The 72,089-nt window shown below is 36.3% G+C and overlaps 1 long non-coding RNA gene and 1 pseudogene across 1 annotated transcript; both read right to left on the bottom strand.

The window, feature by feature from the left end:
• Nucleotides 1-24,409: 24,409 nt before the first annotated feature.
• Nucleotides 24,410-56,912, bottom strand: LOC138166664 (uncharacterized). The gene is made up of 2 exons (XR_011169688.1): nt 55,795-56,912; nt 24,410-26,335 (listed from the first exon to the last, which is right to left on the bottom strand). It is a non-coding gene; the product is annotated as an uncharacterized lncRNA (long non-coding RNA).
• LOC138166605 (ATPase inhibitor, mitochondrial pseudogene) lies at nt 40,182-40,701 on the bottom strand (annotated as a pseudogene).
• Nucleotides 56,913-72,089: the final 15,177 nt, after the last annotated feature.

Raw genomic sequence — 72,089 nt, 5'->3', positions numbered from 1 at the left:
AGTAATAGTATGATTCTTAGGCAACATTTGAACTCATATCTTCCTGATTCCAATTCGAACATTCTCCTGATTACACACCTAGAGTAGCTATCATCTATATAGCAAATCAATGTTTGTAAATTTTTATACATTTCTTCTCATTTGATTCATTTCTAAAAACTTTCCTCCTTCCATCCTCACCCAGTGAGCCAGAACTTGTAACTAAAAGTGTTTTGGTGAATGTTTAACAATTCGCTTTCTGGGGGCGGCCAGGTAGCACAGTGAGTAAGAGCATGGGCCCCAGAGTTGGGATAACCTGGGATCGAATCCGAGCCCAGACACTTAGCACCCACCCAGAAACACCTGGCCATGTAAACCTTGAGCAAGTTACTTAACTCCAATTGCTTAAAAACAAACAATAACAAAAAAAAAAACAATTGGCTCTCTGAAAAAAAAATGTACACATGAAAACATTTTAAGTGTACTCTACATTACTAATGTATTATTATTACATTTCTTAAATCTACATAATTAGCAAAACAATAAATTAAGCCCTGATTTATAGCATGTGATTTCTGTGGAGTGAATGCTCACACTGGAAATTTAACAATATACTCATCCAAGACAATACGAACTGGTTTCATGATACTCCTGCTTATAACACAAGTACACACACACATATACATATACACATGTACAGAACATTCATGCATACATTCACACACATACACACATGGGGGAATTGGGTCAGTAAAATTAACCTCACATCAACTGAATCTAAAAATATATTCATGATTCCATACCCAGAGACCCCAACCTCTGCAATATGAAGACATATTTTTCATATCTTCTTTTGAAATAAGTTTTCAATAATAAATGCATATTATATCTCAGAAGGAACAGGGATTATGCTGAAATGAGTTTGAGTTTGAGACTTGACTCTGATACTGGCTTTTCTGTTTTTCTCTGAGTGAGGTACAAGGGCATTAGAGTTGACTACCTTTTAAGGAATATTTTTAGGGAGAAGATCTGGAAGTTACTGTTGTGTGTCTATGTCCTTTTATATGTTAGGTTCTATCAACAGTAGTCAATAAAGCAGGAGTTCTTTATCCCAGGGTGCCATTGATACATTTTAGAGGGCTCACAACTTGAATGCAAAAACAAAATATATCTTTATTCTTGTTAGTCTCTAACTGAAATTTTATCACTTCCTTCACTTATTTAAAAATGTTATTCTGAGAAGGGCTTCACTAAATGCCAGTGGGATCCGTGATGCTTAAAAGGTTAAGACACTCTGTTTTATAGAGAAGAAAGTATGTTGATAACTGGGCCTTAGAATTCCAGAATGTTGTTCCTGAACAGAATCTTGGAAATTACCTATTTGAGCCACACACCCCCTCCCCATGCCAAGAAGTCAAGTCACGTGTCTGAGATCACATGACAGTGGAAGAGCACAACTTGAACTCAGGTTCCTTAACTTCTAGGCTAATCCTTTTTCTCAGACACTATAAAACTGAAGTGCATATGGAGTAACATCCATTCTGAGCAAAGAAAAGATGATCTCTTAGAAGTGATCTGTTTTTGTCTCATCATTTCCACTCTGCCATGGTCAACAAAGGTCGAGTTAGTCCAGTAAGTGAAACGTATCATTCACTTTTCATCAGCACAGTGTTATTTTTCTGAACCATTGCTCTAAATTAGCATGTTCAGGCTACCTTACATACCACGTTATAATGTATGGGGATTTTAGAGTGGTTTCCACCAATTAACATTTTGACAATACAATTGACTTGGACTAGAAATGTCTCCACTGACTTAATGATATGTGGCTGACTGCTTAAATTTCTAAATTATCTATACTTTAGGGTATATAGATATGTATGTAGATCAGTATTTAAAATCTAATTTATTCACCTAATTATTTCTCTTTAAAAGGAATACCCTATTGGGCAACTATGTAGCACGTGCATTATATCTCTATTATCTTATCTATAGCATCTCTCACTAATGGGCATGTTGAGCCTGAGACTTTTAACTCTAGCATTATAACGTCATATAATAAAGCCCAATTGTCTTCCTTGTAGTGAAGAAGTATGTGTGTGTGTGTGTGTGTGTGTGTGTGTGTGTGTGTGTGTGTAGGAGGGGGGTAATAGCTGTAAAATGTGGAGATCCTTCATAGACTTGATAAAATGAATGAAAAGCATTTTTCCATAACATAGCATAATTTTAAAATATGACTACATATGGAACTACAAAATCGATTATGTACAACTTGCTATTCCTTTTAACAATAGTATTATTTTAATGACTGTTCTCAAAGCAAAATGGTCCCATTTGGGAGAGGAAGAGGAAGAGGGAGAAGTAGATGTTTGCTGGAAGACTGAATGATGAGGCCAGGTGGAAGGTCATATCAGTAACATGAGATTTTAAGGATATTCTGGGCCTACCTAAATAATGTGGACCATGTGAGTTTGTGCTAGCTGATCACCAACCAGGACAATTTGTTGGTGGCTCCTAAGGTGAGTGAATTGAAGCAGTTGGGCATAATTTTAGGTATACTGTTGAAGTATATAAGAGAAGAAAATAATTAATAAGGACTAGAGGAAAAAAAACAAAGGGGGAAACACTCTCAATGCAGATTAGTGCTATGGCTCTATACTAGTTGTCAGTGATACTTTTTACAATTTATCAGAGGGCATGGTTGAGCTTTACTATATTGGGAGTGAATCCAAAGGTAAAGACATACTCTGCTGCTTATTAATAGTTTCTTTGTAACCTTCTTGAGATGGTATGACCAAATATCTCAACTGCTGCTTGAGGTGCTGCCCACAATTGACCAAGGTGATGGTGAGGTTAAAACAGATGGGTAGAATGTAGTCCCCTTGAGGGTTATTTTCTTGCTATTTTCTATTCTGGAGTCTAGCAATAATGCCTTATGTGGAGTAAGAACTTAATGTTTGTTACATTAAATCGAATTGAATTACTCATGTGGTAAGAGTAACAAGAAAGAATCTGCATTGCCAAAATTTTCCTCCCTTGTAGTGACAACATAAAAACTGTTAAAATAGAAGTATTTCACTTATTAAAGAGCATGTTAAACCACTTTCAGTCACTCATTACTTAAATAACTATTATCAGATCCTTTGACTTATGTAATATAAAGAGCACTAGAACTGTGTCTAAGTCTTGATTCTTATTTATTTACTTATTTATGTTACCTTGAGCAAAACATTTTTCTCATAGCTTTACTTTACGAGTTTGAAGAAAGAGGGGCAGTCTGTAAGTCTGATTTGGGAAAGACTGGTACATTTTACTGGGTTTTGGACAAGAGCAAAACTTCTGAGGTCAATATCCTGAGGTTTTTAGTGGTTTGTGATCTTGATTTGAGTCAATGTTGTGACTTAGCAACCAAAAAGAAGGAAATGTTATTCTACACTCAGTTAAGGGAGCCCAGAGGGAAGGGGGATTCTCTATATTTTGCCCTGCTTAGACATCTGTGCTCTATGTTGAATTAAATTTAATTCTGAGCACAACATCTTAGGGAAGACTTAGATAAGCTGTTTTATATCCTGAATACTAAGGTGATAAAATTGACTGAATAAACATGGTGATTCGTTGATGGAAATGGCAATGTTTAGCTTATAGAAGAGAAAACTTGCGGGCAGGGATTTAGAGTAGGGACCAGCAGTGTGTGACAGCTATATTAAAATATTTTAAAGAATTCACATGGAAAAGGAATTTACCCTTCACTGTTTTCTCAGGGAAGAACCAGGAAGAGTGAGTAGAAGCTGGAGGGAAATTGATTTAAACATATATTAATGAAAACCTTTCTAATAATAGGCATTATCTAAAAGTAGAATGAATTGCTTTTGGAAATAGTGGATTCTCTTCTTGGAAGGTCTTTCAGTGGATAATAAATGGTTGGCATAATGGAGATAAAATTCCTCCCACAGATTCCACTATGATCTATATGGAGGTACCTTTCCAGACTACAAGACAGCTGTCATCTCTGCTGACCTCCACTTCCACACTTCAAATTGTCTGGTTTATATCTTCACCTGGATATCTAATAAGCATTTCAGTAGCACTATATTTCTTCCAAAACCAGTCCCTCCTTCTAAGTTCCCTATTTATTTTTTGAAAACCACCATTTTTTAAATTACTCATGTTCTTAACTTAACAGTCATCATTGGCTTTTCACTCACTTTCCTTAATATCTCTCTTATATATTCTTTTCTATTTAATCTTAACACAAAGAGCCTAATTTAGACCTCACATCTTCTTGACAAGATTGTTGAAATAACCTCAGAATTTATCTCACTAAATGTAGCCTTTCCCCTCTTCAATTCATCTCCCACATACCTTCCAAAATGATATCCTTAAAGGTCAGGACAAACTAAGTTACTACTCCATTCTAAGAATTTTCAGTAACACCCAAGTAATCCTTAGATTAAAATATAACTCCACTTTCCAGTTTTTCAAATTCTTTTCAATGTGACTCCAGCTTATCTTTCCAGGCTAATTAAATATCGTCCCCCTCATGACACATTTAACACTCTAGTCAAACCAGTCTGCTTGCTGGTCCTTGTACACAAAATTTCATTTCCCATTCATATGCTTTTGCACACATTGTCTTTCTTCTGCCTCTTGGAACCCCTAGGTCCCTTCGAGGTTTAGCTCCTTGTGTCATTTTCTACAAAAAAATAATTCAGAATTTCTTGATTTGATATTAAGTTGATATTGATTTGAGTTGATATTTTCTACTCCCATCAGTGTGTGTTTTTGTATTTTTCTGGTATTTATTTATATACACATTTATATGGCTATATCCATATGTGTCTATGTATACAAATTTAGTCTTCTCTTCGTAGAATGTAAGCTCCTTTAGGGCAGTGCTTCTTTCATTCTTGTCACTGTACTCCCAGTGCCTTGAATAGTGCCAGGTAGATATTATGCACTTCTTAAGGTTCAAGTGATGAATTCTTGTTCAGACATACCTTGAAAATTGATGGTTTCTGTGATCCTTTCCAATTTTTAGATTTGTGAATCTCTGATTCCATTGTATGTATGCAGGACTGGTGCGACTTCCTTGATGTAGCATCAATGCAATATTCACAGCACCAACAGTCACAATAAATATACCTGTTTAGTGCAAAATGTAACATGTTCTCCATGTAGAAGATAGAAGTAAAACATTTATTCAGACACCAGAAAACTGAATCCCCAAACCAGTAAGCTGATTTTATCATAGTAGCAAAGAAGTTAATAAGCCACAACAACAGAGAGAGCCACAGCATCCTTTAGCCTTCCCACAAACCAGCACAAGACCAATATTTACTCTGTCTCCCTCAGAAGCATGCTCTCCTCCCAATGGTCCAGCTTGCTCTGACTCCCACCTTCCTCTGGGCTTTGCTCCACCCTTCAGCAAACTCCTCCCACCCCAGGCTTCATGTGATTACAATCAGCCTATTAGGGGGTAGGGTTTATTTTCAAAGGAGGGAAGGTCTTCAAATTCCCTTAGGCTTATTAGGGAGCAGGGAAGATCTTCAAATTACCATTCCCATTACACTTTGACATTTTCAGCAGTGAGGAAAATAGTTTGAAGTCCCTTGATGCTTAGAGATAGTAGAAGTCTGAAAGAGCAAAAGGTAAATTTTAAAAAATGAAGTCAAATGTCATCTATTTCAAAATTTTGTCTTGAGCCAACCCTGCTTGCAGTTGGCTCACTCCCTGTCCTGACAAGAAAATCAGACCCAGTATAATTTAGTGTTTTTGTTTACCTTCCCTATTTCACTGTTAAATAGTTACTAGTCTTCTAGATAATTTGCAGGGTATGTTTGAAAACCATGTTGTAAGTTTTGAAAAAAAACTTGGTAAATGATAAACAAGAAAAGAAAATCTGTCTTTCCTTGTTTTGTTCTGTATTTGTATATTGATATTAGAGCAAATTATTTTGGCAAAAACAGTACAGCAGGGATAATCCAATACTGATTGATTTGTATTAACTCATAGAAATTTCACTAAAATTGAGAAGGATGTAGGTATTCTGTCTCCTAGATCAGATCTCCTTTCTTTCTGCTCTACCAAATTGTGCCAGCTGAAAAATTAAGAGGTGAAACACCCGACTCCCCCACCCCCAATAAACAAAACAAACACCTGATTTTTGAGCTATAATCAGATTCCTCCCTGAAGAAAGTATGGAAAGGCAAAGAAACAACATGTTGTAGAATAGTAGAAATGGAAGCTTTAGGTTCAAATCAAGTTCTTTTTTTACCTATTATTGCTATGACTTAAGACAAGTCCCTTTACCTATGACAGCATCAGTTTCTACATCTATAGAAAATGGTACTGGGGTGACCAGGAGGTCTACTAAAAATCTGAATTTCTTAATATATTCATCAAATATGGACCTGATTGCAGGTAAGAGACAACATTTTTTTTTAATTTGATAAAGGCAATGAGATATAGTGGCAAGAGTTCTGGAGTGGGAATCCAAAGAAAGGGATTTAAATACTGTTGTTATTACTGGTTTCTTTTAGGTCTAATATTCTTTGATAAAAGAATGAGCTGTAGATTTGGTTTTGCTTTGTTTTTCCTTTGGTTTTCATAGCTCCACAATTGTTACTGAGGCCATGAATATAACAGTCTTCCTTGGTATTTCTAGCTATTCCTGTTATTTTGCTTGTTGAAGTGAACAGAATGGATTTGAAAGTGTTGACATCCCTGGTACTATAAGCTATGAGTTATCTGATGTAGGTCACGCCTGACTCTATAAATCCCTAGTATACCCTATACAATGTTGGGTGTTTGAGGATGTGGGCAAAGGTGAAAATCAGTATGATCTAGGGCATGCTTTACTGGGATGGCCCTATAAATAAATTGTCAGTACATCTAAATGATAGCAAAATAAGTAACAGGAAAATCAATCATTAAAATTATAGGCAATGTATCTGTGATCTATTATCAGAAGCAGGTATGTGGTTCCCTTGGAGGGTTCCAGGATAACCTGTTCTTCCTCTTGAGGCACTTGAGATGAATCAGTTTTCTGATAAATTCAAGTAGGAAAATATGAGGGTCCTGAGAAGGTACCACTATTTCTAAGGAAAAGATCATTAAAGTGCTGCTTAGCATATCAGTATAATGAAAGAACCAGGATACTAGGAACAGAGAAACTCCACCTACCTGAGTGCTATTTACCATCTTTGAACCTCACTACTTGGTCATTACAGCTGCTAAATAAATTCTGCCAATTTTGTCATCACAAAGAAACCACAAATAAAGGCAGTCTTATTTGAAACCCCTTGGGGAGAAGTTAGAAGCTATATTTAAGTTTCATAAGATATCATAAAAAAATCATTAACAGTATGGGAGTCCTAGAAACTCTAAAAAATACTTTGAGTAATGAGTCTCAAGAATGTTGGTAGCCATTGATGGAGATGTTAAGCTATACTTGGGTTCACAAATTCCAAATCAAGATGAATTGTGGGGGGGAAATATTTATTAAACTTATCCAAGAAAAATAAATAGAGGGAGTTTGGTAGTTGAGTGAAAAAATAATAAATCTTGTTAAAATTGGCTATTCTCAACGTACCCTTTGTAAGTATGTCTCTTAATTTGTAGGTACCCCAATATTTGAATAATCTAATTTGTGCTTCATATTGAATTGAAACCTTCCTTTTATGAAGACTCTAAAGTTAATTCTTTTTTTTTTTTCAGAAGAAGATTAGCATTTAAAGTAAAAAATGCTAAATTGGGAGATTATCAGCTGTGCACAAAAGCAAAAGAGACAAGCCAACAATCAATGAATTAGTTAATGAGTCAATGAGCTTGTTCTGTGCCAGGAATTATACTAGGTTCTGGGGATATGGAAATATATGCAGAAACAATTTTTAAGATGTCTATAATCTGTCTAGGAGGGTGATATGCACATATTATATGACTATAGCCTAGAGCGGTTAGAAACAAACTGGATGACAGTGCACATGCACAATAAAATCTCAGAGAAACATAAAATCCATCTCTTTGTCTCTCTGTCTCTCTCTGTCTCTCTCTCTCTGTCTCTCTGTCTCTATCTCTCTCTGTCTCTCTCTCTCTGTCTCTGTCTCTGTCTCTGTCTCTCTCTCTGTCTCTGTCTCTGTCTGTCTGTCTGTCTGTCTCTCTCTCTCTCTCTCTCTCTCTCTCTCTCTCTCTCTCTCTCTCTCTCTTTGTCTCTCTGTCTCTCTGTCTGTCTCTCTCTCCCTCTGTCTCTCTGTCTCTCCACACAAAGACATATACTTTTCTAAGGTGGAACATGGCTTAGTTCAGAGAGATCTACATCAGTGCACAGAATTCTCAACCTTGGAGCTTCTGACATAAATAAAATCAGAGGTTCAGAAAAAAATAAGTAATATCTAGATGTATGTATGTATATACATACATAGATATATTAAGTATACATTACATATATGTGTGTATGCACATATGTACCAACAATAAAGATTAACTTATTATTTGCAAGCTGCTTTACCAGAGGGGGAAATAAGTATAGTTAAGCAATCCATAATGAATTCACTATCTTTGTGTAACACTGATAGTAGCTGAAATTTAATGTATATCAATTAAACCATAACTGGCAATAGCAAATAATGTTTACTATCTACCATGATACCAATTAGATCCTTAAATTGCAAACTATCAGTATATGAACTATCTATATATTCTTATCAAGGACAGATCAGGACTCATATATGTAGCATTTGCTGAATTCCTTTGGAACACTAGAATTGAAATTTTAGGAATTAGCTAGAACAGTATACATATGTATGTGTGATTGTATCAGATGTTTTATGTGAAATATAACAAAAGTGTAATTTAACATGAACAATTAGATTGGCCATTCATTATTAGATGGAACTTATAAATTAAATATAGCATAATACATTATAATACAATATCATATAAAATGTTATATAAAGTGATATGATATAATATGATAGCATAACCACACAGATGTGTGTGTGCATACCTATGCATATCTACTCAAACTCTCAAAAGGATATGTGAACAAATAATTTAAGAGCTCTCTTCAGTGATGCAGATTATAATAATCCATACTCCAAGTCCGATATAATTTGTCTTTTTTCTTCTACAATTTTCCATATGAGATTTACCCAACTTATTAAAGGCCTTCCTTGTTATTTTTTCTGACTCATGAGGAACACTCTATCTCCCTAGTATCCCTTACACTTATCTCTAACCACCCCCATCTACTTTTCCTGTCCTATAATTCCTTGAAGGAACACTTTAATCCTTTTCTGTCTAAAAGTCCTTCATTGTCATATGTGACAGCTGGTTCACACCCAACATGCACTACTCCATTGCCTTCCAAGTGATAATCATCTTCAGTGATTTGAAGGCATTGACTTTCTCATTTTCCTGAAATGTTAGCATTGATAAGATGGGGTTTGTTTCCATGGGTAGCTTAGGATAAGCACAGCTAGCTGGCACAGTGAATATAGTGCTGGGGCTTGAAGTCAGGAAGACTCACCTTCCTGAGTTCAAATATGGCCTCAGTCACTTATTAGGTGTGTGACCCTTTGCAAGTCAACCCTATTTGACTTGGTTTCCTCATCCATAAAAATGAGTTGGAGAAGGAACTGACAATCTACCCCAACATCTTTGTCAACAAAAACCAAATTAGGATTACCAAAAATCAGATATAACTAAGAAATGATTCAACAACAACAACCTCAAGACAACAATACTACATTCTACATCAAAGTATGCATTGAAATTTGGTCAATAGTCTTCATTCCCTTGGTCTTTCTTGTGTGGAGGGACAGGCTAAATTACTTTGAGCAACTATGAGTTCCTTCTAGAAGTCTCTTCAATGTCCTTGGGCATGGCTATATTGACTCAGTGTCAACCAGGATCATTAAACAATGTTATATATGTTGTTAGATCATCCAACACATACTCATCAATGCAGTAACAATGTTCTCCTGGCTGTTACTCAAACATGATACTAACCTCTAGACTTTGGGCATATTCTTTGGTGTCTCCTATTCCTGAAATACTCTTCATTTTCTCCTCTGCCTATTACCTTCCCTTGCTTTCTTTAAATCTCTCCTAAATTCCCACATTTTACAGGAAATCTTTTTTTAATCACTCAACTCTACTTTCCTCTTCCTCTTAATTAGTTCCTACATATCCCATATATAGCTTATTTTAATACATTTTTGTTATTTCGTTGATTAGCTAGTAAGCTTCTTGAGCACAGGGTCTGTCTTTTGCCTTTTTGTAGCCCTACCACTTAGAAGAGTACCTTACCCATAGTATTTGTTTAACAAATATTTATTGATTGAGCCATATTTCCTTTAAATTTCTCCATCTGCAACTATTTTCTCAATTGTATTTTAGTCATAAAATATCACCATATACAGTGATTTGACTGGGAGAACTGTATGAAGCTCTTTGTAGAAGTTCTTGATCACTTCATCTTCAATGACCTATATTGATGTATAATCTGCAAGTATTCTCATCTTGGCATGCAAATGTTCATTATTAGCACTATCATTCTTGATGACCAAACATCTCCCTTAATATAGTTTTGTTTGTGTATATGTATATATACATATATATGTGTACACACATGCATCATATCTTATGTTAAATTGTATGATATTGCATCATATTATAATGTTTTATATATATATATATATATTACAGGGTACTGTTTCATGTCATGTTACATATATTTTGTATATTTGTGTGATGATATAATAAAATATAATTTATCCTTTGATTGGGATTTATAATGTCATTAATTTAGTCAGTGAGAAAGGAGCTTATACAAAGTCAAATCAACATCTTTATTGCAATTTAATATTTAGAGAGTTAAAATGGGCCACTGACAGGGAAAAGGGCTTTCCCAGGATCACACAGCCAGCACATCTCAGACTCACATCTTGAACCCAATTGGCCCTCACTTCATCATCAGCCTTCTCTCTGTAATGTCATACAGCCCTTTAACATGATCTGATATGATGATACATATTCTGACATGACAAAAATATACAGTATACACACATATGTGTGTATTAAGGAATATGTAAAGTATACAGTGTGAATATATGCATAGATATAATGTATAGTTTATGTAAGAAAATGTGTAGTATTTTATGACAATGTGTTATATAAGATATAATAAAATAGTGCAATGTAATACAATGTAAAGTAGTTAGGTGGTAGAGTGTGGGGAGTGCTGTTTTTGGAGTTCAGAAAACCTGAGTTCAAATCTTGCCTCCAATATGCTAGTTGTTTTATCAAAGTCAAAGAAACTCTTTGATACAGTTTCTACATCTGTAAAATGGGGGTGCCAATAATGGCTCCTTATTTCACATGTTTGTTATATGACTAAAATGAAAGAACATAAATTATGTATTTTATCAAGATTAAGGTGGTATATAAATGTTAGCTATTTTAATATAGTATAAACCTGAAGTTTAAACCTGACTTTGATCAAAGTATTGTGTAAGAATGTTTTTACTCAGATGGAGAGCAGACTCTTATCAACATTTTTGTAAATTAGGATAGTATCAATAAAGTGTTAAACCTTCAATCATATTCATATTAATATAAAATATTTAAATTGTTATAAACTATGTTCCCTTGGATCAAGCTTTTTCCATATCTAATACCTAATACTATCTGATTAAGGATCTGTGTTTTTATAGTGCCTAAGGCAAGAGAAAGCCTCACTTTAAGTAAAGATGACCAATAAAATAGTATGTAATAATTAATATATGTATATCCACATATAATGATACAAAACAAAATAATATCACACATTATGATATGATATAAATCTAATGTAATATAAAGATTCACACCAATTAACTTTCTCTTCCTGTTAATCACCCAGCATGATAGGTGATTAGGCATTAGTCTGATTCCTCCTGTTAAAGTATATTGCTGTTCTGTCTCTCAGCAACTGGCTAATTCAATCAGAACACATAGATTTTTCATCAGCTTTTAATTTGCTTAATTTTTGTGAGCTAATGACTTAGAAAATTCTCCATCTTTCAACCCAGAGTCGATCAGGATAGTGCCATTTGCCATTTTTCCTCAGTGTCATTTCCATTTCAATATAGATTTTATAGCTCATTACCTGTCAATCAGGTTTAAATGATGCAGTATTCACTTTATCATGTTCTATAAAACATGTTTATGCTTCCTTCCATGTCTTACATTCATTTTAATATGAGTCATATTTATTTCGACAAGCACTGCAGCCCTCTGTAGTTACACACATTTTTAAACATGTATTTATTTTAGCAAATGCAATATTTTGTTTTATATGATATATTCATTTGGGGTGCCTCGCCAAACAAATGAAGGCTGAGGAAAAAGCACTCTAGAGATTCCTTATTTGTTGTGACAAACTTTACAGACTCTTTTTGATTTATCTTAACCTTTTAGAGAGACATTTTTAAACAATACACTTTATGATCTTGTCAAGGTAGCATCAGGTCCACAGTCTCTCTGATCCTTAAAATGGAATGCTGAGATTGGAAAGCCAACCACTGTCATTTAATAGTCATGTGGCCCTGGATAAATCATAGAATCTCCCTGAACTTCTGTTATTTCATTTATAATGGATATTTGAATTAAATACTTCCCAGAATTACTATGAATGTAAGTAATATGAGCAAAACTTTCTATACATAAAATGCTATAAACACATTTTAGTGAGAACTAATCAGCCCCATCTACAGTGGAAATAGTGATGTGTTTGGTGGCAGAAGCCTGAGATCCAAACCTACCAGGCACTGACAACCTGTGTGATTTGGAAGTCACTTAAACACTCTTGTCTTCAGTTTCCACTTCTATAAAATAAACATGTTTGATTATATAGCCTCTAAGATTGCTTCCAGGTTTTAGCCTATAATTCCATGATCCTACTTATGTATCTACTCTTACACTAGGAGAAAAAAAAAATAAATTTTAGGAAAGAATATTTCCCTTCCACTAAAATGATAAATATAAATTTATTTAATTATAAATTTTATTTTATTTTTATGTTTACTTCTCATTTGATTTTTAAGTTAAATGCAAATGAATATTGTGGTATGCAAAGAAGAAAAGGAAAAATTATCTGCAAAACTGAATATTTTATATAGCTTGCCTTTTAAAAATTTGTTATTAAATGCATTAAGATTAACAGTAATAATAGCTAGCATTTTTTTTTTTTGGAGAGGGGAAGGCAGGGCAATTAGGGTTAAGTGACTTGCCAAAGGTCACACAGCTAATAAGTATTAAGTGTCTGAGGTCGGATTTGAACTCAGGTCCTTCTGACTCCAGGGGCAGTGCTCTATCCACTGCACCAATTAGTCGCCCCTATAGCTAGCATTTTATAGAGCTTTAAGGAATGCAAAGTACATTATGCTTCTTAGTTCCTTTGAAACTTAAGACAACATTGGAGTAGGTGCTATTATTATCCCCATTTTTACAGACAAGGAAACTGATGTTCAGAAAAGGTAAGTGACTTGCCCAGGGTCATTATAGCAAGGATGTGTCTAAGGTAGGATTATGACTAATGTCTTCCTCACTCCAGTTCTGGACTCTGTCTTTTGTACCACCAGGCTATCCCAACACTGCCTTCCTTGTCTGTATCCCCCTGCTCTTCCTGCTCTTTTCCACATATTTTCTAATGTTTCATTAATATTTTTCTCTTTACCATCCATGTACTCTAAGCTCAGAACTCTTCCTCAACCAAAATATAAAAATAACCTCATTTAAATAGGTATTGCCAAGCAAACAACACAAATTCATACCCTAATGACATCTGAAAACATGCCTGAATTGTCATCACAATATGAATAGTATGCTTTAACATCAGTTATGGGAACTCTGCTTGGTTGTTGCATTGGTCAGAAGTCTTTAAAATATGCTTTTTGGGGCAGCACATTGGTATGGCGGAGAGAACAACAGCCCTGGAATCAGGAGGACCTGAGTTCAAATCTCACCCCAGACATTTGCTAGCTGTGTGACCCTCAGCAAGTCACTTTAACTCTGATTGCCATACACACACATGTATATGTGCATGTGTATATGTGTGTACACATATATTGTGTGAGCACATATATCCATACACACATGCATATGTGTACATTTACATGTGTATGTGCACACACATATATAAATATATATTTTATCTTCACATTATTGTATAAATTGTTCTCCAGGTTCTCATTTCACTCTATATCAGTTCATAAAATTCTTCCTAGATTTCTCTATATCCATCCCTTTTATCTCTTCTTAAGGCACAATTTTATGTTTATAAGACACAATTTGTTCAGCCTTCCCCCAATTGAAGGTCACACATTTTGTGTTCTGTCCTTTGGTACAATAGAAAGTGCTGTTATATGTTTTTGTGCACATGGGTCCTTTTCCTTTGTTTTATTCTCTTTCATGGGAGTCAAAAATGGTGTCTATTGGTCGAAGGTAAGGCATGGTTAATGTGTTTGGGGACATCACTCCAAATTATTTTTGAGAATGACTGAAGCACAACTACATTAGAGTGCCTTTTGTCTCACTATCCCTCCAACAATTGCCATTTTTCTTTTCTTCTTAATTGTGTTTATCAGTCTGAGGGATGTAAGGTAAACCTTAGAGTTGCTTTGTCATTTCTCTCATTAAAAGGGGTTTAGAAGATTTTATATGATTTACATTTTCTTTTTAATATTGTGTGATCATGTCATTAGCTCTTGTTGATCAGCAACATTTAATTCTAATAAAGGAATATTATTTTGTATTTTTGAATAGTTCAGGAAATTTCTTAGTTACTTATAAATAAAAACATATAATTCCCTTTTTGGATTAATATATCCCATAAATTTTCTCTGATATTTCCATTTGATGAGAAAAAGTATTTTCTTTCATTTTTTTCAAATGAATTAATAGTGACCTTGTTTTTGCCATGGGAGGATAGGGACTGGTGAATATTACAATGCAAAATTACACTAAAGGAAAGTCAAAGGAATTTCTCTCAGGCATTAATTAAGAAAAGTTAAAGAGTTTCAGAGGTAACCATAAACTCCTTGGTTGTGTGACCTACTTACATATTGCATAAGAAATCATTTAACCAGAAGAAATTCATTCATTTTACCCCCTCTGTTGAGAGGAGGCATCTGAACTATTCCAGGCAGAAAACTTTAGGCATTTAGTTTGGAAATATCTAGGAAGGTGCTTATATAGATCATAATTTCAGAGGTCTAGGGGATGTTAGAGGCCATTTACTCCAAATTCTTTATTTTATCGATGAGGAAACTGAGAGCCAAAGGGGTTAAGTGACATCCCTGTGGTATCTCCAGTAAAATGTAACCTTCTTGAGGGCAGGTATTTTTGTTGTTGTTTGTTTTCTTGAGGAGGTCTACAGGTTAGATAACCCTAATTTGTGATAAAGTCTCCCCCATAAAACTCACTTCACCTACCCTTAAACCTACAAAACATAACATCTACCTCTCAGATTTGTTGAATCAAATATAGTCTTATTTATTAAGTGCTTAGCACAGTGCCTGATGCATATTAACAAATTATTGGTCCTTCCTTCCTTCCTTCCTTCCTTCCTTCCTTCCTTCCTTCCTTCCTTCCTTCCTTCTTTCCTTCTTTCCTTCCTTCCTTCCTTCCTTCCTTCCTTCCTTCCTTCCTTCCTTCCTTCCTTCCTTCCTTCCTTCCTTCCTTCCTTTCTTCCTTCTTTCCTTCCTCTTTCCCTCCCTCCCACATTTACTTGCTATGTGACCCTGGGCAAGTCACTTAACTTTTCTATGCCATAACTGGAAGAAGGGGAGGGCAGGACCTTTATCTACTTGAGTAGTTCCCTAAGATTATCAGAAATTTATACCCACTCTACCCTCTCCCAAGCCTGCAATTAACAGCAGAAACTGACTCAGCTAAGTCAGAGAATTAGTGAACAGAAAGAACTGGGGTGATGACTAGTAGGTGGGGCTGCATCAGACCTGAAGGAAAACGATATGGTATTCAGCCAGGATCCATCATGTCAGACCTGAAGTTACTCCAGGCAGGGATGGAAGCAGATGAAAAGTGAAATGCTCAACATGGGAAGTGACTGAAGGAGGTTTGAGGTCCTTCGTAATGGGCAAACCCATTATGGTGATAATTGAATTTTATAATGCCCTTTCGGGTTTTCAAAATGCTGTCTATAAATTACTTCACTTATTCTCTTGCACACATACTGTGTTGTCCCCCACTTCAGAAGAAGTCTCCTCCCATATGAAATGTTCTTTCTGTACTGACTCGTTAAATCAAAACAAAGCAAAACAGCTTTCCTTTCAATCTATATTCAAGATGGAACACTTTGATCAAACCTTGTACTCCATCACTTCAGTAAGGACTCAAGATTCTCCACCCTTCTGCCCATAGAGGTCTATAGTTCCATGAAGTTGTATTTGGACTTTCAAATTCATGTTTCTATCTGTCTACGGCTGTGGATATAATTATACATTTCTATATTTTAGTCATGGGTTTAATAGCCATATCTCAACGTCTGACCATTCTATCTAATGAAATGAATGTACTTTCATTACATAGACCTAATCTGCCCTTGTGGACAGAGATTTTTCATTTTTGTACTTTACATACTATATATAAATATAGAAATAGATAAATATATAGATATAGATATATGATATATTTATAAAGATATAGATATAGATGTTCATGTTGAAACTATTTTCACATTAGTCACATTATAATATCTTTGTACTTTTAACAAGTGTCTGGCACGCCCTAGGTAAATATAGGATAAATGCCTTCCGAAACAAATACATTTCACTCTTGTACTTATCTTCACTCGTAATGTAACAAAACACAGTTTCCCCCCTTCTTTTGAATACCCCTTTTCATCAACAATATTAATAATCCTGTCTTCTAAAAAATCAAATTATTGAACAATGTTACATATTTAATATTTTTCCCAATTAAAGTTCAAATCCAATGCTTCATCAAAGTGTGCAAGAAAACCTGGAACCTCAAAGGCTACAGGGCTCACTGCAGAATTGCCATGTTTGGGGTTTTTTTTTTTTTCTTTTGAGTTCAGAGGAATCACACAGAGAAGGAGAAGCAGTAGCTGTCTGTTTGTACCCAGCAGAAATCTGCTGGGAGGAAACAGCTAGAGATTTAGGAGAGGCAGAAACAGTATTTTGATGCCTTTCTCTCTCTGATAAGGTGGACGAGGTAATTAAAGGCAATTAACCTAGCATCAGATACATGTCTACTTAGCCTCTTTGTAAACCTAGGCTCTCAACGCCCAATGGGCCAAACTTTAGATCTTTGGGACAGACTGAGGAAAAGACAGCATTAAGGAATCAGGTTATTAAACCCACTGGGGACAAAGTATCAAAGGGTTATTTTTCCTCCAGAGGTTCTTTTTATTTCATTTTTAAAGCTAATGTTTTCTACCTTCTGATTTGAATTTATCTTGTTTTAGAGAAACTATAAAATTATAGTGTATCTGTATATCCTCTTTCAGTGCTGGTCTTAATTTCTCACCGCATTTGCAGGTAAACTAGGATGTTCAGTTCTTAGTGCAAGGTTACTTACCTCCCCTTCCACTCTCCAAGGATTCTAAAGGTAGTGTTAAGGGTCAGTCTAGATCTTTTAAATGTTATTGACTCAAGCCTCCATTTAATGTGTTCTCTCTAGTATCAATCACCACTTGTAATTAGTACCTGCCCTATATTAATGATTGACACAGTAATTTGTTCCTTCTTCTCCAATTAATTAGTTAACATCAGTTATCTTTTTATAATAGGATATTTACTGAGAAGACACAGTAAGGACAGATTACAAAAGCATTTTCCCTGACAGAAAAGACTCATTCCCTATTCCACCATGTAAGTCTCTACATATAGTGGTCTCAGACTTAAAGTGGTTGCTGCAAATAATTTGCCCCATCAAATTAATTTCTAAATTAGTCTGGTCATTGCATGAGTTACTCTCTTACCACAGGATATGGTTTCTTAGCTATCAAGTCAAATAGATTTCTCCCCACGGTCATGAAGTCAAACTGCATGACACCTGAAAGCTCTGGTATGAACTCCAATTCTTGGACTTCTGGTGTCTTATTTTCCTGATGCTTTTAAAGTTTTAATGTCATAGTCATCTCCAATACTCAACCTAAGAGTAGAACAATTATTGTCATATGTCGGCCTGGGTGGGGCAAATAAACAATTGGCATCAGCAGCAGCATTATCGTCATCATCATCATCATCATCTTCTTTTATCTTTCCCTCTCTCTCTCCCTCCCTTCCCACTTGAGCTCCATGCTCATCTCCATCCCCACCCCTACCAGATGCTTATGAAATCCTTATCTCAATCCCCACCAGAAAATATGGAGACTAGCAAGGCTGATTAATGTCTGTTGTATGTACACTCCTTTCTGTTATAGCAGTCAATCAAAGAGACTCTTTGGCACTCAGTAAACACAGGAATTAGCCAAAGAATACTTGCCCATGCTCTGAAGTAGAGAGATGTGGCCTCCCACTTTACATCATCACAAAATTGCAGAAGCAGAATCATCAAATACTCATGTGAGTGTTTGCATCAGGCATACCTGCTCCTGAGAATTGGGCCTTGATTGACCAGGCACTCTACCTATATCCCCTTTACAATTGCTTCAATAAATCCAAGAATAATCATTGGATCAGTATGAATATTCCCTTTATTGATGGAAGGGAATTTCTTGAGAAAAGATCCACCATGATTTGTTGTGAGACTGAAAAACATCATCACCAGAAGGGTCACCTACCAGTGAATGAAATTTCTGTTCTTAATTAGTTTGGCCATCTCATGGCAGTTTGTGGTTGGACTGTTCTTTAAGACTTTCCAGTTGTGTAGGACATGATAGGAAGATGTTCTCAGTCTTTAGAATGTAAGCTTTTGAGGGCTAGTGGCTTTCATTTTTTTTCCTTTGCATCCTCAGTATACAATGCAGTACATGGCATATAGTAGGTACTTACTATCAACATAATGATTGATTAGAGGTTGAATTTCACAGGTGTAATCCTTGATTAAACAACTATTGATTTAAAGCTATAAGGGATCAAAAAGATCATGGAGTCCAACTGTCACTAATTCTGAGGCTAGAAAAGGTGAAGTTTAAGAAGTTATATGACTTTTCAGTGTCACACATGTAATTAGAATTTGAGTTGAGATTCAAGCCCAAATTTTCCTGACTCCAAATCCAGCATTCTATATGCTATACTATACTGATGTATGGTATTGATGGGCAAGATATCAAGTTCAATGTGATAATTTATAGAGCACAGAGCAATAAAGAGAAGTAACTTCTCTAGGATCACATAACTAGTGAGTGTTGAAGATAGGATTTGACCCCAGATTTTCCTGACTCCAAGATTGCCCCTCTCCAGCAAACCATGATGTTGACAATAATAAAAAATAATTATTTTGGTTTCTGGAAATCTGAACTCATCAAAAGAACAACGCTTCTGAATAAAATTAAAATATCAATAATACTAGAGACAACAACGTTTCTCATTAATGTTGCCTCAAAACATTTGAAATACAGCTCTGTAGTCTTTAACTTAAGGGTTTGTTCAGTCAATTTCAGTCATGCCTTACTCTTAATGACTCCATTTAGAGTTTTCTTGGCAAAGATACTGGAGTTGTTCACTATATCCTTCTCCAGTTCATTTTATAGATGAGGCAAAAAAGAATTAAAGTGACTTGCCCAAGGGCAAACAGCTCATAGGTATCTGAGGCCAGATTTGACCTCTGATCTAATTGGCCTAAAACTCTAGCCAGTGTGACCAACTTCAGAGTAGGAGCATACCTTTGAGATCATATAGTCAAACTGCTTTGGGATTGTGGAAATCAAGAACCAGAAATGCTGAGGAATTTGGCTAAGACTTCGAGCTACTTTGTGCCTGACAATACTGCAACCTAGTGATCCTAACCCCTGATCAACTCTTCTTTCCATTATCATAGCCTTATTTATTTTGAGTTTTAGCTTTCTTTTAACTGTTTTCATTCTGAAATCAAGGGAAGCCAGTAAGTTACAAACTTCACTTATTCCCTTTCCCTTTTTTGCAAAGAAAGATGTCTAGGAATATATTCAGATTGCTGAAATTTCCTATCATTAACTACTATGAAATGTCCCCAAGCCAGACTTAGAATAGATCTTATAGATTCTGTCTTTTTACTTCTTTGTTCTTTATTTCCCTTTTATTCCCTCTTACAATGATCCTCACTCAACTGCTCTCCATCCTGGTTCCTGAATTTCTTCCCACAAAAAAAAAGATTTTCCTGTCCTATAGTAATTTCCTCTGAATATTTGCCATTCCAAAGTCTTATTTCATATGTTAGCTATATTTCACAAAGTCTCAGTAATACCTATAATGTCAAATTTTCCTCTTTACATGAGACTCTTTCAGTCATTCTGTTTGTTGCTCAAGTTTGGTGAATTTTGTCATAGAGGATATCAGCTATGGCTTTTATGATTGGCTCTGGATTTTTTTAAAGGTTTTGGTTTTTTGGAGTGGGAGTGGCAGGCAGATTTGCATCTCCTTTCAGTTACTATGTAACTCCCCTACCATTTTCCTTAAACTATAGCTTTGTGATATTTAACTTGGTAAATATACATGGGAAATATATTTTCTCTCTTTATTTAGAGTATGCCTGTCAATCAGAAAATAATGAGTTCTGCTTTGTAGCTATTTATTTTGACCTGATGGTAGGGTAGTGGAGATATCCAATAGGCTATTAGAGATAACAATACTAGTTTAAAAAATAAACCACAATTTTAAATTATGTAGCTCTTTAAGGTCTACAAAGAACCTTCTTTACAACAACTTTGTGATACAGGTAGCATAAGACTTAGTATCTCTGTTTTACAGATGGAGAAACTGAGATCTTGAGAGGTTTTAAAGCATTGTCACTGCTAGTAATTTTCACAGCCAGGTTTTAAACATGGGTGTGTCCTAACTGTAATTCCAGTATGCATTCCATTATGGAATGCTTGGTCCTTAGCTTTTTTGAGATATTTAGAACTGAAGGCATAATGGAAAGAGAGAGAGGGAGAGAGAGAGAGAGACAGAGAGAGAGAGAGACAGAGAGAGACAAAGAGAGAGACACAGAGAGAGACACAGAGAGACACAGAAAGACAGAGACAGAGGAGAGAATTATGAAAGAATATCTAGAAAGAAAGACAGAAATATGGAATATAAAGAATTATGGAAGGTGGGGCAGGTAGGTGGTGCAGTGAATAGATCACAGGCCCTGGAGTCAGGAGGACCTCAGTTCAAATCTGGCCTCACACACAACAATTATGATCCGTGTGATCTTGGGCAAGTCACTTAACTCTAATTGCCTTCCCCTCCCCCCTCCAAAAAGAAAAAAAAATTATGGGAGGAAATCCGCAAAAGTTCTATATCCTAATTCGCTAAGAATCTCAGAAGATAGTGGCATTTAGCATTGTTAAATGTCACATATAGATCATGGCTTATGGTAATGAAGAGTTCATTAACTTTGACATATAACAGATCATGGATGAATTTTGAAAGGTGAATTTAAGCAGAGTGGCAGGGACTAAAACAAACTGCCAAACCAAAGGAAGAAATGGAAAAAAAATAAGTAGGGAAATTAGCAGTTGCATATCTTTTATTAGCTCAATAAGTTTGGCAGTAAAAAAGAAAAACAAGACAATAACTAGAAGTTACAAGACTCAAGAGAATAGTTTCCATTTCTAGCAACTCTATTCTACATGAAAATAAAAGTCTCTTTCTTGTTTATATATTGTGGTATCTTGTATTATTGTTGTTTTTCCAAATCTATATCACTCTCACCTAATGTTGTTTGAGTCTACTCTGATCTCCTACCCTCTTCCACTTGCCAAACATTTATGGTTGAAAGAAAAGTTTATGGTAGACCCACAGATTTATCATGTGAAAGTGATATGTATTTTTAAAAATGCCATGATACTAGGGCATATGTTTGTGTGTATTATTGCATGTATATGTATATATCTGTGTATACACACATGTATGTTTGCATGTGTAGGTGGGTTTGTAAGGAAATGTTTAACAACCAGATTTCTAGAAGGAATTATATGTAAGACAAATTTTCAAGTTGAATCTATGTTATTAACATTTTCTCCATGACATTTTAACTATAGATAAACAACAAAACGATAACTCAAGGTCTGGTTTATAGCATTTGCTGATTTTCAAGGTGTAAATGTTCCAATGAAAATTTAACAATTGCATCCCATGAGCTCCTCTAAGATGGCTCCAGCATGCCCCTGTAATATATCTATGTAAACACATTATATGTATACATTTGTGTATATATGCATACTCACACACACACGCACATACAAACTGGACATTCTAAAAGTTTTGATCCAATTTTGAGGTGGTAAACACACAAAAGTTTTTGTTGTTTCATTTGAATCTGACTCTTCGTGACCCTATTTGAGGATTTTCTTGGCAAAGATACTGAAATGATTTGTCATTTCCTTCTCTGGCCCATTTTATAGATGAGGAAAATGAGGTAGGCAGGGTTAAGTTACTTGCCTGGGATCACATAACTAGTAAGTGTCTAAGGCTAGATTTGAACTCATGAAAATGAGTCTTCCTGATTCAAAGCCCAGTGCTGTATCTACTGTATACCTAGCTGCCTACATACATCTGTAGTATATCTATAGGTACATCTATACGAAAGTGATATATGCATATCCATATCTATCTCTATCTCTTTCTACATATGAACATATGTACGCATAAGTATATATACGCACATATGTAAGTGTATAAACATATATATATATACATACTATGCATACATACAAACTCATATGCATCTATGTGAAAAAACGTGTTGCATTCTCAAGATTGATTTTCCACCATGTAGAAAATCTTTCCTCAATACTAATGTCATCTCTATGATCTTATCTCCTTTTAACTTCTGGTCTTCTTCAGGTAATAAGTGATTAGCAAACACTGCTTTCCCTTCTGATTCTGACATTCTTTCCTTTTTCTTTTTTTTTTTTTGATACAATTAGACTCCATCCTTTCCACACTCTGCCAAATCAATCCATTCAAAAAAGAAACTGTGATTCTAGGCTGTACAGGCAGAAATTAGATAGTACTTTCAGAACAACTGAACTAAATCACTATTAGGCTAGAAGGTTCTTGAATGAAGGCAGTTGATCATAGGATTCTGGGTCTAGAGCTAGAAAGGACCTCAGAGACTATTTCTATCAAAACTGTCATTTCACACACAAGGAAAGTGAAGCCTAGACAGCATGCATCCAAAAATTGAATCTCCTTTGACCTAGTACTCTACAGGGAAACAAAAGATGCCTAATGAATGTTTGTTGAATAGAAATATGTTCCATGTGTATGCATGCAAACATTCATATGTAACATATTGGATAGTCACACACAAATATTTAATTTGATTAGCCACAATTTAAAATAGTCTTAATCAAAAAGCTTGACTAAACAAAAAAGCTGATGATCAAACAAACATTCACATTTATTTATGGAAAACATGATGTGTTTATTGTCTGTAGCATATTCTCTCAATAATTGTTTCCTGTTAGTTAATATCACAGAAATATTAATAATTACAAAGAAATTAAGTTTGAGCTACTTGTTCCCATATCAACCTGCAGTATATGAAGGTGTCCTTTTGGTGAGGAATGTGGAAGTGTGTGTGTGTGTGTGTGTGTGTGTGTGTGTGTGTGCGCGCATGCGTGTATATGTGTGTTCCCAAAGAAGCCTGCCAGGGTTTAAAAATATATTTACCAAGTTTATAATCCACATTTGGATAATCAAAATTTGAATGTACTTAGACAAGCTTCCCACTTTGGAGCCAGAATGGGGTTTTGTGAAACTGCACACAATGGAAATTTAGTCCTGCAAGAATGACCAAAAAATCCTTGTACTATAATAAGCTCCCTTTAGAATCCTTATTAAGAAGAATAGGACACTGAAGAATATGAATTTTCTTTAAAAGGATAATCTATTAAAGTAAAAAGAAAGGCAGGGCTGGAGCAACTATGATTTAAGAGGTTCTAAAATTTTTTATGAATAATGCTGTCAAGTGAAGGAAATGCAAAATATATTCCAAGTAATTACTTTAAATTGATGTGGAATATATTTTGTGCATTCTTTTTGGATGTATATTGTTTCTCCCTGATAGAATGTAAGCTTTTTGTGGCAGGCGTTGTCTTATTTTCATACCTAGAACAGTGCTTGGCACCTAATTGTCACTTGTCAGATTGACCAAAATAGTATAGACTTAGGAGATGAATTATTTCAGTTTAGTACTGGATGATCTATAAGGATTTGTTCTGATTAGAAGTTACTATGTGTAATGTAATATCAAGCAAAGGCAACTTCCCAGGTTCAAAATACCAGCATAGGTGCTCTCTATTTTATTCAGTGACAAACCAAGAACAGAGAAGATCAAAACATGACATCATTCAAAATACAGCATTTACTAAGTGTGATTAAATAATCTCCAAGTACTACCCCACCCCAGGACCTTCCAATCATTCAATCAATTACAAAGTCCCAGTTCTAAATACTACTCCACCCCTAGGCTATACCTTAATTAAGTCCACCACAAAACCCCTCTTCTCAAATGGAGATTAGTTTCCATACATAGGTAAAGTACCTTCATTTGTCAATCACAGAGCACAATAAGGTCAAAAGTTCCCCACCCCTGGATCACAATTGAATCTACCCCAGAGTTACATCAAGTTTAAACACAGCACTTAATACCCAAATGGAGGTCTTTTCTTCATCTTGACACGAGGCAAGTTCTCAGCAATCTTAGTTCCTGGGGAGACAAGGCTTAGCAAGGCCATAAGATACATTGCCAGTCCCTTCATGAATTCATCCTCTGTCTGTAGAACAGTCCTAGAACCCCTGAACACATTAGCAAAGCCCTCTCCCAGGTTTTCTGTAAACATACAACAAGAAAATCCTTCTTCAGGGCTTCCGAACCAACAGAAAGGCTCCCAGACCCCTGCAACAACAGCACTGTCCCTCACCAGTGGACAGTATTCACTCTGTCTGCAGGACAGTCTCCAGACCCCTGCAACAACAGTACTGTCCCTCACCAGTGGACAGTATTCACTCTCAGTACTGTCCCTCACCAGTGGACAGTATTCACTCTCTGTCTGCAGGACAGTCTCAGGCCTTCTTAACCAAATGCCAGGTTCCAGGACTTCTTCAACAGGACAGTCTTTCACCAGTGGACAAATCTGGCAAAATAACATCAAAACAGACAGACAAAGTACCAGCAAAACAGCCATGTCTCCTCAGTCCTTGGCAGCTCAGGGGGCAGGTCTCAAAAGTCCAGGGCAATTCAAAGCGGCCACCAGCAATTCTCTTAGTCTCTCTCTCTCCACGAGGTGCTGCTTCCAAAAAGATCTTCCGCCTCTCTCTAGTGTCTCTCCAAATCTACATCACCAGCTCCTCCCAGTTCAGGACTTTCTTTTCACATCAACAAGCCCATCCCACAGGTGGGATTAACAAACTCTGGGTTTTAACACAATCAATTTGAAAACCAAGCCAATACAGGGGAATCTTTAATTGCCATTACTATCACACTATGATCACAAGGTTTTGAAGAAATTTTGGTATTTTCAAACATAAGAATCAAATAATTCACTTCTAGTAGAGATGATGGAAAGTATACAAAATAGATGGAGTGCCTGTCTCATGTCAGGAAGACATGGGCAACTGTAAATCCAGGCATGAGCAGCTTTCCAGAGGACTGCTGCTGTGAACAGTTTTAAAGATTCTGATTACATAGTATAGTGAACTCTCCATTTATTCAATAATTCACAGAAAATCAAAATACAGCATTTACAATGTTGCAACTTATCACAGAAAATCAAAATACAGCATTCACAATGACATCACTAAAATGACCACATAGTTTTCACAAAAGTGGTCGCAATAGTTTTCAACAAAGTACAATCATTTAGTCAATCACAAAATCCTTAATTCAACTACAAAGTACAAAAGTCAGAATTCTCCACCCCTAGAGCACAGTAAATCACAATATTCTCAGTCAATATACAATATCCAAGTAAAGTCTTTTTTCAACTTGACTCAAGGCTGGCTCTCAGCTTCCATGGGTTCCTTCCTCTTCTATGGTACCAGCTCTAACTGTCATCTGGGTTCAAAGGCAGGCAGCTACCAGTTCCTTGTCCAGCTCCATGTCCAGTTCTTTGTCCAGTTCCCATCCCATCTTGAAGTTTGCAGTGTTCATAGTCCACTTCAAGTCCTTCACAGCTGCTGTTTCTGGGAAGACAAAGCTTGACAAAACCACAATAATATTTATGCACATTGCCGGTACCATTATCAATTCACTATCTGCCTTGTGAAATCAACTCAGACCCACCAACCAGGTCTGAGAACTCAACACAAATCATTAACATAGAAATCAACACAGACCCACAAACAAGGTCCAAGAGAACAGCACAAATCATCAGTAAAGTCCCAGGACTTCCAAAACCCTCTTCCAGGACTTAGGTAAACATACAACCAGAAAATCCTCTTTCAGGGCTCCAGTAAGGTCCCAGAGTTTCTGTACAAAATATCACAAACAAACATCAACATAGTCAGAGCAGATAGAGTTCTGGGATACCATAAGTTTTCTCCTTCTTGATTCTGCCACCACAAGAGTCCTCTTCTCAGTTTATTCTTTTAGCCCTGGGGCTCTTTTTATCTAGTCATTAGTTCCTCCCCAGGAGTTCACAAGTTCTAGGGTTCACAAGTTGTAGGTTCACACATTCTGTTTCTCAACAGACTTGATTCAAGACCTAAAAGAAATTTGAACTGAAACAAGGTGTTACTTCAATAGCTCAAACAAGGTGTGAACTAATTCTGTGCTTGCCATTACAGCAACATATTTTTAAAACATAATGACCGTGTGACTCTAACCTCTGAATGTCTCCAAGAACAGTGGCCCAGCTCTAGAGCTGGCACTGGAGTCTATGTGTAGGGACTGTGGAAAAAAAAATCCATTGATGTGGAAAATGAACTCTAGAGATTCTCATCATGCCAAACCACTGCCTCCAGTAGGAGATATAAAACATCTTAACTAAGATAGCAATTAACTGAGACAGCAATAAACTTGAATGAGTATTTGGTGGTGGTGGAGTAGTGTTTGTGGTGGTGATAGCAGTAATGGTAGTGTGTGTGCATGTGTGTGTATGTATATATGTATGTATTAGATGACTCAAACTATGCCACCACATAGACCACTACCTCCCCTCAGACCACAGTAGAGACAGTATAAGATCCTAAAACCAAGAACCTTATGAATAGCCCATCCATCCAGACCACTAGCCTCCAGCCTAGACTCTTCAACCATCATTGAGGGAAGTAACCCTCCTATTCAAATGGAAGTTCTTTGGATACTATTGTGCTTTTCTATTTACATCCCCTTTACTTGGCACAATGCTTTGCACAAAATAAGCACTTTGTATCTTTCCATCCATCCATCCATTCATCCACCTATCTGCCCATCCCTCTACCCTTTGCAGAAAAAGAGATGATAGACATTACTAGTAAAGAGAGACTCCTGAATCAGAGTTTTCTATAACAAGGAAAACACAGATCAAGTACCGTAAAATCTAAGAATGAAAACATAATCATTTTCCAGAAATGTTTATTGCAAGTGCATGAAAAGAAACAAAGAACATTAAAAGGGAAGGGGGGAAAGACTATAGAAACAACATCTACTAACACACATTTCAGCTTTTAAGATGGAACATAATCACCCAATGAGTAGAATTGATTCAAAGGTCTCTCTACATTCTACCATGCTATCAAGATAAATATTGACCAATGTTCCCTTATATGCAAAGCATGATGTTAGTCAACGAAAGTGTCACTAAGTATGAGGTCTGTTTATGGAAATAGGGATTGTCCCCTTTATAAGACATGGTCATAGGACAGGAACTCGACCTGTGATTCCATTAATACAAGGATAGCCCAAATGAGAAAATTCTATAGATTAATATCAATAAACAACTCCCCTGCAACTTAAAGTCTTAGAGATTTGCTTAGAGAACTGAAAGGTAAAGTGATTTGTCCAAAGTCACACTGACAATATAGCTAAAAGTAAGAGGTGGAATAGGGTGGGGTTGAGGTCAGATTTCTATGCGCTAAGCCATTTTGTCTCTCCTGCATTTATGTGCAAATACAAATTATTTTTAAATACACAAAGAATAAATAGAATCTAATTTTCCATAGGGAGGGCACTAGGAAATGGATAGTGCATTCTAGCAGGTAGGAAAAGCTTGTTATGCAAAGACAGAGAAACTGGAGATGGAGTGCTTTGTATCTAGAATGGAAAGTAGGTTCGGTCTGTTAGAACACATGGAGAGCAATGTGTAATAAAGTAGACTGGTGACAGATTGGGAAGGGCATTAACCATTAAGCAGAGGAAGGTTGTTTTATTGTTTTTTGTTTTATTCAAGTTGCCTTATTCTTATTAATTTTGTATACCCACTTAGATTGTAAGCCCCTGTGGGCATGTGGGAGCCACTGGAATTTCTTGAACTAGTGTTCATTCATAGGAGCTATTCATTAACAATGTTAATTAGGTGGCTGTATGGAACATTCTACTGACATTCAAATAATAGAAATAATACATCTGCTCTTCTGATTGCAATTTGCTCTATATCAATGAACAAATGAAAATTCAGTATGTATTAAGTTCCTTGTGTATGTTTGCATTTCATTAAGGAATAGAATCTGAACAGATTTGAACTTACATTTCTATGGGTACTGATGTAAAAATAAGGAATATAGAAAAGACAAACTCTTCCCTAAAAATCAAATGTCCTTCACTTAGCCATTCAAAATTTTCCTTTCCACAAGTAAAGTTTTAAATTTCTAAGTGAAGAACATTTTTTTTTTTGCTTTTTTGGAGGGTAATTGGCATTAAGTGACTTGCCCAAGGTCACACGGCTAGTTTTCGTGTTAAGTGACTGAAGTCGGATTTGAACTCAGGTCCTCTTGACTCCAGGGCTGGTGCTCTATTCACTGTGCCATATAGCCACCCCTATGAAACACATTTTAATAAGTGAAGAGCATTGCAACTCCTATGGTCTATTATTTTAAAAATGTTATAGAATTTAACCAGGTAGTAGTAATATATTATAGTTCAGGAAAGTATACTTCCAGATGAAAAGTTTTAAAAACTTTGTCTTTGCAAAGAGAATAGAATTTTTGATAGAAAATAAAACCCATATAAAATCCACATGAAGTTCATTACCTACTTTGTGTGAGATACCATGCTAGGCATTTGGGATACGAAGAGAAAATCAAGAAGTCTCAGGCCTTAAAAAGATTATATTCTGTGTGATGACTGATTTGCAGCATGTAAACAGTTAAGTTTAAACATAATTTGAGAGAGAGGAGATTTGTTAATTAAGGGAAACAGCAAAGGCTTCCTGTGGCCCAATGGTGTTAAATTCAGATAGAAAGAGGGTCACTAAGCCATATATATATATATATATATAAACGGATCTCTGAGATCTGGATATTAACTTAGAAAACACACATGGCCATTTTCAGTGTTTTAGTGCATTTTGATTTATTCTATTAAATATTTTCAAATTATACTTCGATTGTTTTAGCTGTTTGCAGGACTGTTGTGGGCCTCATTGTGTTTGACACCTTTGAGCATTGGCAAATGAATTTGCTGGAAAGGAGCTAGAAATTCCAGTGAGAGCATTCTAGGTGTGAGGGACAGCATTGACGAAGCATAGACATAAAAAATAGAATTTAAAGTTCTCTTTCAAGATAGGAAATAACTCGTAGGGCAGGACTGAATAGTATAGGAACAGCAATAATATACAAAACTTGGACAGAAATTCAGTAACCAGATGGAGAAGTATATTCAAATGCTAAACCAAGCCATATGATTTTTTTTTCTTGGAAAAAAGAGGTAACTAGTGAAGTTATTTGAGAAGAAGAGTAAAATGGCTAGGCATGGATATAAGAGCAGAGGTGGCCAGACTTCCTGTCTGTGAACATAAATGCTGTGAACCAGATTAAAATATAATTGGAAAAAACTATATGATTGGGAAATATTTAATAAAATAAATATATAATACAACATAGAGAATGTTATTTTATGGTTTCCTAAATCTATAAGCTGCCTCCTTTGGGAACTAGGGGCAATGTTGATCACGGAAGAAAAAGACTCGAAGCTGAGAGTCTAATAATGAAGAGGCAGAGGCTATGGTTTCAAGGACACAAAGAGAAGGTTTGGTCTTGTCATGGAGATGAGTCACCTTTTGATCAAAAACTGCAATAAGAATTAGGTATAGTGTAGGGGGAAGGGTGAGATTTAGAATAGGGGAGCAGAGAGAGCTCAAAATAAAATGCCTCTTTTGGGGAGGTAAAATAGATCAGGCTTAGAGCAGCTTAGAACATTGTGTTAAAAATGTTGTGTGCTTGTGTATGTGTGCGTGTGTGTGTGTGCATGAATGTGTGTGTTTGGAGTCTCGTGTACCTCTTTCACAAGCTTGGAAAGTTGTTAGAATAATATTTTTAAAAGCATAAAATAAAAATTCATAGTATTACACAGGAAACCAATTTTGTTGAAATATGGTTATAAAATACATATATACATACATACACATATGTATGTAATTTAATAATATTATAGATAAATATATGTATATAGTTCATGTATTCCATGTCAAGAAAACTTGGCTCAAAAGGAAGAAAAGGATTGATATTGAAGACTTGAGAAGAGAAGAGGAAATTAAAAACATTTGCTTTGGAGGAAAAAATGAGATTTAAATAGCAAAGAACAAAAGGATTGTCATTTAGCACTGAAGGCCCATTTAAGGCTTGATAATAATTTCCAGTGGATGCAACTGACAAAGTTTTGTGACTTCCTCCAGAGGAATTCACCAACATGTTATGGGAATAGAGAAGGCAGATGGTAGGGATAACTGATTATTGGTTAGCAAAGTATGAGTACCAATAGAAGAAGTGAAGGTATTTGAGGCCAGAGGAGGGTGGTGTACTAGTTAACTTTAAGGTCAAAGTTACGAAGGGTGAGAAGGGAGAGCAGAACAAAGATGATGATCGAAGAAAGAAGGAAGGAGTAGAGTGGATAGAGATTATGAGGAGGATGAAGATTATGTTTAAGAGGAAAAAGACACTGGAGGACTGAGAGAAAGAACGGAATTTGTAAGCCTGGAATGCTTGTACTTCTGGGCCAGGCCTAACAAAGGCCATTTTGATGGTTCCGGCTAAGAATTCAAAGAAAATGAGACACTAGAAGACCATATAATATTTAGCAAAGTAATTTTACTTAATAGTAGCATATAAAGGACATTCATTAAGGATGCCATGTTGTTTCACGTGGATGCACTTCCTCCATTTGCCAAACTGAAACCTCCAGTCAAAAGGGTATATACAACCTATCGAGTGCCCAGGACATCCAGTGTTGAGCTTTTGTCCTTAGGTGACCAGAAGACTATATCAGTGATTTGAGTTATCATTCCCTGGAACAATTAATCCCCAAGAAATTTTTCATTGCCTAGGAAAACCTAGCCTAAAATGTATACTCCCCCCATATCTGTGAATACAATATTATATGCCACTTCACTATATTTTTTCTAATAAAAGAAGAAAGTTGTATTAAATCTCCTATTTTAGTACATCTTTGTGAATGTTTTTCATTGATGTTCATAATTGTTTTTCTCCCTTAACCAAATTCTGTAAATGTGCTCCCCACACAGTCTCCTCTATATTTTCTACCATAAAGTTGGCAGTTACCCTAATTTATGTAAAGCGTGTGGTAGGGTGTAATGTTGATACTCACACATGACTCTGTCAACATGTGAATTGAAATTATAAATTGGCAACAGATGCTTTTTCAAGGACTTTTACTTTCAGTTGTGAAATTAAGCTGTTAAACTTTTATTTATAAAAACAAATGCAAAAAAGTGGTAGGTGATTGTGTCAACAAGACTTTATTAAGCACTTACCATGTACCAAGTATTGTTGGGATAAGTCACAGTCTTTGCACTCAGAGAATTTATGGGAGGGACTATGAAATAGATTCATGTAACAAATGATTATGGAATCCCAGATTTAGAGCTGGAAGGTAACCCTGAGACCATTAAGTCCAACTCCCTCATTTAACAGATGAAGAACTGAGGCATAGTAAGCATTTTGCTCAGAGTTGAAAGTAAATGCTTGAGAGAGAATTTGAACCCAGGTTTTCCTGACTTTAAATCCAGGGCCCTATCTACTGTCTCTGAAATTGAGAGTTCCTAGAATGTATTTTACTAGACTTGTGATTTTATACTCTTGGACAGGACTTTCTACTATTGCAGTTGGGCAGTTATTATGGCAGTTTGTAGCTTTGATGGAAAATTGGCCTTGGAGTTTAGGAAGACCTGGCATCAACATCACTTCTTCCATATGATGTCTTTATGAACCTAGGCAAGTCATTTAACATTTCTATATGCCAAGCTACTCTCTAATGTAATTATAACTGTGCATGAACAGTTATTTGTTCTTATATATATTCACTGAAATGTCCAAATTTGCCATGTAGTCTGGTCCTTACTATGTGCCTTGCCAATGAAACTTAAGGGTAGACTGATCCCTTCCAACTTTCCTGCAAATGGACCGTGTTATATTTAATTTGTTGTTGTTTAGTCATTTCAGTTATGTCTGACTCTTTTTAACCTCATTTGGCATTTTCTTGGCAGAGATGTTACAGAGGTTTGATATTTCCTGATCCACTTCATTTTACAGATGGTAAAGAGACAAACAGCGTTAAGTGACTTTCTCAAGGTCACAGAACTAGTAAGTGTCTGAGGTCAGATTTGAAGTCAAAAAGATGAGTCTTCCTGACTCCAGGCCCAGCCCTCTATCTCACTCCTTTCTTAGCCAGCCTGATAGCCCTTGGATTTCCATATTGGCTTCAGATTTGATGCAGATACCCAATCAGCTTTAGCCTTACTGCAGCTCAGAACTCCCAAGCTCAAGTGATCCACCAGTCTCAGTCACCCTAGTCGTTTTGTTGTTATAGTAAACAGTTTAAAGTGACTTGGACAGAGTAATACAATGAGTGTCTGAGACTGGATTTGAATGTCTTCATTGAAGTCTTCTTGACTCCGGGTCCAATTGTCCATCTACTAAACCTAGTGTCTTCCCAATGAGAATGTCAACTCCTTGTGAGAAGGGGCTGTCTTGTGTGTGTGTGTGTGTGTGTGTGTGTGTTTTATCCTATTTGTTTCCCCAGTGCTTAATCCGGTGTTTCTGCACATAGTAAGCACTTAATAAGTGGTTTTTTTTTTTCCCATTCATTCATTTAAACACTGTGCTATGCTTCAATCATGATCATTTAATTCCTTGGGATGTAACAAATTTTAAATGTTTACCAAATCCTTTGGGCTTTCCAACCTGCAAAATTGTGATATATCTGAACAAACTTCAAATATTCTTGCCAATTTCCACCCACATGAGTGCAACGTTGTTAGATAGTTTTTCTTTGCAAGAATCTGATTTGTGAAAGTTCCTTGGAACAACAGTCTTTGCTGGAAGGAAACTCATATGCTGGGGGAAGTCTTCTGAAAACAGGATGCAATGCCAAGCCTATTTGTAGCTGTGTTTTCATCTTCATTTTGTAGGAGCTTGAGGACTGAACCTCTTTGCCAAAGAAATCATTTCACACTTTTGATTGGGACTTGGGCCAGTGGGGAGGTGGTGTGGGGGGGTGGTGAAGAGGGATATCTGTAGCCAGTTCACCTCCAAAGCCAAGGGAGCCATCAGCTGACACACTTTCTTACTGAGTTTCACATGGTTTCACTGGTTGTCATTTAAATGTCTTCCTGACTTTCTCAGGGAAATATAAATGTGCTTAATCTTGGAAATAACCTGAAACTTGTAATTGATTTCAAATGGTAAGTGATTCAGCACAATGTTGAATTCTGAATGGCAGTTTTATTTTTGTTTTTATTTCTCCCCTCATTGCTCCAGGAATTCACCCCCTGTTCTACAGAGTAATTTTAGAGCAAGCTTGCAGTCACCCATGAAACTATTTCTTGCAACTTTCTACAAAAAGGTTAACATGCTTCCCAAAATCAGATTTACTTTTAGGAGAATTCCCTCTGTCCATTCCATTTGGTTATTTCCTTCAGCCTGTTCAAGAGGTGTTGATATGGGTTACCTATATCCAGGGTTGTGTGGGTAAATCTTTAATGACTAGCTCTTTGAAAAAACATATATATGTGAATATAACATGGGTGTATTTATATATATATATATTCATGTACTATATATATATATATAAATACAGACATGTCTTTATTATTAACATTTTCTATCATTTAGTTTTCTTTTTAAATTACTTACCATTCAAATCCTTCTTCTTGTTCTCATATACAACCTACATTTTAGCAAAACTTCTTTCCAGTAGCTAATTCTTTGCATTGATTTGATTCTGTTCAATAAATGGATTGGATTACAAAATTTTTAAGAATCTTTTCAAAATTAAACTTTTTGTGGAGATTATGTGATACAGGATAAAGAAAAATGAGCTTTATTTCTCAAAACCTGGGTTCATATCCCAAGTCTGCCATAATCAAGTTATAGCTACTTCATGATATATAGGTAGTATATAATAATAGTATAATAATACATATGTAATATTTTATTAATTATTGTATATTTATAAATTATTTTATAAAATAATATTATATATAATATTATAAAATATATAATAATAGTATAATAGGTAGACAGCTGGCTTGAGAGTTAGAAATATTTGGGTTCAGGTTTTGCTGGTCCTATACTGACTGCCTTATCTTGTACCAGTCACTTGTCCTCACTGGTCTTTGAATTTTGATGTATAAATGGAGGTGTCTGGCCTCCATGATCCCAGAGTTCACTTTCATCTCTAGGTCCATAATCATATGAAGTAGATTATTATTATTTTTAATTGGACCTGTGACTTTATCATCATAGAGAATTTGTAGTAAGATATTTCAATACCCCATGAAAAAAAATAGCAGCTTTTTGGCATCATACAGTGTTAGAAAGTTGTCTGGGGTCTGGATCTGAAGTTGAGGAATATAGGGGTTAAGTGTCTCTTCAAGGACAGCACAGTTAATATGTTATCAGAGCCAAGACTTTAAAGAAGCTCTTCCTTGCTCTGAAGGTCACCCTTCTATTCACTATTATACACTGCCTCTGGTGAAGTGAATGTAGAATGATTATTGTGATCTTTCAAAAATATAGCAGAATCCTAAACCATCACCACAGGGATCTGTTCCACAGAAATTATGTGAATTTTTTAAAAAAGAAAGAAAATCAAGGAACATAGTTATTATATGCTACAACTCTATTTTTTTTTTTCCTTTTTGGAGGGTGGTAAAGGTTAAGTGACTTGCCCAAGGTCACACAGCTAGTTTTTGTGTTAAGTGTCTGAGACCAGATTTGAACTCAGGTCCTCCTAACTCCAGGGCCAGTGCTCTATTCACTGTGCCACCTAGCCACCCCACCTATAACTCTTTATACAAAACAAAAATGGAGGAAATGTGTCATAATGAACTAAAGTAAAAACCTAGATATATTCCCCTGAGATTAACTGGCTTGGACATTGAGCAGACTAGAGATGACCAAGTATCAAAATCATGAGACAGAGATGTCTGGCACATTAGGGACATTCTATTAGCAAAACCAGAAGGCTGAGTACTTATTAACAAGAAAGTTCAACATCAGGGGTCATAGCACCACATCAGGATAATCTGGCAGTGTGTAATGGCAGCAGGCAATCATGGAGTACCATGATCACTCACAGTTGTGCTCAAAACAATTCAGTGCTTTTCTGCAGCATAAGTGAATAAATTTCAGATTTCTTAGGCAGGCATTATAGGTTCCCAAGAATCTATATTGTATGTTCTATGCTCTAGTAAAACAGGACTACTTGCTGTCTGTCACCTGTACATGTAACTTGCTGTCTCACCTCTGTTCATTTCCTTTTGGAGTGCTTTCCTCTCCCTTAATCCTGTCTACCAAAAGGTGAAGCTTTTCCAGGCTCCCTTCCTTTATCACTCTAATCCCTAAGTGTCTCTCCTATATCAAATCCCACATAGCGCTTGGCCTATACACATCTATAATCAGATAATATTATACACACACACACACACACACACACACACACACACACACACACACACACATATATATATATACACACACATAGTGATTTGTGAATTTTAAAAGTAAAAATTTCAGTAGATATGAGGAAAGTCCCTTACCTGTGATTTCATGATTGTGGAGAACTGGCAGGGAAACTACTTCTTCTAATAGATAAGCAGTTCCTCTGGAACCGATGGCTTTAGGTTACTGCCAGGCATAGTAAGAGAGTGATGTGCATGTGGTCATGCATAGTTCTGCTTCTGTAGCAGAAGTAAAATTTGACCCTGGATCTAACTCACTTCAAGGCTGGTCCTATCTCCCATTTGGCAGTACTGCTTTTATTATTGTTATTCTTATGTCTTTCACAGCATCACAGAATATGAAAGTTAAAAAGGTACATCTAGGGCTATTCACTCCTACCATGCCCATAAGGAATCACCACAATAACATACTCAATGATTGGTCATCTATTGTATGTTTGAATATTTTCAAGGAGGAGGAACATCATCTGGCTTCCATTCAGTTTTGGACAGTTCTTATTGTTATGAATTTTTCTTTCTTTCTCCTTTTTTTTTTCTCCTTTACTTACGTCAGCTGTAAATTTGCTTATCAAATTTGCCTCCCATTGATCCTGTTTCTGCCCTCAGGGCTAAACTAATTAAGTACAATCTCTTTTCTACATTACAGTCATTTAAATACTTGAAGATAGCCACTATACCTTTCTTCAATACTCTCTTCTCTAAATGAAATATGCCAATCTCCTTCATCTGGTCTTCATATGAAATGTAGTCAAAGCCCTTCAACATAATGACTGCCTGCCCTTGAATTTTCTTTACTTTATCACTTGTTCTTTTTTTTAGTAGTATTCTTTCTTTGTAATTGCATGTAAAGACAAATTTTAATATTCATTTAAAGTTTGGAGTTCTAAATTTTACTCCTCCTCCCTCTCTTGACCCCTCCCTAAAATGACAAAGAATTTGATATAGGTTATATATGTGAAATCAATTACATAAAATATATTTCCATGTTAATCATGTTGTGAAAGAAAAAGCAGACCAAAAGAAACACACACACACACACACACACACACACACACACACTAAAAATAGTGTACTTCAAATTACAGTTAGATTCCATCCGTTCTTTCATTGGATATCAATAGCATTTTTTCTCCTGAGTCTTTTGGAATTGTCTTGGATGATTGTATTACTGGGAATAGCTGAGGCATTCATAGTTGATCTCTGTACAACATTGCTGTTACTGTGTACAATGTTCCCCTGGCTCTGCTCACTTCTCTTTGCATCAGTTCATATAAGTCTTTCCAGGTTTGAAATCTACCTGCTCATCATTTCTCATAACACAATATCTCTGTTGTTCTTAAGGAGTACTCCTCAGAACTGAATGCAATATTCCAGCAATGGTCTGACCCAGAGAGAGTACAGAAATATCATTGCAAGATATTTGTCTCTCAAAGCTGTGCATGGTCCTATTGGTTATGTTGCTACCATGTCACCATACTGATCCAAATTGATTTTGAAGTTCACCAAAATCCCTAGATCCTTTTCACACAGACTGGTAGTAAAACAAGTCTTCTCAATTTTGAACTTGTATATGACTTTCTATTCATTACTATTGAATTATATTTTATTAGATTCATTCCTAGTGCTCTCATCTGGTAAGATCTCTTTGAATTCTCACTCTTCCATCTAGTGTGTTAACTATCTTTAGCCTATCCCCTATACCCCTTCTCTAATGCCTACTTTGTTACCATCTACATCTTTGATAGATATTGTGTGTCATTTAATATTCATTATTTTATATTTTGAACTCCAAGAGGATGAATGCTATTTTAATTTACAATGTGAATTTCTATCAAGGTCTACAGTAACATTTCATATGCAGTAAGAATTTAATAGATGTTTATTGATTTAATTTTATTTGATTAACAAATTCAACTCATCCTCTCCTCTTCACCTGCTTTTCCTTCTGATTTCACTATTCCTAGCCTTTAATACCACAATTTTCCAAATCCCCCATATTCTTAATGTTAGAATTCTTACCCTTTCTCTTTTCCTCATCTCTCATATCAGTTATCAGGTCCTATCAAATACATGTCCATAATTCTCTTGATTCTTCTTTTCTTTCTGTATTTACATTTCTACCACCTGGACCTTCATAATCATATTTGGATAGTCTCCTAAAAGATGTTCCTATCTCCATGTCTCCTCTATTGAACCACTCTTTTTACCACTACCAGAATGATCTTTCCTTCTCTTAAATTCACATAAATATTCTCAAATAATTTTTCTGCTTTCATAAATATTCAATCAAACCCTATTCCCTACTGAGTAAACTCAAACTCCTCCCTTTTTTTCTGACATTGAAAACTTTCCTCAATCTGATGCCATTGGATTTTTTAAAAGACAGATAATGAGATTCTAGTTAAATTAACACAATCAAGCAATCTATTAAAAAAAAGTATTCATTATACATCTATCAAGTACCACCAACTGTACTAAGGACTGGAGATTAAAAGATAATCATGAAACAGTCTAGGCAGCCATCGGGCTCAGAGCCTAGAGTGCTTGGCCCAGAATCAGGAAGATGTGAGTTCAAATCCTGCTACAGTCACTTACTAGCTGTGTGACCTAGGCAAACCACTTAACCTTTATCTGGCTTATCCCAGTAATGCAAACAAATTTATAGTCATGAAAATTTTGACTACATTAGGATATATCTCTTTCAGCCTACTGAAAGGAAAAGAAGAATGTCACCCGTCTTCACAGTCCAGAAGAGGATCCTGCAGGGTGACAGCAGACCTTTACCTTTTTTTCTTAAGTAAAAGTACCTGACCTCTTTTGAGGCTATATGTAACTTGCTGAAAAGTGTTCATGTGAAGTTATCCTCAATTTTCAAATAAATTAATAACAGTCATTTCAGCTGTGTTTCACTCTTCAACAATCACAATAGTGGATAGTTTCCCAATTTTTCAAAATCCCCTCTAACATTTGTCATTATAGGTGTGAGGTGGTATCTCAGGGTGGTTTTAACTTGCATTTCTCTAATCAGTGGTGTTTTAGAGCTCTGTTTTTTTTTAATATGACTTGATTTTTTCTTCTGAAAACTGTCTGTTCATGTCCTTTGACCATTGATTAACTGAAGAATGGCTCTTATTTTTATAAATTCTGCTAAATTCCATATATATTTGAGAAATGAAACATCAGAGAAAAATCTTTTAAAATTGTCCCCAATTTCTGGTTTTCTTTCTAATTTTGGCTGCATTTATTTTGTTTGTACAACAGTTTTTTTTTTAATTTCATGTAATCAAAATAATTTATTTTACTTTTTTCCTTTTTTTTTTTTGCTTTTTGGAGGGGGGAGGGTAGGGCAGTTGGGATTAAGTGACTTGTCCAAGGTGACACGGCTAGTAAGTGCTATTTGTCTGAGGTTGGATTTGAACTCATGTCCTCCTGACTCCAGGGCTGGTGTTCTATTCACTGCATCTCCTTGCTGCCCCAATTTATTTTACTTTCAATGATCTTCTGTGTCTCTTTTTTTTTGGGGGGGAGGCTATAAACTCCAGTTATCAATAGTTCTGACAGTTCTTCCATAATTTACTTATAGTATACTTTATGTCTAAATGACAACCATTTTGACCTTATCTTGTTATGGGGTGAGAGATGTTCGTCTATGCCTACTTTCAGTCAAGCGGTTTTCTAGTTTTTTTCTGGCAATTTTTGTCAAATAATGAATTATTGTCCCCCTGCTCCCAAGCTTAGATTAATTAAACACTAGATTACCATGGTCATTTACTAATATGAATTGTAAACCTAATGTATTCCACTGATCCAGTAAACTCTTTCTTAACACATATAAGAATACTTTGAAGATTACCACTTTCTAATCTAATTTGAAAACTAGAATTGCTAAATTGCTTTCTTTCACATTTTTTAATTGATTCCCTTGATATTCTTTTTTTTAAGTGATCACAGTTTATTCCCATTTGGTTGCAATACACAGCAAAAAGTACATCAAGCTAGAGAGTATGTCCCATCGGGCACACAAGTAGTGGACAACAATTCCATATATAATTAAGGTTGATCACTGAACAAGAAAATCAGCTTAATCATCATCCTGTTTCAGCTTTTTCATTTTGTTCTTATGACGCTCAATTTCTTTCTGCAGCCGTTGTATTTCCTTCTCATGGTGCATAATTTCTTCCTGATGGTGTTTCCTCAGGGAAGCCAGTTGCTCTAGGCTGTTCTCTGGGAAGTACCGGTCCTCCTTGGCCTTCTCCCTCTGGCCAAAAGCTCCACCAGATTCCCGGATGGCCCTGGAACTGCTGCCGGAGTCATCGACAGGGTAACTGCTGAACTGGCGGGGGTAGTCCAGATTGTAGCCCCGGGCCTGCATGGTTCTGGCACTCCACAGGCCGAGTCCAAGTCTTGTCGCCCGCCACAGCCGTACATGCCATGCTCGCTGCTCCAGCTACCGCAGCCCCCTCCCTTAATATTCTTTACCATTTCTTCTTCCAGATTAATTTTATTATTTTTTCAAACTCTATAAAATGATTCTTTGGCAGTTTAATTGTAATGGCACTGAATAAATCAATTAACTTACATAGAATTGTCACTTTTATTATATTGTCTTGGTCAGCCCTTAAGCAGTTAATATTCTCCAATTGTTTAATCTGTCATTGTTTGTTTAACAAGTTGGGTTTTTTTTGTAATTATGTTTATATAATTCCTGGGGTTGTCTTGGTAGCTAGACTTCTAAGTATTTTGTGTTGCCTACAATCATTTTATTTTATATTTATATTATGTTTCCAATTACATATAAAAACTATTTTTAACTTTGATATTTTTAATAAAAATTTTAGTTCCTCCCTGTCTATTCTCCTCTCTCCCCTAGAAAGCCACCTCCAGTCCTGATCTATCTGTTGCCACTGGTCCCATGTGGGTCCAGAGGAGAAAGTGAGGCTGATGACTTTGTACATCTCTCCCTCACTTAAATCCAATTCACTTGCAAGCCATAGCATCACCTGCCTGATGTCATGGTCCTCTCCAAGAATGAAGGACAAACAATAACAACAGTGAGAACCTCTCTCCCTTAGACTGCAACCAATTTGATATAGGTTATATATGTACAATCATGTAAAACCTATAGCCATATTAGTCATGTTGTAGAAGAAGAAACAGTTTACCAAAAAAAAAAAAAAGCTTGCAAAAGGAAAAAAAACTACAAAAAAATGAAAGTAGTATGCTTTGATATGTATTCAGACTCCATCAGTTCTTTTTCTGAATGTGGTTAGCATTTTCCATCATGAGTACTTTGGAATTGTCTTGGATCACTGCATTGCTGAGAAGAGGTAAGTCAATTAGAATTGATCAACACACAATGTTGCTGTTACTGTGTATAATGCTATCATTCTCTTGTCTCTCTTTTTAACAGTCCATGTAAATCTTTCCAAGTATTTTATTTTTTTTCTTAAATCTGCCTGCTCACTATTTCTTATAGCACAATAGCATTCTATTACATTCATATACCACAGTTTGTTCAGTCATTCCTCAACTGATGGGCATCTCCTCAATTTTCAATTCTTTGCCACCACAAAAAGAGCTACAATCAATATTTTTTTACATGTGGGTCCTTTTGCCTTTTTTGGATCTCTTCAGGATACAGACCTAGTAGTGTTATTGCTAAATCAAAGGGTATGCACAGTTTGATTGTCCCTTGGGCATAGTGCCAAATTGCTCTCTAGAACAGCTTGAATCAGTTCAAAACTCCACCAACAGTTTGCCGTCATTTTAAATGGAATTTCTCTTTCTATTTCTTCTCTTTGGATTTTGTTAGTAGTATATAGAAATACTGATGATTTGTTTGATTTTATTTCATATCCTGCAACTGTACTGAAATCGTGAATTGCTTCATCTAGTTTTTTAGTTGATTTTCCAGGATTTTCTATGTATACAATCATATCATCTGCAAAGAGTGATAGGTTTGTTTTTTCACTGTTTATTTTTATTCCTTCAATTTCTTTTTTTCTTATGACTATATCCAGCATTTAGTATAATAGATACCCTTGTTTTACCTCTGATCCTATTGTGAAGGCTTCAAGTTCATCCCTATTACAGAAAATGCTTGTCCTTGCTTTTAGAAAGATACTGCTTATCATTTTAAGAAAGGCTCCATTTATTCCTATACTTTCTAATGCTTTTGATAGGAATGGGTGTTGTATTTTTCAAATGTTTTTTCTCCAAAAAATAGATATAATTGCATTATTTTTGTGTGTTTTTTGTTATTGATTTGGTAAATTATGCTGATAGTTTTCCTTATATTGGAAAAAGAGTAAAAGAAAGAAGAGAAAATTAAGTCAAACTGCTCAATTCTTGCCCAGGATTCTCATACATCAATGATATTAGAGGTCTAGTCTCTGTAATTCTATCAAAGACAAGAACTCTATATCTATTTCATCACTCTTCCTTTCTTTCACAGTGGGCTCTACTTTGCAATTTTTCATACATCCAGTCATTATTTTAGGCCTCTTTTGGGGTCTGAAAGCTTCAGTTCTCCAACAGCTTAAAGAATACTTATTCTTTTTCACTTCTGTGCCTTTGGTCATTCTGTTTCTTAAGCCTGGAACCAGTCAATCAATTATCATTTATTAAATTCCTGTTTCATGCCAGGTGTTATCCTAGGTACTAGTAGCTCAAGTAAAAAGAATAAAACAATCCCTATACTTGTGCCCCAAGTAGCTCTCTTTTTTTGGTTATAGTGCTATCCATCCTTTAAAGTTCAATCTGAATTCCACTTTCTCAATGATACCTTTCCATATTCTTTAGAAATAACTCTTCCCCTCTCTCTCTCAGAGAAAATAGTTTTCCAAATATGTTGTCATGTTTTAAGATACTTCTATTTGTATCTTCTCTTGTTAGACCAACTTTCATGAGTTTAAGGATTTTCCCTCTCCTTTCTTCTCTCTTCTGTCCTCAGTTCATCCTTCCCTTCTCCAGTCTAAGGTAACTCATCAAACCTTTTAATTAAGCACCAAATACATTCTCGTCACAGGTGATATAACAAAGAAAATTGAAACAGCTGTTCTCTTTAAGGAACTTACATTTTACCTCCCTTCTCTAAAATACATCCTAAACCCCTAGAAAAATATTCTGCACACAATGCCTAACAAATGTGTTAAATCTTCCTTAAATCAATCAGTGTGCACTTATTAAGTGTTTATTTTGTGCTAGCCCATTGGTGTAGGTACTAGGGCTATAAAGACAAAAATTAAGTAAGGTTTACTCTTGGGGAGGTTATATTTGATCAGAAGAAGCAGTATAACTAATACTACACAATACAATATAGTATTATAAATATATATATATATATATATATACTATATATAAATATTCTATATGTAAATATATACTATATAGTACAATATAGTAGTATAAATTTATATCACATGTATATTATATGCTTAAAATATATACATTTATACTATGGTGTATTATATTTTATTATGCAAATGCAAAATATTTGAAAAGATAGAGTATATTAGTAGGTGGGAAAGTGATAAAAAGCCTTTATGTAGAAGGTGACATGAGCTCAGTTTTAAAAGTGATTAGGGCATCTTCAAACTGTCAGTAGCAATAACTTAAATGAGAAAAAGAAGTTAACCAGGTTTTTTTAAATATCACATAAAGATATAATTCTGCTCTTTAATTAAAAAAAAAAGAGTTGTTTCTCAATAGGGAAAGGATAGCTTTATTTCAGAAAGGCTTATTCTAATTCCTTGTTATATTGGTTTTTTGGAGATCTCTTTACCCCCATTACAAAAGTTCTGTTCTTTTTAGAAAATTTTCACAAGTTTAAAATAGTTGTACTCAGGAGACTATAAAGAAAGTTTCCAATCATTATCCTGAGATCCTCTTAATCCACTAAGTAAAACTCACCATTTTTCTTTCTGGGTTCCCTGACATTGAAATTATCTCTCCTTATTGTTTGAAATTGCTTCATCTCTTGCCAACAATAGTTCAGACATTTATAGTTGTGGAAAAAAGAAAGTCTCACTTTCCATCAACATAGCTCCAGAAATACATGATCTGATATAGCCAGACAGCGCTGAATATGGGTCACCTAGGTTCTGTTAAACGTATAGCAATGTGCAAAATTAAGAAAGAAGGGAAAGAGCTCTTTCTTCTGCTGTTTTCCATTATTTTCACAAGCCTGAGAAAGAAATGCTTTAAGGTTTTGCAATCCTTTGTATCCAGGTATTCACCCCAAGAATAAAAATGAGGGGTTTTACCTTTCTTTTAATCCATTGAGTTTATAATTATATATTTCTCATGGTACAATGGAAGGACATTGGTTCTGGAGACAGAGAAGCCTAGTTACAATTCTGTCCCTGATCCTTATTAGCTGCATATAACCTTGGGAAAGTAATTTAAACTCTCTGGGCCTCAGTTTCCTCATTTGTAAAATGATGGGGTTGGACTGCTAGTGATCCCTTCCCTGAGACTGTCTTCCATTTACATTTCATGTATCTTTGTGTACATAAGATCCTACATCAAAAGCCATCTCTCCTATTATTTTGGGAGATCCTTGAAGGCAAGGGACATTCTTTTCCTTTTCTTTCTTTCCCCACCATAGTGCCTGGCATATAAGCACTTGATTAATGCTTGTTAAATCGTCGCCTAACTAGATGACTTTTGTTGTCACTTTAATCTCTAGATCAGAGTTTGGGAGGTTGGAAAGATATTAGGCAGTCCATAAGATTGAATGAGAAAAATAACCTTTATTGTCACTAACCTCTAAGTGAAATTTAACATTTCCTTTAATTAATTAAGATCTCCACAGGGTTTCACTATACAGTCAAAGGGATCTAGGAAGAGCTGGCCTTAATTCCTGCTTCAGCTACCTACTGGCTCTATGACTCTAGGTAAATTATTTGTAAAGCATGAATGCATATACACACATAGGTACATGTACACATATGTATACAGTATACATGTGTGCATATATGTGTATACTGACATGTGTGTATGTTTGAACACGTGTATTGGTATGGTTATATATTTATATTCTGTATGTTATCTTTTTATTTATTTTTATATTTATATATTTAAGGTATCTATATCTGTATATATACATACATATAATTTTATAAACACATTATATATCTATATATAACATTATATATATAAACCCATCCCCCCATATATATATATGAATATGCATTTGTGTAAAATATGTGTGTATGTGTGGATAAAATGATCCCTTAATATTAGTAAAAAAAAAAAAACCCTACCACTAGTAGACTATATATAGGTTCTTAGAAGAGTAAAATTATGTCTTGAAATGCAGAAGGATGGCAAGAATGGATCTTAGAGGAGACCAAGAGGCTACAAGAGGTTTTGACAGCTTAGGATCTTTGTGGTTTCTCACGCATTGTACTGTCAGTAAAGAAGCAATGAAGAAAGAGACTTTACAGACAATATTTATCTAAATACAACTACTTGTTTCCACAGGGGAAAAGAGATTCTCCATCTCATCCACATCAAATCGAATCAGCAAAATTTAGAGAGTAATTAAGATTAAACTGGGAGGGATAGATCTGTGAAAGCTCTTCTTAATTCCCTCAACTGCTAATGCTCTCTCTCCCTGAACTACCTTGGATTTATTCCATATAATCTTATATATTTACAGGAGGTTTTCCCCTACGAAGAGAATGCACATTATTTAAGAGTTTGTCTTTGCATTTTCAGTGCCAAAATACTGAATGCCTAGCACCTAGTAGGTACATAACAAATACTCCTTGTTTCTTGGTTGGTTAAAAAGAAGGCAAGAGATATAGGAATATAAACAGATAATAGTATTTTGGAAAGAGAGAAGAATCTGAAGTCAAGGGTCTTGGGTTAAAATCCTATTTCTTTCATTAAATGGCTATATAACCTTGATCAAGTCACATTCTTTTTGAACCTTAGTTTCTATAATTTTAAAATTAGTCTTTTGGTTTAATAAACTTGAAAAGTTCTTCCAGTTCAATATCGGTAATCCAATGACAAGAAAGAGTTTTCTCAAGAAATTCGGGTCAGATTGATTAATAATCATTAAGTCATGTGGTATAGTCAGTCTACCAGCAATACACAAAATATGAAACAAACAAAAATAGTTACTCCACAAAAGGCAGGAAGGCAGTATTGTGGATAGAGCATCAGGCCTGGATCCTGATGTAGACCCTTATTAGCTGGATAAAATTGGGTTAGTCTTTCACCTACTTTCAGCCTCAGTTTCCTCACCTATAGAATGGGGATGATAATAGTATCTACCTCACAGGGTTGTTGTATCAAAGGATAAAACAGGTTTAAAGCACTTTGCAAATGATAAAGGCACTGTATAAACACTAGTTATTATTAATAATGATATGATGACTACTACTACTACTTCTACCACTACTACTACTATTAGTACTACTACTTCTTCTGCTGCTACTACCAGTACTTATTCTACTACAACTACTATTACAATTATTACTACTACTACTACTACTACTACTACTACTATTACTACTACACTACTGCTACCACTGCTGCTGCTACTACTACTGACTAGTAACAACAAAAAAAAGCTTATGATGGTTAACCACATATATAAGAAACAATAAATTTCATGAAGACATTGCAATATTTCAAATTGCACACACATTCTAGGATTTAGCTGCTAGAAGGAAATAGCAAATAAATATCCAAGTTAGTTTAAGGGAGTCAGAATCAGCATTCATAGTGTAATCTGTTCCCTGATAAAGATACTAAAAGGGAAAACTCATCATTTATAAGACACTGACAGGTATTAGTTATCCAAAGTAGTTTGCAAACATAGCCAGTGGGCAAACAGGAAGCCAGAAGCTACAGGGCTTGACTTGAAGTCTGTAAGATCGTGGTTCAAATACTTCCTCTTATTAGCTGTGTGACCCCATCAAGCCATTTAAACTCTTATGCTGAGTTTCCTCAACTGTAAAATGAATAGGTTAAACTTTGATGCCTCCACAGTCCCTTCCAAGTCTAGATCTATGGTGCTATGGTCATAATTCAGTAGACAATCCATTTTCTTAGGGTGGCAGGTGGGCAATGTAATCATGTGATTTCATAGGTGAAGGTACTTTCTAGAGAAGAAACTCCCTCTACCAATATAGAACTTCAGCTGTTCTGCTACTTAGAAGATTCCTAGACCTCTCTGAGATGGTAAATGATCTGCCCAGGGTCACACCACCAAAATGTTTCAAGAAAATGTTTCTTAGAAGCCTAATATGTAGTAGGTACTGTGCTAGGCTCCAGGAAATCAAGAATAAAAATGAATCATTGCCTGTCTTCATGGTTCTTGTATTCATTTGAAACTTCAGTCTCCATGTCTTACAGCCTGGACCTTTCTATACTATAACATGCTCTCTGTCATGGAAGATATTATTTTCAGGATAAAGAAAAAAAAACAACAAAACAAAAACTTTATTAATGACAAAGCTGCATGCACGTCTACATAGATGTGCATTTTAAGTTTATGGAATAGTTGTAATTTCACCCCTCCTCTCGCCTCATGCCTTTTAATGTTCTAAGGCAGGAGACCATGAATCTACATTATTAGACTCTCACACTGTATTGAACTTATTATGAATTATGGTTATTAAAATTAACTGAAGCATGAGAAGAGTTTTTATTTATAAAACTATGACTGTCACCAACTTTATAACTGTGAAGGTTTTGCTAAGTACCCTGTGGGAAAGGGTGTGAAGAGTCAAGCTTTTAAAACCCTGGCTCATGAGTGTTGAGTGTAAACTCTTAGAACAAGAACTAATTTTGAAAACATGCTCAAGGTCATTGCTAAAATAGTTTTGCAGATACAATAATATTAACATTTATTACTTGAGCAGACACTGAAAGGGATTAATCTTGATTTGCCAAATGTGAAAGAGTTTAGATACTAACTGAAAGAGAGGCAAAGAAAAGAACGAAGGAAGGAAGGAAGGAAGGAAGGAAGGAAGGAAGGAAGGAAGGAAGGAAGGAAGGAAGGAAACATTTCTTCACTCCAGGGGGCCTATGTTTTTATTTTTCTCTCTTTTTTTATTTTTTGACTTTCCAGTAGGGCATGGTGGATCTGTATGCCCCAGTGCCTGTTTATCTCATTTCCCAGTTACATGTAAAATATTAATAATAATATGTATATATTTTTTAAGCATTTAATTTTAAACCTTTGGATTCCAGATTCTTTCCCTTCCTCCCTTGTCACCCACCCTCATTGGTAAAATAAGCAATTCAGTATAGGTTGTACATGTGTAGCTATGCAAAATATTTTCATAATGAATATATTGTGAAAGACTGACTATATTTCCCTCCATCCTATCCCACCCCCTCACTTGTTCCATTCTCCACTTTGATCCTGTCCCTTTTCAAAAGTGGGTGCTTCCAACTTCCCTCCCCTTCCAAGCCTGCCCTCCCTTCCATTATCCCTCCTCTCTTCCCCTTTCCCTCTACTCTCCTGTAGGGTGAGATAACTTATTTAGGGTGTATGTCATTCCCTCCCTAAGCCAAATTCAATGAGAATAAGGTTGACTTATTCCCTTTTGCCTTCCTCTTCTTCCCCTCCATTGTAACAGTTTTCCCTTGCCTCTTCTATATGATATAATTTACCCCATTCTGTCTCTCCCCATCTCCTCTCATTATATTCCTCTCTCACCTCTTAATTTCACCTTTTAAGTATCATCCCTTCCTGTTATATTGGTCCTGGGCGCTCTATTTATGTATACCTATAAACATATAAACACACACTCACAAATATATTCAGATGCCCATATACCATCCTATATAGACATATATATGTACATATATATATATATATATACACATATATACATCTCTATTCCCTTCAATTATTATCATACTGAGAAAAGTTTCATAAGTTACAATTATCGTATTTCCATGTAAGTATATTAGTAGTTCAACTTTGCTAAGTTGCTTATGATTTCTTTGCCCTGTTTAACTTCTCATGTTTCTCTTGCTTCTTGTATCTGAATGTCAAATTTTCTATTCAACTCTGTTTTTTTTCCTCAAGAATGCCTGAAAGCCCTCTATTCCACTGAATGACCATATTTTCCCATGAAACATGATACTTAGTTTTGCTGGGTAGGTGATTCTTGGTTTTAATGCCAGCTCCTTTGACCTCCGGAATATCATATTTCAAGCCCTTCGATCCCTCAGGGTAGAAGTTGCCAGGTCCTGAGTTATCCTGATTGTGTTTCCACAATATTGAAATTGTTTCTTCCTGGCTGCTTGTAATATTTTCTCATTAATCTGGGAACTCTGGAACCTGGCTATAATATTCCTAGGAGTTTTCTTTTGGGGATCTTTTTCAGGAGGTGATCAGTACATACCTCTATTTTGCCCTCTGGTTCTAAAACACCAGGACAATTTTCATTGAGAATTTCTTGAATGATGATGTCTAGGTTATTTTTTTGATCATGGCTTTCAGGTAGTCCAATAATTTTTAAATTATCTCTCCTGGATCTATTTTGCAAGTCAGTGGTTTTTCCAATGAGATATTTCACATTGCTTTCTATTTTTTAATTAGTTTGTATCTGTTTAATAGTATTTTAATTTCTCATAAAGTCACTAGCTTCCATTTGCTACAATTTAATTCTGAAAGAATGATTCTCTTCAGTGAGCTTTTGAGATTGTTTTTCCATCTGGCAAATTCGGCTTTTTAATCCATTCTTCTCCTCATTGCCTTTTTGAGCCTCTTTTGCCATTTGAGTTAGTCTACTTTTTAAGGTGTTATTTTCTTCAGTCAGGTTGTTGACTCTCATTTCATAATTTTCTTCCATCATTCTCATTTCTTGTCACAATTTTTCCTGCACTTCTCTTATTTGATTTTTCAAAATCCTTTTTAAGCTACTCTATGGCTTGTAACCAGCTTATATTTTTCTTGGAAGCTTTAGGTACAGGAATTCTGACTTTGCTGTCTCCTTCCTGTTCCATTTTTTGATCCCTTTTGTTCACAAAATAGGAGTGTAAAGTTGGATTGTTCTGTTTGCTTTGCTTCCTTTGCTTGCTCATGTTGCCACTCAATTATTTGACTTTTGAGCCTTGTGCCACAGTAGAACTCTGCTACCAAAAATGGGAGCTTTATCCCAAACACTGGGATTTTTGCAGCTGCTGGAGCTATTAGTTGGGTGCCTCTTTGAAGCCTCCACAAGCTCTGGCAAATTCTTCATGCACTCTAGGATCCCCCACCCTAGACAGCAATCCAGATCCAAGCAGGTTAAAGCAAGAGCAATTACTCCTTGGGCTGGTTGCTTGGTCCCCCTACAATCTGCAGACCAGGAGCTCTGAAGCAGCCATGTGGGGGCTGGCTGCACAACCGTGGAGCCTTAGCTGCTTCTCTCCCCAAGGGCCAAAGGCTGGACTGCACTCCCAACTTCCTAGGTCCCAAATTCCACACCGTACTGACCTCTCACTTTGTCCTTACCATCAATGGGTTGATAATTTCTGGAAACTGCCATAGCTGCTAATGTTCTGAAGTCCCTCCAGCTGGGGCAGGCTGCCCTGAAGCTAAAACCGCAGGCTAGGGGGGTGGTGGGGCTGCCCTTGGCCCACAGACTGCTGAGCTGGATGCTTCCTGCCAGCTGCTCTGTGTCATTTTGTGGGTTCTGGACCTCCAAAGTTTGTCTAGAGTCATTTTTTACATGAATTGGAGGAGGTGAGACCCGAAATTGCATGGAAGTCCTGTTTCTACTTTGCCATCTTGATTCCACCCCAGGGGCTTATGTTCTAAAGTAAATAACACAAGCATGGACAAAAGAGAATAAATTATATGGGCAAAGTATGGGAAGCAGTAATAAATTTAAAAAGCTTCTACTAGTTACTTAAAATAATGAAGAAGAAGATGATGATGATGATGATGATGATGATGATGATGATGATGATGTGTTGGGGGGGGGGTGAGTTAGAAGAGATGGTTCCTGAGGAGCCTTTTAACTATCAGGCAAAGTGAGCATAAACTCTTATTCAGAATTTAGAACTGTTTACAACTGAGCTCCAACCTATGTTTCCAGCTTTTTAATACACTGCCACCTTCCACACACTTCACAGTCCAGATAAATGGGCCTTCTTTTGACTCACACTGAGCACTTTGTCTCATCTCCATGCCTCCTGCACTGTTTCTCATGCTCAAAATGCACTCCTTCCTCACTCTCTCTTTTTCAGTCCCTAGTTCCCTTCAGCTCACATCAAGCTCCACTTTTTACAAGGACTGCTTCCCAATCCCTCCTGCTAATGCATACCTTTTGTATAAATGTACATCCTCCCCAAAAGAATGTAAGATTCTTGAGGACATTAACTGTTTTGGTTTTTGTCTTTGTATCCCTAGAGTCAAACACTGTGTCTGGATTATACTAGGCACTTAATAGGTGCTTATTGATTTATTTAGTTCTATAACTTTGTGGTTTTAATTATTAGGGAAAATTTCCTTATGACAACCCTAAACCTATGTCTCTGGAGGGTCCACTCATTTCTCCTAGCTCATTCCACTTAGTTTAAAAAGAAAACATCAAATTCTTCTTTACTTGAAACCCTTTCAGATTCTGAAAGATGGCTCTATGCTTACTCCTCCCTACCACACCCCCAATCATACCTCATCTAGTCTAAACAAATCTAGCTCCTCCAGCCACAGTCCAAGTCCAATGCAAACAAAGGAATACATGACTCTGCTGAAGTAAAAGCCAGGGTATCACAGACGGAATTATGTCTGCTAACCAAAAGTTCTCATCTAGGTGGCAGAGTGGACAAAGTGTGGGACCTAGAATCAGAAAGAATTGAATTCAAATAAAGCCTTTGAAAATTACTACATGTGAGACTGTCAGAATGCCCATGACAAGATCATTGTTCTCTTTTCACTATTAGGAGATACCTTGTTTTCCAGAACTGAGGCCCAGCAAACAAGGTGTGCCCTAAGTTTGGCACAACAACAATCTTGTACACTCACCCTCTGGAAGAACTGTGCTGAAGCAAAATCCCAGAATTGTTTCACACCAGCCCCAGGTGGTCCATGATAAGCATAAGACCAAATTTGGTCATGAAGCACTACTATGAATCCAACAAGACCTTAGACAAGTCACTCACTTAACACCTGTCTGACTCAATTTCTTCAACTATAAAATGGTGATAATAATAGCATCTTCCTCCCAGGGTTGTTGTGAATATCAAATGACATAATATTTGTGGTATAGAGTAAGTGCTACATAAATATTAGCTACTACTATTATTATTAATCATCTCCTAGTATTGTTGTAAGGATTAAATGAGTTCATATTTGTCAAGTGCCTCTGTGACAATAACAAAATAACAATAAGGGAAAACAAACACTTTACTATGCAAATGATATGACCAGATTGTTTTGAAAGATTCATCTCAGTAGGAACTCTTTGCTTTTAATTCTTGGTACAGTCAGAATTTAATATGATCACAACTACTCTTAATGTGGCTTTTGAGTTCTTGTGACCATGATGGTTTTAGTTAATGAAGCTTTTTATTTTTATCCTCTTCCCAAAGATCACAAAGATTTCTACAATAAAATGATCAAAGATCTCTGCAATAAGTGTGTAATTCTTTTATTTTCTTTTTGGAGGGGGGAGGGCAGGGCAATTGGGGTTAAGTGACTTGCCCAAGGTCACGGGGCTAGTAAGTGTCTGACAGCAGATTTGAACTCAGGTCCTCCTGACTCCAGGGCCAATGCCCTATTCACTGCAACACCTAGCTGCCCCAAGATTATAATTCTTTAAAAAAAAATATATATATATATATATATATATATATATGGTTTAAAATAAGTGCTTAATATATATGCTTATTTCCTCCCTATTTCTTTCTCAAATGGAAAGTTGTACCAAGATTAAAAACAGGGGAGTTCAATTGCAATTAGTCCAGTGGATTAGTAAATAGCTCATGAAATGAGCTTGAAAAGATTCACAGCCTGAGTGAGTGAGATTTGCATAGAACAGGTTTAGCACCCAGTGACAAGGACAAATCATTTGCCCTCCCTTCAGAAATCAGAGACAAAATGTTTTTATAACCCCTGCCTTCTAGCGATGTGCCTTATGCACAGCTGCACAAACCTGCAGGCAAATGTCATCTCTTACCTTAGTATTTTAGTTGTTTAGTTTAGTTTAGTTTAGTTTTAACTGGACTTGGAATATGAGTTGTGGCAAGGAATTATGAATCCAGACCCCACTGGACCCAAGGAAAGCCTTCTATTCTCTATCATGCTGCCTCTCTACCCTAGAATGCTTCATCCAAAGCTCAAGATCTTGCTTTTAAAAGTCAGTTAACCTTTTTGGACATTAGTTTCCTTGTCTGTTAAATGAGGGAACCAGACCACAAGATCTCTAAAGTCCCTTCCAGATCTGAATATAACTCTATGCTCTTATTTATTTTTTCATTTCAATTAAATTCAACAAGACTAATTCACGTAAGGAACTTTGTTTAAAAAAAATGCAAAAAATAGTCTCCGCTCTCAAGAAAATTACATTCTATTAGGCAATGATAATATGATATAGAAAATGAATGTTTTATATTTCATCCATAAGAGTAGTGATATTTATTAATAAGGACTTCACTATTTTTTCAATGGTATTGATTTTAGATCCATTCTCTTCAGTGATTTCTCTCACAGTAGATCTGACTTTTTTTCTTTTTTTCTTTAATTTCACTTTTAGTTTATGGAATAAAAGCATTTCCATAACATACTACAACAAAAAAAGATGTTTTCACATGAAACTGCAAATCTACTATGTACAACTTTTTTATCCTGTCAAATATTTAAAATTGTCATGAAATTTATTTTTTCCTCCTCCAGCCAGCCCTAGAGAGGTTATTGACTATTTATCAGTTCTTTTTCTGGATGCCAATACTGTCTTTCTTCATATGCCCTTTATTTTTTTTTTTAATTTTTAAATTTTTTTTTTGCCTTTAGGAGGGCAATTGGGGTTAAGTAACTTGCCCAAGGTTACACAGCTAGTGTTTTTGTGTGGGTGTTAAATGTTTGAGGTCAGAACTAAACTCAGGTCCTCCTGACACCGGGACTGGCACTCTACTCACTGCGCCACCTAGCCACCCCCCCATATGCCCTTTATTTTTAATTTGAGTATTTATAGTAGTCAAAATAATTTATTTACTCAAAGTCATTATTATAACAATATTGCTTTTACTGTATACAGTGTTCTTTTGGATCTGTTTGCTCTGTTATTTTGTGCAAGTCTTTCCATGTTTTTCTAAAGTCATCGAGTTCATAATTTCTTATAGCACAGATTCCATCACTATCATATACTATAGACATTCCCCATCTATAATTTTGTGAACTCTGGAGCACAGCTTTAGAGTTCTGACTTCAGTATTTACTTCTTAAACCCAAAGCTCTCCAAGTCTACAAGTACAGGAGAGAACCCATACAGTCCAGGACTCTAGAGTCTCTCATACTCTATTTTCTTTTGTCTACTCTTAATTGGGGTAAATGAGGATATAGTGACTATGTCAAGGTGTGTCCTTCACAAAAAAATAGTATTTTTTAAAATAACTATAGGAAAGAGGATGCCATATACCATTTGAAGAGGTTTTGAGCTAGTTACCAGTTCCATAGGATCACATACACACAATCATATATGCACACATATATTTGTAAATGCATATGTAGATATATGCATACACATAGAAATCTATGTGTTTTATTCATATATAGTATATATATTATATGTATGTTATATGTATTTATATATTTTCACACATAATTTATTTTATCTGCATATCATATATTTATATGTGGAAAACTCATATAAAATTATTTTGGTGTACATATTTTTATAGGACATAGATGAGACTGGGCAAAAATTTATAGATTATAATATACATCATTGGAGGAAGCTCCAAAATCATGAGAACAAAGATCTTTTTGAGTAATTTGATTATATTTTCTACTTTCTTGTGTCCTTTTTTGACCCAGGCAAGGTCTTTGAAGACCAAATCTTTGTATGTGACATTTCATCTCTCTCCTCTGTGCCTTATCCCTGGCTGCCTTCCTTTCCAGTAATACTCTTCCTCTCCATCTCTTATTTATAAAATCCCTAGCTGTTTTCAACACTCAGATCATGTGCCATACCTCTGCACACACCTTTAATCTCATCCCTTCCTGTCTTTACCAACAGAGTGCATCCACTATTATTCCTACTCTTTCATTTTCAGTCTCTCACTATCTACTGATTCCTTCCCTTCTGCCTACAACCACATTCATCTCTCCTCCATCCTGAAACAAAACAACAAAAAAAAAATTGAAGCAATCTGGTATCTCCGTTAGTCATTGCCCTATATTTCTCTCCTACTTTGTATTGCAACTCCCTAAGACATTCCTCTACAGAAGGTGCTTCCACTTTTCCATCTCTCTCTCTCTTCTAAACTTTCTGCAATCTGGCTTTTGACCTCTTTATTCAAGTGAAACTTCTCTCTTAATTTACCAAAGCTAATGGCTTTTCTTTATTCTCATCCCTTACCTTTCTGCAGCACACATTCTTTCCTTCAGGGATCCTACAGGAAGACTTTCTGGATCCCCTATTTTTCTCTCCTTCCTCAAATTTTATTGCAATCATCTATCTGTGTAAATGTTGTATCTCCCCAGTATAATGTAAGCTCCTGGGGGCAGGGGCTGTTGATGTTGTTGCTTTTTCCTTGTAGTCCTCAGTCTTTGAACCTAACAGGGAGTTAAACACCTGTTGAATAGAATTTCATTGTCTCACCCAAAAGCAAAACACTTCCCACTCTCCCATGTTCTCTTTTAGCTTTTAAACAGAACTCTTTTGGAGGTATTCTTGGCATCAATTCCCTCCTTGACTCTAACCTTTCCAATAACTGCTTTGATAATTATTTACTGTTATTATTTTTACACAATAATATATTCTTTACATTCACCAATCTTTCTTTTAGTCCTCCTCTCCACCAGTTGCTTAACTAAGCACAAGAGGATAGTAAATAACCTGTATATATTGATGTGAATTTTCCTTTGCTACTGTGCTCTCTGTTCAGTAAAATTAAGAATCCTGCAATCAAAGTTTTCCCTCCACTTTTCCTCCCCCTCCAACCTATAACCATGCTTAACAAGTTGTTATGTAAGTTTTGAGGTTCGGATTCGCTCCCACAAACGACACAGTCTTAAGAGAGGAAGGAGTTTTATTGAACATAGAAGCAAGGAAGCTTAAATCGGCATCAGCAATACAATATTCCTAGCACAATTAAAGAAATACTAAAAATACAATGATTATAATAATTAGGATAGAGGAAAAAGAAAAAAGAAAACATCACCACATCAGGGGAGCACCATCTCTCGTCAATTTGCTGGGGGAGTCCCGTTTTCTCCAGCCTGAGACCCCAGTGGGAAAACCCCGGGCGAATCGTCATTCCCACGGGTGAGACTCATATCTTTGGGTCTCGAGCTAGGGTTTTTAAGGGCTGAGAACAAAGAAGGCACGCAGCCAACTATAGTTAGCAGACTCATCGTTTACGTGTCTTCTGTTTTTCATATTTCATTCATGTTTTGACAATTTGGAACAGGAACAGTCTGGTGGTCATTAGTGGAGGTTGCAATCTTGAAAGCAGAAGAGACTGGTTGCTGATAACACCAGCAAGCACATAGAGGGGAGTAGTCAAGTCCCCTCTGGGTGCATTCTATTCTTGGGAGTGACTAGTTCCCGGCTCTGGCCTAAAGTTGTTTGCTGCTTCAAAGTGCAAGGTCGGCTTGTTTTTTAAGGGGTCATCAAGGGGACAAGTTCTCATAAGAGACTGAATTAACTTACAAAATATGATTTTCTTATTTCACAAGTGTATAGATTAATGAGGCAAATAAGAAAATGAGTATGTTGAGAGAAAGGTAATAATTTGCATGAAAATGAATATACCTTCCCTCATGCCCTCTACCAGAATCTCTAGTAATGTTTCTTCTACCACACTTGAATACTGTCTCTCTTTATATTTGAAAATTTCCCAAAATTCAAGGCAGAGATTCTTCCAGAGAATGTGTGACTAAATGTGATTTTATTGTAGATACTTTTGTGAAGATACATCAATGCTATTTAACTTGAGATTCTTATTCTTATTCTCAGTACTTGCTTAAGATCATGGAGAGGGTGATGATGGTCTAAACTAACCAGTGTCCCTAACTTCAACTTGCAACAATGCACACAATACCATCTTTAGTCACGTAGCCTTTAGTTTCCTGCACAGATTGCATAGGATTCTCTAGTTTTGTTCCCAGTCTTCTTCTTCATTATACCCTTTGGGACAACTGGGCAATGGAAAGACCCTATATTACTTAGGTATATGTTATAGGAATGTAAATTTTTAAGATCTTCCCTACTCCTAGGTTAAGTGCACCTGGAGCCTGTGGTAGGAGGCTTGTTTTTCAGGAACACCCATACCTTGGTGCTTTGTGATTGGGCAGTGGGTCAAGAGGGTTGTGACATTCTCTGACCCAGGAGAAGGCTATATAATTCCTGATGTGAGACTTTGTTTCGGGACTCACTTTTGAGAAATGTTGTGTGATTTGACCAGATGAGACTCTGGGCAGCCATTGGGAGTCCACCCAAATGTTGATGCTTCCCTCTCTGGTAACTGACTAGGTATGGATGTAATGGTCAAGACAGTTGGAGGCGGTCTGCTTGATATGTTTTCTTGTAACTTCTGCTTTGTAACTTCTGTCTGTATACTCTGAAGTTCGGGGTGCTGACCTTTTCGTCTGAACAAGATAAATGATATATCTGATTGATTAAAGCAAGATTGTTAACCCATTTTGAGTTGCTTTCCTTTAGAAAAGCAGATCTAAGAACCTTTGTTGGCAGCCACCCTGGGGATGCTGGGGTGCTTGCTGCTACAGTATACCACCTTTCCCCTTCCCTTTCCTCTTAATTCTTTCCATCATCCCCTGACCACAGAACATTTGGACTACTTAATTCCACTGTCTACTTGGATAAGGAGGGAGTCACCCATTTCTATTCCTTCTGGTGAGATGAGACCATGAGGAATTTCTATTTGTCTAGACTCATAAGTTGTTCCAGATCACATCACTTACTCTGTTCCTTTACCCTCCTGGACAACATTTCTATATCACTCTATCAATCAATAAGCATTAATTAAGCATTTATTATGTGGCATATCCTATACTAATTTCTGGTGATACAAAAAGGGGCAAGGGGTAGTACCTACCTTAAAGGAGCTTACAGTCTAATTGGGAGACAACATATAATAACAAGAAATAAATGCAGAGCAAGCTATATAGAGGATAAATAGGAAATAATTACTACAGGGAGAGCACTGGAATTAAGAGGGGTTGGGGAATACCTCTTATAAAAAGATGGAATTTTAGTTAGAACTTAAAGGAAGTCTGAAAGATCCATAGAGTGGAAGAGGAACAGCATTTGGGACAGCCAGAGCAAATGCCTGGAGCAGAGAAATGGAGTGTCTTGTTCACTGAACAGCCAGGAGGCCAGTGGCACCGAAACAAAACATATGTGTTGGGGAGTAAAGTGGAAGAAGATTGGAAGACTAAATTATGAAGGGCTTTGAATGCCAAACATAAGATTTTGTATTTGATTCTGGAGGCAATAGGAAGTCACTTGCGTTTATTTGGTGGAGGGGTGACATCATTGGACATGAGCTTTGGGGAAATCACTTTACAGGATGAATGGAGAATGGAATGGAGTGGGAAGAGACTTGAGGCAGGCAGATTGATCCACTGGCAGGACACTGCAATGATCAAGGTGTGGGATGATGAGGGCCTGCATTAAAGTTGTGGCAGCTTCAGAGGAGTGAAGATGATGCCAACTGGGAGGATGGTGCTGTCCTCTACAGCAATATGGAAGGCGAAGCGTATGAGGTGTACAAGGAGGGCTAGCACCTGATGCCAAGGCTGGCAGAATGATTTTCAGGGCTTCTCTATCACCTGTGGTATCCACCGGGCACTCAGCACTCACCTGTGACTCTGAGAAGCTGTTGCAAGTTCAGCGCCACACCCTGGTGAACAATCTAGGGCTAGGCAGAGGGTGAGGATAACTGACTGGCCTCAAACGTGTCAGTGATGGGGGATATCTACTCCAAGGACATGAAGACTTCACCTAGTAGAATGGGTGGATGAGAATGATTTGTTACAGTGGCCGTGAAGGTAACCAAAGCAAGCATGGTGGAGCACTTAGAGCTTGGTTGGACATTGTACACTCCAAAGTCATCCTCTGCATCTTGGGCCATCGCCACTTTTCTTGCTTTTTTTCTTGGATTGTGATGACTCTGCAAGAGAAAGAGACGTTGACAACTCATTTAAATTCAATTTATGAACAAGTCAAGACATGAGCCCATGATGTTGTTGGTCCCCTTTGAAAAGGAAGGAAGAATAACAGTAACATATGATACATTTGTCACATGCTTCTCTTGGATGCAGGGGTGGAGGAACTATCTCCTGATTAGATCTAATTATAAGGGAATTTTTACTTCTATCCAGGTTCTTAACATTATTTATATTTGGCTGATCAATTTTGTTTGACTCAGTAACCCCATGGACCGTAGCATGCCATTGCTGTCCATGGGGTTTTCTTGGCAACGATATTGGTATGGTTTTCTATTTCCTTCTTGAGTGGATTGAGGCAAACAACAGCTAAGTAAATTGCTCAGGGTCACACAGCCAGTGTCTGAGGCCAAATTTAACTCAGGTCTTCCTTACTCCATGCCTAGCAGTCAATCCATTGAGCCACCTAGCTGTCTCACCTGGCAAATAATAACTTAATATTTGCTTATTGACAAATTGCTTCAAAAACATGTCCTCTATCAAATAATTTTTAAGTTTATTTTACACATCTTATATTTTCCCTCATATATAAACATGTTCTATGTTCCCAATTTAATGTAAGTTCCTTGAGGGAAGATGCTACTTCTTTTTTTTCCCCTATGCATCCCCAGTGCCTAGCACAGACCTAGTAGCATAGCAGGTACTTAATAAATTCATGTGTTGACTGGTTGGTTGGTTCTTTACTGAGATCAGCTTGTAGTAAAAATACAAACAAGACTGCAATTTTGAGAAAGATAGTGAGACAGGGCAGTCCTGACAACAACATTGGCTGCATCTGTCTCAACAATTCTTTGTGAGAAGCTATGTAAAGATGATAGTTGAGGTACAAATACTGTTTAAGCTCTTTGGATGTACTTTCAGACTTTGGTGTCTAATTAAATAACTTCTGACGGTTCAGCATGTCTGTAAGTAGGTTGTTAGAAAAGGAAAACAGCAACAACTAGCAATAAATCATTGGTGGTGTGTTACAGAGCTAGGCATTTTACTGATGTGTCTCCCAAATTTCTGTCATTTATGAATCTGTCCCTACGTCTTGTCAAATCATTCTGTTCCCCAAGAATTTCATTTCTTCCTCCGACTGGCACTTCTCCAATATGGCAAATACCCAATGTTGACATAGGCATTGATATTGATGATAGCCTAGACCCATCTTGCATGCCAGGCATACTTCCAGGAGAAAATAAAGATAATGTCAAGATAATTATCATCCCATGGTCTAGCAGACCTAGAAAAAAAATAAGGGTTCATGAACCTGTGAACCACAGGAACCGTGTTGAAGCCAAATGACTGGCAGGGGGTTGATAGATAATGTATGTAAGGAGATATTGAGAGATCATTTAGCTGTCCTTGATAGTTCAAGTCCCTTGCCTGAGATTAATTGCATACTCATATTTTGAAAGAATTGGTAGCTATGATTCTTGAGCCACTATCAACGGTATCTGAAAGATCATGGAAAGTGGGAGAGGTATCATAGCTTTGGGTAGGTCAAATGCTATCCTGATTTTCATAAATAGTAAGAGAATATATTCTTCAAGATAGAGTTGAGGGAGCTTTATTTTGATTCCTGCATATAGCTTAGAATGGGCAATTAATAGGATGGTTAGTGAATATGTAGCAGGAAATTTCTAATGCAAAGATACAATGTGACCTCATTAAGACCAACTCAGGGCCAGACATGGCTTATAGTTATTCAGGGCATGCTGAAGCTAGTATATTGCTAGACCTTAAGTTCTGAGTAGCAGAAGGACTAATGACAATTGGGTGACCAAAATCCATCTCCTAGAATTGGGGGAAGGAGATGAGGCAGGAGGCTGCCTAAGGAGGGGCAAGCAGGCTTAGATGGAGCATGCGATTCTTTGCTGTTCAGCAATGGGATTGGTCTAGCCAATGACCACTGTACTTTCAGCCTGGGAGAGTTAGGGAGACCTAGTCTTGAGCAAATTAAAACAAAGAAACAAACAAAAAAAGAAAAGAAAAAGTACAAGAATAAGTCAATCCATACTACCCCGTTTCATTTTCTTACAGTATTAATAAATCAAGGGAATGTTTTAAATAGAATTTTCTTAGATATTTAGCAAAGCTTTTGCCTTGACTTCTACTTTTGTGGAGAATTTGGAGAGATGTGGCTTAATTAGTAATAAAAGATGGATTTGGTGCTGGTTTGATGACAAGAATAAAATACTAGTTGTTAATGGCTTAATATCAATGTAGCAGAAGGCATCTGATAACATACCCAAGCATTTTGTGCTTGTGACACTTTTTACCATTGATTTGGGTAAACTTACAGATGAAAAACATCAAATTTGCATGTGATACCAAGTTGAAATGGATAAATAACAAAGGAGATTGACAGAGTCAGCATCTAAAAAGTTGGTCTAGGAGAAGAGCCATAGAGTAATTAATTATACTGATCTTGGAAATATATCATATTTGTAGCCAGGTAATTTAGGTTGAACCATAACTCCATACTCTCTTGCATGACAAATCATACTCCAGACTTACCAGGAGAGACAGAGGTCTAGAGAACCTATTTCCAATCCGTTTTTTTCCCCTTTTTTCTGTCCCTTCCCCCACCGAGGAGTTTTCTAGCTTTATAATCTCAGACCTAATTAATGAAAAGGAGTAATCAGCCAGGACTGTTGCTGTCAGGACCAGGTTAATGATGAAAATTTAAGGTCAGTATGGCAATATTTTTTCTACCTTAGCTGACCTCAACATATCTTAGATTTCTATAAATCAACCAATTAATAAATATTTATTAAATACATACTCTTTGCTAGACTGGGCATTAGGTGATTAGAGATATCAAATCAAAAGTCTTTTCCTACAATGAACTTATATTCTATAGAAAGGACAAAACATAAGGATATAAGGAATAGAAATAGATGATGTGGGGGGACTGAGCTCTATCAACTGGGTGGATAACTGGGTAGGTTGCATTAATATTGAGTCTTGAATGCATCTGGTGATACTAAGAGCTAGAATTGAAGACTGTTTTCCATGCATAAGAAAAGTGCAAAGGCATGGAGAGAAAATAGAATGTCATGTATGATGAATAATAATAAGGCAGATTTGACAACAGCATGGAGTAAATGACAGGGAGGATAATCCAATAAAATTGAAAAAGTGGTATGAAAAGGGCTACAGGGAATGGCTAGGTGGCGCAGTAAACAGAGCACTGGCCCTGGAGTCAGGAGTACCTGAGTTCAAATCTGGCCTTAGACACTTAACACTTACTAGCTGTGTGATCTTGGGCAAGTCACTTAACCCTAATCACCTTCCCTCATCAGTAGGCTGGGGATTTGTGCAATGGAAGTACATAGGTAAATTGGGATTTTGTTGGGATTTAAAGGTAATTGAGAATGAGTAGTAGAAAAGTGCTATGAATAGCTAGGGTCCCTTCCAGCTCTATAAACTGTGATCTTATGACTTGGTTTTCTTCATCACTTATCAGGGATTCAAACGACCATGTAATGAGACAAAAACAGAAAATACCTGGAAAGTTAAATCTCAAGGGTCAGAAACAAGTGGGCCTTAGAGAAAACTCCAATACTTGCTCAGCAAAGGAACTGTTGAGGAAGGGGTTCTATTGAGTCACTTGCCATATGTCCATGTAGCCAAGTAGGCTGCTCTTTAGATGACCCTTTTTCCTTGGCTATTTCTTGTCTTATGGAGGCAATAGTTGACTGATGCTGTTCAGTTGTTTAGTCCTGTCTGACTCTTCATAAGCCCATGGACCACATTATCCATAGGGTTTTCTTGGCAAAAATATTGGAGTGAGAAAAGGTCATTGGATCAAGTAATTTAGAGATCACTGTTAACTTTGCCATTTTGTTCTCCCATAATATAGATGACTAGACTTTATATAATTGCCTTTATTGTTGTCATCATCATCATCATATTTCAAATCTATATTTTAAATGTACTTATAAAATCTCTAGTTTTAATATTTGTGGTTTAAATCTTGCCTAAGATTTAAATGAATCAGACACCTGTGTAATTCATCACAGTATCTACTGACCTAAAGCTTTATCCTGCCATTTTTTTCCTGATATGGGCTACTTTGTCTCTTCTTAGATAACCTTGGGACCCTTTGCTTCCTGGGGCTCACTCTATTGATGTCAAAAAGTGTATACAACAAATTGGCTTCAGCTCCACCGCAGCTCAGAACTATGGAGCTCAAATAATCCACTAGCCTTAGCCTTCTTGGAAGGAAGGACTGCATACTAACACCACTATGCCTGGCTGTAGCCTTCATTAATTACATTAATAGAGAGGTTATTGAAGCTGGTTTTTATATTTGTAAACTGGACTTTCATTAGAACCAGGAGTTTGACTTTGACAGTTAATCCAGAAATAATAGGGTTAAAGGATAGTAAATTTGGAGTTTGGAGAGACCTTAAAGATCATATACTTCTATCTCCATTTTGTTTTTTAGTTGTTTTTCAGTGTCTGACCCCATTTGGGTTTTGCTAGCAAAGGTACAGGAGTAGTTTGCCCTTTCCTTGCAAAGGTACAGTAGTGATTTGCCATTTCTTTCTCCAACTTATTTTACAGATGAGGAAACTGAGGCAAATAGGGTAAAGTGACTTGCCTGGAGTCACACAGGTTGTATATGCCTGAGGCCAGATTTGAATTCAGGAAGATGAATCTTTCTGATCCCAGGCTTAGGAATCCATCCATTGTGCCATTGCCAACCCCCAACCCCAGTTGCATGAGCTCCCCAAGCAATCATGATACCACAGGTAGCATATAGACAAAGTGGGGTTTTGTTTATATATAATTTTTTTTATTATTTCTTTTAAATGCAATCAGGGTTAAGTAACTTGCTCAAGGTTACACGGCCAGTTATTTCTGGGTGTGGTGCTAAGTATCTGAGACCAGATTCAATCCCCAGGTCATCCTGACGCTGGAGCCAGCGCTCTTATTTGCTGTGCTACCTGGCCGCCCCTATATATATATGATTTTTAATGTCTGTAGCTACTTCCCCTGCCAAGAGTGGAATGGGGGATGGGAGAGAAAATAAATTCATATTAATTGAAAAAATAATTTGAAAATATCCTGACAGAATTATATAGGGCTTTGAGTATTACTAAATATGAGATTCTGTAGAGATATTGCACACCAATTTTCTTTTTTTTTTTCAATTCTTCTGTCCCATTTCTGATGAATATGATTTATTTGTGAGGGGCAAACCAGAAAGTCATTAACTATTAACTGTGAGGAAGGACTGTGGTAATGATTCAGAAATAGATAATCACTGAAGTGATTTACAAAAGATTTAAGCCTAGAGAAGGCCCTCTACAATAGGAGCTCCATCTCCTTTCTGCTCACTCTCTTCCTCAACCCTCTAGCTTCTAACCTCTTCATTCAAACAAAACTGCTTCCTCCCAAGTTAACAGTGATCTCTACATTACCCCATCCAATGACCTTATCTCACTCCTCACCCTCTTTTCACATCTCTGAAACAGTTGACACTGATGACCATTCTCTTCTTGATATTCTCTTCTACTAAGAATTTTGGGACACTGTTCTCTCTTGGTTCTGCTTCTACCTATAAGAAAAAAATTGCTCTAAATCAGTACTGATTAAAAAAATGCAAATTAAAACAACTTTGAGGTACCACCTCACACCTATCAGATTGGCTAATTTGACAGAAAAGGAAAATGATAAAAGTTGGGAAAAAATGTGGGAAAATTGGAATACTAAACACTTTGTTGGTGGAGTTGTGAATTGAACCAAACAATCTAGAGAGCAATTGGGAACTATGCCCAAAGGGCTATAAAATTATGCACATCCTTTTATCCATCAATACCACTAGTAAGGGTGTAGGTCTGTATCCCAAAGAGATCATAAAAACAGTAAAAGGACCCACATGTACAAAAATATTTATAACAGCTTTTTTTGTGGTGTTCAAGAAGTGGAAATGGAGGGCATGGCCATCATTTGGTGAAAGACTGAGTAAGTTGTGGCATGTGGATGTCACAGAATACTATTGTTCTAAAAGAAATGATGAGCAGATGGACTTCAGGGGCACATTCCAGGACCTGGAAAGACTTACATGAACTGATACTGAATGAAATTGTGCACAGTAGCAGCAATACTGTACAATGATCAATTGTAAATGACTTAGCTCTTTTCAGCAAAACAGTGATCCAAGACAATTCCAAAGGACTCAGGAGGGGAAATGCTAATTACATCCAGAGAGGAAAAAAACAACCAAAAACTATGGAGCCTGAGTGCTGATCATGGCATACTATTTTCACAATTTCTTTTTCTCGTGTTTTTCCCTATTGTTCCAATTCTTCTTTCACAACGTAACTAATGTGGAAATACATTTGTACTTTTATAACCTAAATCAGATCATTTGCTGTCTTGGGGAGGAAAGAAAAGGAGGGAGAAAATTTTGAAACTCAAAATCTTATAAAAATGAATGTTCAAAACTATCTTTATATGTAACTGAAAAAAATATTAAGTGAAAACAAACATACAAAAACTTTTGATTACCAAACCCCTTGCTACCTTTCAGTGTTGCTATACCTTACTCTACTCCAGATACCCTGATCCCATGACAGTGGCCTCCTTGCTATTCCTCCAACGTGTCACTCTGTCTCCCAGCTCAAAGCATTTTTCACTTGCTGTCCTCTATGTCTGGAACTCTCTTCTCTCCCCCTTCTGTCTTCCCTGACTTCCTTAAATACCAGCTAAAGTGTCACCTTCTGACAGAAGCCTGTATACACCCACCCACACACCCACACACACACATACACACACACACACACTGCTTGCATGTTGTCTCCCCTATTAGATTGTCACCTTTGTTTTCCTCTTTATATACTTTTTCTTCAAAGATTTCCAACTGACATTTGAACAGAGTCCAAGTTTCACAAAACACCTCTGCAGCAGACCTGTACAACTTAAGGACAGTAGAACCACCCCCGAACAAGGTAGCAGGAAGCTATCACATGACCTGTGGCAACCAATCATTTCCAGCCTTTCTCTAGTTCCCCCCCCCACACACACACACACCTGTCATGTGACCTATGGCAACCAACCATCATTAGTCTGTCTCTAGTTTAACATATCTTCAGTCAGAAGTCTGCAAGCCTTGCAGGTCTGTGCTGCAGTTTGACCCCAATATGACTTTTTATCCCTGTTTCCTCCAATATTGTCTTGTACTTGATTTTACTAGCCTCAAAACTTGCATTGTAGCTTACCTCACATAGACTTACCTGTATCTAGAATCTCCACATTTCTGCCATGTATGTCATGGTCCAACTTAAATGCTACGACCCCAGTCAAACCTCTCTTCCCTCCAACTGAGCGTGATTTCTCCTGAATATGCCCAGAGTACCATTGCAATGGAATTAATTAAATTAAATTAAAATTAGTGATTTAAGCAAATAATGAAGATAGTAATAATCTAAATAAAAATTAATGATTTTGGAGTTTATATAACATAATTCTGCCTTATTATTAAGTACTTCTTATGCCACTAAATGTTGTACCTTTTCTTAGTACTGTTTTTTCCACAACTTTTTTGCCTTGCATGGATTAGGAACATAACAGATGTTTCTACCAGTGATTCTCTTAGGCTCCTCACACAAGATCTGTCAAATTCCATCTCTGTGGCTTGTTACAAGCTATTACCCTGAGCCTGAAATTCACTCCTTCCCTATCTTCCTCTCTTAGAATCCCCAAATGTTTGTGCCTCACCATACCCCACCTGAATTTTTTTGTGCTTTCCTTTTGTGTATATCATACCTATAATCTATATACACACATATGTGTATATGTGCATATACATACATATACATTTGTGTGTATCTGTGTGTACGTGTGTGTGTATACACATGCCTTTTCCCCCTGATGTAATAATGTAAGCTCTTTGAGGGTAGGGACTCCATCATTTTGTATATCAATTCCCAGTACTTAGAACACTACCTAAGATATACTATGGATTTGCATAAATTGAAGCTAAACTAATATTTAACGAATATACATTGTATTGGGTACTCTTATGGAAGACAGTCCTCTGATATTGTCTTTTTTAAGGGGAGCTTTTGATTAGTTACTTAGAAAATAAAAGATTAATTGTTTGTTAATGCCATTACTCTCTGAGTTGCTTCAGAGGAACCTAGAAAACTTCAAAAATAATCATCAGAAAAAAAAGATTTACTTGTACAATTCTAGGTTAATATGTCTAGGGCATTATAAGATGAAATAGATTAAATGGGAGGAAAATACTTGGAAAATAGTGATGCCAAAAATTCTCCCTTAGGGAAGACATTAGATGGAAAATGTTATGCATGTTTCTGCTATGATATTGTGCTGTGTAAGGTTATTAACTGACTGAATATGCAGGAACTACATTGTAATGTAGAATAAAGATAATCTTGTTTTTTTTTTAACAATCTAGTAGTTTAATAAAATAATTTAAACAATTAGAAGACAAATAAGACCATCTCATTGTATTTATAAGGCATAATTTTCCCAAAAGTTACCAAAAAAAATCTATCATCTATTCATTTATCCTCTCCCTCCCTCTCCTTTCACTCTTCCTCTCTCTCTCCCTCCCTCCCTCTCTCCCTCTTTCTCTCTCTCTCTCACACACACACACACCCCTCTATTTCTATTTCAACATCTGTTTGCCTATATTCATTTACATCTCTATATCTGTCCATCCCTGTAATCTATCTTCCTGTCTGTGTCTTTCTATCTGCCTCCCTATCTATGGATGCACAGATGAATGGATATATAAGAAGCTGATGTGGTATACTGATTAGAAAGCCTAATCTAGAATAAAGATGACCTATCATACTAGAAGTCTAATCCTGGTCCCAAATAATTTCCTACGAATATATGTTACAACTGACATGTAAATCTGCAGCAGCAGAAGGAATTTCTACACAAGAAGTTCACTACATACATGAAATCACAGGTCTGTACCAAAAAGACAGTATATATGTGTATGTGTGTCTATGTACAGATATACACATACATATGAATATTTCATATATGCCTTGACTAAAAAAAGTAAGAGATTATCAAATATATAAATGTATAGGAGAATTGAGACACAATGAGCTTAATTGATTTATCTAAGTCTCTATGGTGAACCAATATTAAATCCAATCCTGTCACTCCCAGAACAATTTATTCTCTACTAGATTTCATTGCCTTTGACTTAAAAACAAAGAAACAAACAAAAAATTACTCTGAATCCTTGATGTTTCAGTCTCTGATAGGGAAGAGAATTCAATATAAAACAAATATCTTGAAACATATTTAAGAAGATTAATTTCTGGAATGACCCAAATGAAACAACTAGGTATGTTGTGTATAGAAGGTAAAAGTAGCAGGTGTGTGTATCTGTTTGTCTGTCTGTCTATCTGAGGTCTTTGTTTGTTGTTTGCTTTTTGCCTATATACTGTCAGTGTCCAAGTGTGTTTGTGTACAAGAAAATAAATCGTACTGTTTGATATTTCATGCTTCAGTTCTAGGGTGAATTGATGAATTCCATAAGTCCCAAACACTGAAATGAAGCGGAAGTTAGAGCAACATATTTTTGGCTGTGGTTCAGCCACAGTGGAAGGATAGTTCATATATAAAGCCTACCCCCCAGAAATAAGTTTTTGAGTTGAAATTAACACAAGGCTTTTCCAACTGTTTGCAATTTTTGGCAATATTCTTTCTTGAGTTCTGGCTGATGCTTTTCATTTGCCATTCTTTTTTGCTCTGAGCAAAGTTAAATTGAGTCAATAGTTTTCTCAGATTTTTGCTGTTTCTTCCAATTCCTTTCATTTCTCTGCCCCATTTTGATTGTAGCACAATCATTTTCTTTCCATGGAAAAAACAGAATTAAAAAAAAAAGAAAAGCTTACTTTGTTGCTCAGGAGCATTGCGTTTCTTCTTTCCATGCTTCTCAATTATTCCTATTCAGTGTTAGGGTGGTGTCCCCAGAGATGTTTTTTATTTTCCCATGGAAAATGTATGTTTATAGAATGCTTCCCTTGCCAGTTTGGGGGCCAAATTGATAACAGACTTTGAATTGACCACCATCTCTATGATTTCTCTTTTTGCTGGAATAATTAGAAAAACAATATTGTTTCATCAGTTTTGAAAGTTTTACATTAAAGTGATGCTATAAACTCACACACACACACACACACACACACACACACACACACACACACACACACACACTGACCTGCATAGGTATTATACAGGCAATTGTGTTTCTAAATTATATCACATTGTTGCAAAAAAGAGTAGCAGCAATAGAAGTAGTTGTAGTAACAGCAGTAATAATAGTGTAATGGGAATGTAAATTTTTAAGATCTTCCCTGCCCCTAGGCTAAAGTGCACCAGGAGCCTGGTGTGAAAGGCTTGTTTTTCAGTAGATACTTTTTGATTGGCCAGTGGGTCCAGAAGGTTGTTACATTCTCTGAGCCAGGAGAAGGCTATATAAACCCTTATTTGAGGCTTTGTTTTGGGGTTCACTTTGAGAAGTGTTCTGTGATTTGATCAGATGAAACTCTGGGAAGCTGTTGTTAAGAGCTCCCCGGCTTTGAAAAACCCAGATGTTGATTTGGTATGGATGTAATGGTTAGACAGTTTGGAAACCTGTCTACTTGATCTGTTTCCCTGTCTTGATAATTCTGTCTGTATACTCTGAAGTTCGGGGTACTGAGCTTTTTCCCCTGAACTAAGTAAATGATGTGTATTTGACTGATTAAAGTAAGCTTGTTAACCAATTTTGAGTTGCTTTCCTTTAGAAAACCAAATCTAAGAACCTGTGTTGGCAGCCACCCTGGAGACACTGGGGTGCTTGCTGCTACAAATAGTAAGAGTAGTAGTTGTATTAACTTATTTTTATAATGACTTCTAATTTTCAAAATGTGTTCTTATCATGTTTTGAAGTGTCTTCTTCCAAACACAAGTTCTGTGATTTCTTCAGGTGGGGAACTCTTTGTGGATACTCCTTTTGCCAAAGCTGATAACAACGGTTTTATAGCTTAGCAGATAATTCCTCCTAGAAGTTGCTAATACACAACAGTTAATTGCCTTTTCCTGGGTAGCAACATAGCTATTAACTAGGGTTATTAATTTAGAACAGGAAAGAACCTCAGGGAATATCTAGAACAACCTGCTAATTTCACAGATGAGCAAACTGAGACCCATGGAATTTAAGTAACTTGCCCAAGATTGTACAAGTAAAAAATGTCAGGGGTGGGATTTGAAGTTTGAGAACCACTGGTATAGAGGATAGACTTGGAGCCAGATAGACAGAAGCCACTTCTGGGTTCAAATCCTCTGGAATTTACTATCATATAACTAGTTAGCTAGATATAGAGATTTATATTAGCATATATGTGTGTATATGTGTTATTTTATAACATATAAGTATATCTAAGTATGTGTATGTATATATATGTGTATATATATATATATATATATTAGTCATGTTGACTGATTCTTCATGAACCCATCTGAAGTTTGCTTGGCAAAGATACTAGAGTGCTTTGCCATTTATAGACAAGGAAACTGAGGTAAACATGGTTATGTGACTTGCCCAGGTCACAGATAGCATGTGTCTGCAGCTGTATTTAAAGTCATAAAGATGATTCTTCCTGATTCCCAGCTCAGTGTTGTGTAGAAGACTAGTATCTGTTGTACGGGCTGCTTTCCATCTTGGATGCTCACCTGATCCACCCACCCCTCTCTTGTGGCTGTACGAAGCTGTAGCATGCACACTGGCCAAACCCTGGGAAATCATTTTAGCAGATTGGCTAAGCCAGATTGAGGGTAACTGAGGGGTCTCAAACTCTTTGGTGAGTTAGCAAGATATCTACTACAAGCATGTGAAGACTTCCCCCACTAGAGTTGGTAGATGAGAACAATTTGTTCCAGTGGCCATGAGGGCAGCTGAAGCAGGCATTGTGGAGCACTTATAGGTTGGTTAGACATCCATTGCATCCTGAGCCATCACCAGTGGTCTTGACCTTGCCTTGCCACAGGACTCCAAAGACTCTGGAAGAAAGAGTAAGGCTGACAACTTTGCCCAATTCTGCCTTCCTTTAAGCTAGTTTATGGGTGGATCCAAAGACATCAGTCATACCATTTTGTTCATCTTTGAGAACAAAGGACAACAACTGATCCAATTAGCTGTGGTACCTTGAATGAGTTATTTAATATCTCTCAAACTTTGCTTCCTAAAATTTCCTTAAAACAATATATTGGGACAGGTAAGAGATCTCTTCAGGATAATTAGAGATATTTAAGGATTGTTTCATGCAAAAATGGGCATGATAAATGTAAAAATGGTTGGCATTTAATAGAAGTAGAAGAGATTAAGAAAAGGTGATAAGAATATACAGAAAATCTATGAGAAAGATCTTATCATTACTAATAACTCCATTTCTGTGTTTACTAAACAAGAGCCATATACCCTGGAGAGTG

Source organism: Petaurus breviceps, unplaced genomic scaffold (genome assembly GCF_028583685.1).
Source record: "Petaurus breviceps papuanus isolate PSGF00001 unplaced genomic scaffold, PetGlider_PUasm1.0 225, whole genome shotgun sequence".
Taxonomy (NCBI): domain Eukaryota; kingdom Metazoa; phylum Chordata; class Mammalia; order Diprotodontia; family Petauridae; genus Petaurus; species Petaurus breviceps.
The sequence above is the reverse complement of the archived record's forward strand: the minus strand, read 5'-3'. Positions and strand labels throughout refer to the sequence as shown.